This window comes from Peromyscus leucopus, chromosome 5 (assembly GCF_004664715.2).
Source record: "Peromyscus leucopus breed LL Stock chromosome 5, UCI_PerLeu_2.1, whole genome shotgun sequence".
In the NCBI taxonomy this organism is placed as follows: domain Eukaryota; kingdom Metazoa; phylum Chordata; class Mammalia; order Rodentia; family Cricetidae; genus Peromyscus; species Peromyscus leucopus.
This window is the reverse complement of record NC_051067.1, coordinates 92,454,318-92,526,406: the sequence shown is the minus strand read 5'-3', so window position 1 is coordinate 92,526,406 and position 72,089 is coordinate 92,454,318. Positions and strand designations below refer to the sequence as shown.

The 72,089-nt window shown below is 41.2% G+C and overlaps 1 long non-coding RNA gene across 1 annotated transcript; it reads left to right on the top strand.

Annotated features, from left to right (window-relative positions):
* The first annotated feature begins 14,255 nt into the window (after nucleotides 1-14,255).
* Nucleotides 14,256-66,702, top strand: LOC119088066. The gene is made up of 2 exons (XR_005091649.1): nucleotides 14,256-14,431; nucleotides 64,922-66,702. It is a non-coding gene; the product is annotated as an uncharacterized LOC119088066 (long non-coding RNA).
* Nucleotides 66,703-72,089: the final 5,387 nt, after the last annotated feature.

Below are 72,089 nucleotides of genomic sequence, written 5' to 3'. Positions count from 1 at the left end.
GAGGGAAGCAAGGAAGGAGGGCAGCAGAGCCTTGCTGCCTGCTCTGGGACAGCTTGCTCTTAATGGCAGCTCTGTGCTCTGTGGCTGGTCACAGCTTGGCACAGTGCACTTCACTTGGCTAGCTGCAGAAAGGTGAGCAGGAGGTGGGCTGTGGACCAGGGTGTCCTTCAGAACTGTAGCAGCAACTGCCCCTGCTCTTTTGAATTTGGGGAAGATCACCCTGGAGTCACTTTGTAGGGAAAATAACCCAGAGAACCTGTTTTTCATTTATGCAGCGATTAATTGCCTCTTTACACATGTAGTTCTGAATTGTTTACTAGTGTTTGGCATTCCTGAAATGTCACAAGCTCCTTTTAAATAGCACAGGTTATTTTCAGGCACAATTGAAAACTTAGTGAAAATCAATTTTGTATAAGGATATAGATTCCATTTTATTCATGCTGTAGCTCAATGACTTTCTTGCTATAAGTGGGTTGGCTGACATCCAGGGTTAGAGGAAGAGGTCTTTGTTGACAGGACTGGCCTTAGCAAATACTGTCAGTTATATTCCATGAGCCAGCAAGCTTATACCACAAGTGTGAAAATGACTTTTCAAAACAAAGACTCCCTGGCTTCCTTAGCTGTACCATTCACTAGAGAATTTCGAGTCTGTAGAACAAAGGCTGCAGGAAATTGGGCATCTTGTACTTTATTTTTCTCTGCTCTCTGTGTGCATGTTTGTGTATGTCTTCTCATGTGCACAGGTATGTTCATTGCACATGTATAGAAGTCAGAGGTTGATGGCTTCAATCATTCCACATCTTACTTTCTGGAGACAAGATATCACACTGAAGCAGAAACTCACTGACCGTCTGAAGTATCAGGTCCCCAGGAGCTGGAGCTGTTCAGGTGGTTGTGAGCAGCCCAGCATGGGTGCTGGGATCCAAACTCCAGACATCTGCAGCAGCGGTCTACTCTCTTAACTGATGAGTCGACTCTTCAGCCTTGTGCTTGCGTTCTTTACACGGGAGCTGGTGATCTGAGCGCAGGCCCTCATGCTTGTCTAGCAAGCACTTTACCAAATGAGCCCTCTCCTGGTGCAAACGAGTGACTTACGCTTTAACATGGCCAAGGGGAGAACTGAGAATGGAAGCACTAGGACGACCCTAATGGGTCTCAGTAAGACAGTGGAGAGAACTGGCCGGAGGGTAGTATTAAGTGCAAACACTGGAACCCACAGAATAGAGTTGGCTTGGAATGAAGCTCTCAGGGCCTCAGAGGCATTTGCACAGTGTGGCCGAGAATGACCACCTTCGTGTTCTGAGTTATTTCTTGAGGCTTAAAGATCTGATTTCAAGGAAGATTCACAACTGTTTAACATGAACTCTGCTCTGCTAAGCTAACGCTCTTGTCATTTAATCAACTAAAAGGTGGGGAAGGAATTTGTCTCTATAAAATATTCTGAGAAGGTATAATTGTCAAAGTGGTTCAACAACCAACCCGCCTCACAGACAGTTCACTTTCTGGGTGACAGTATTTGTGACTGAGAAAAAGGCCATAACCGGGTTAAAATAAACAGTCACGGTTCTCGCTGGGATTCATCTGAATGAGCTCTCTGTAAGGACACATTTGGATCATAGATTTATTTCTTGGTTTGTGTTGGAAACCTGTATTAGAAGATCTGCCTCTTGCCATATAAGAGATAATTTATATCCACAGACTGATTCAATCATTTGCTAAAATTTTAAGCTAGTTTTGAGTCTGGCATGATTTGAGTGGACGGTTAGACCCCTCATGGGTGTGACCTGCCACCAGTTCACATCTGCAGAACATGAATGGCTTTCCATCTGCAAAGGGGGCATGAGCCTTGAGCAAAGCAGCAGTTAGGCTGAGGAAAGAGGGAATGGGATGCAGAAAGGCAGACTCCTGGAAAGAAGTTCTTGCTTTTCATTACTCATCCCCTGAGTCCTAGGATTAGGAGCAACAGTGTTTTCTGCAGCAGACCTCAGTGGTCTTTATAAATTTAATACACATGGAACAATTCTCTGAAGTCTCTCAGAAACATCCCAATGAAAGGTTTTAATCAACCCTGAGAAGTCTCAGAAAAGTTACTGTGTACTTTTAATAATACATGGCTTAGTAAACAAGACTTCTTCACCTGGAGCAGGGCTGTCCGTAACAAGGGACCCCCAAGCCCATCTGAATGTCCTACTTACCACTTGAAGGTCTTTGGTCAGTAAAGACAATTCGTATCTATGCTCTGGGTAATAAAAATTACATGCTGTAAAACCCTGTGGGGCTATCAATCATCAGAGCTTCTGAAGGGTCCTTGTTCATTGCAGATAGAAATTTATAGTTTGTCTTTTACCTTTGTGACTTGGAAATGACTGGGAAGTCACCCAGGGGCAACCCCGACAGCGGGAGCCTGTGTAAACCTACAGGCTTAACCTTCTGGGCAGACAGAATGGGGACACTTGGCTCAGTGCCCTTTCTGTCTCTGTAACTGCAGGTCAGCTTTACCCGAATATCTTCCCAGGGGACATCAGAATGAAAATATAACAAGAGGCATGGCACAGGTTAGGAAACCCACCCTCCTAGAACAGCTCACCTCTTCTTGTCTTGACAAGGTTGGGACATACCTACCTTTCTCTCTTTTCATTAGTTTCTCAGTTGTTATTTTCTCCAAGTTCCCTCTCCTATGAATTAAAACCCTGACATGTTTAAGGAAGATTATTGTATCTACTTGTAAACTAATTTAGCAAACTATCTACCTAAGATAATTTGCACTGGTACAGATTCTTGTATATTGATACAAATGTAACCTATTTTTCTATTCTTATTTAAGATAATTGGTATATTGATACAAATTCAAAACTATAATTGTCATATTGTACATATGCTCCTATTCTTATTTTAAATATTTTGTATATTGATACAAATGTATAATTATATTTATCATACTGTATGCATGTTCTACCTCTGTTTAGGATATTTTGTGTATTGGTACATATTAAGGATACCGTTGTCATATTGCACTACTTATTTCTATGTCTGATTCAGATATTTTGTATGTTGTCACAAATTTGAGGTCATTGTCCTTTTACAATACATTTATTTACAGATTGTTTACTTTAATGTGAAGCCTAGTCCTTAGGTTATTACAGATAAGACTTACAGACTAATAGTCACCTGTGCTTGTCATATTTATAGTTATGTTAGTTAGGTTTTCCAGATTTACAGAAATATTTGTCAGATGCATAGGTAATCTTCAAACACTTCATAGACCTAGAGAAAATGGCAGTTTGATGTTCTTGATAACTTAGAATTTTGTTAACGTAAGACACAATTGCTCCTGGCAGCACTGATCTACTCCCAAGAGAATGTTGAGCACTGAAGACACTCCGTACAGAAGTTTGTCTTCTTCTTGGCAAAACAAAGGCCTGCTAGACAAAGAACTACCCTTGCTTCAGCCACTGACAATTTGCATGCTGTCCTTTCCAGTCAAACAGGACACAAGGAAAAGCAACTGCTGAACCTTGCCAAGACAGGGTAAGGCAATCTTTCAAAATTCCTGCTCTAGGCCTGTAGCCAAAATGGATGCCACAACAGTGCTGAGAAACATTAGCTGACTGTCCAGGCTGCCAGCTGTCTCTGTCAATTCTTGCAATTTTTCGGAAGTTGCTTGCTTGCACTTCCTGTTTACTCAGGGAATATTATTTTCCTTCTCATGTCTTTAATGGGGTTGAAGACTAGATAGTTACAATTATAATCCTCTCATATCTTAGCTAAGAACATTTTAGGTACTAAAGTTAAATTCTTCAGGATAGGACAGCTATTGAAACAATCTCTGTAACTTGCCGTTTACCTACGGTCTGGACATTTAATACATGTTTCTTGTTTGACATTATTCTTGTTGTTTGTATTTCTATTCTTGTTTATGTTATTACCTTTCCCCTCTCCTGGACAATACTTGATAATCATTCCTGTTGTATATAGTTTTGTATTAGGTTAGAACTTTCTTATTTAGACAAAAAGGGGAGATGTAGTGGGTATCTGTTCCACCTATGACTTTGTGGTACCAGCCCCTAGGATGTGGCCTCAGGGCTAGCTTAAGACCTGCGGGCACCTACACCTCACTCTCTTCTCTCCCTCCTGGGTTTGGACGGTGTGGACTGACTCAGCATGAGACCGACCATCAGCCTTCTAGGACTCTGTGACAATTTTGCCCTATCCTGTTTAGTTCTCCACAATTTATATCATAGTAAACTCCCTAATGCCCCTTAAGCTGACTCCCTTGGGTTTCTCGTGATGGGCCACCACTCATTCTCTGACATTGGAGTTCTATGATATTGGCTAACTGAGGAGTCTGATGTCAGTCCTTACATCTTCCTTCTCTATGTTGGTTAGTATAGTCTGTGTACATCACACAGTAAACCTTGGTGGATCTTTCCAGTCATTCAGAACAGGTAAGAGGGTTTAGGGACTTAATAAATCCAAAGCACAGCTCCTCGTGTTTCATTCAGATAGAAATGAATGGGTGTAGTATGGTGATATTTTATTTGTGCTGAAATGTGATTTTATTTGTATGTTAATAAAGTTGCCTGGGGATCAGAGCTAAGAGCAAGCCATTAAGCAGAAGTCTGGTAGTGGTAGTACACACCCTTAATCTGATTACATGGCAGGCAGAATCTCTGTGTGTTCAAGGACACAGCCAGCATGGTGACACAAACCTTTAATCTCAGTACCAACCATAGAGACCTGGAGGTCTGTATAGACAGGCAGTGATGAGGAAGTCATGTGGTTGGATTTACAGCCAATGAGAAGGCAGAACAGAAAGGAAATAAAAAGACAGGACACAGGAAGAAGGTCTCTCTCTCAGGGGAAAGACGGCAGCGAGTGGTAAGATAAGGTGGTCTTAGCTCTTGGCTACTGCTCAATCTCTGGGCTTTTAACTCTGTATTTGGCTCTGTGTTTCTTATTTAATAAGACCGTTTAGAATTCCATCTACAGTATAGTGGTCAAAGGTGGCTCTGCCTTACTACCCGGCTATTTGAGATGTACAAGGTCTTTACTGTATATACATCACCCTCCTTTGAGGGTCTGAGCAGACTGACAGAAATAATTTCTAGACAGACAGTCTTCTGTTTCACGTTTAGTATCCACTTCCCAATAGCTAACCTGTTATTTTCAAACAAAGAGAAAATCAATAGAACAATTTCAAAAGAGGTTTTCACAAACGTTGATTGCACTTGGGATTGTAAAGTGCAACAAAAATTATGGAGGACAATTCAAACACATCAAGGGAATCGAAGCTTCAGGTGCTTCGTGCTCGATAATGCCTTAGTTTTGAGTTTATTCTATAGAGAAGATTACAATTATGTAGAAGAACTTATTTTCAAGTATTTTACTGTAGGTTAATAATATGAAAAAATCACCTGTATGTGTCCAACAATTGAGAATGATTGAACAAATTACAGGCAACGCATATGATGAAATACACACGTGCATTTGGCTACTTTTCTGTGTAAAAAAAGATAAAAAGATTAACAGAGTCCTCATAATACGTGTTCCCTGGTATTATGAGAGAAGTATTTGTTTTCTCTCTTTTATTTTATTTTGTTTCTTATTTTTTAGAGAGAGTCTCTCTGTGTAGTTCTGGCTGTTCTGGAACTCTCTAAGTAGACCAAGCTGGTCTCAAACTCAGAGATCCTCGGGCATCTACCTCCTTGGAGCTGGGGTTAAAGGCACATGCTACAAGGCCCAGTGCTCTCTTTTATTTTTGTTTAACAACATTTTCTGCCATAAACATTGTTGATTTTTAAATAAGAAACATAACAGAGTTTCAATGAGAGAAGTGTTTGTTCAGATTAATGAGCTGCATTGGTCACTTGAATTTTGGAAGACTATTCATCATTTTATTATCTAAGAATTTTATATTTGTGTGTTTTTATTGAAGCCTTGCTACACTGAGTTTACTACTTCTAAGTCCTGAGATTTAAAGTGAGTGAATAGGAAGAAGAGAAATTAAAGTTGGTCTCACAGGATCTTAGTATGGGCTGTACTGCAATATACTATTTAAAAATAAGAAATGGGGGAAATGGGAAGGGATGGAGGGATAGGAATGATACAGCTACAGTACTCACATGTAAACTTCTCAGAAATTAAAAAATTTGATTAAGGAACTCCTGTGTTCAAGTGCTGGGATTAAATGAGCCCAGCCGGAAATCTGTGTGGTTTCTGAATCTTTGTCTCTTCTATGAGAGAATTCCGGACAGGACCTAAATACGCTGAAGTAGCCTGGCTTCTTGGGTAGGGGTAGCTGCGTCTATCACAAAGGACTCGGGTCTTTTTCTTTTCTCCACAACCCTTTAGCTTCCTCATCTCCATCTTAATCTTTCTCTCCCTCCTTCTCCTCTTTTTCTTCTACAAGTTTCTGAGCTCTCTACTTGATATGCTCAAATATTTCACACGTTTCACCCATAGAGAATCGAGCAGAAAATAGTCTGTTCCATGTGATGACGAGAGTTCACTGGAAGATTTGATCCAAGGGAGCAGTCAAAAGAACCAATCTCCTCTATGTGTACATTCTGCTTGGTAGTTATGAGTATTTCCATTTTGATTGTGTTAATATATGCACTAGCAAGGGCCTTGTTAGAGTTCCAGTTTTGACTCTAACAATAGAAAATGTGATGAAAGGGTTCATGCAGGAACACATGCAGGCCAGTCTTGTCTCTTTATGTATCCCACTTTGGCCTGGAACTCACTGTATCTTTGACTGGCCTCAGGTTTGTATCCTCCTGGTTCAGCTTCTACAGCCTTGCCTGGCTGCTTTACTTAAGATTTCACGCATGCAAGGTAAGCATTATAGCAATGGAACTACACCCCAGTCCCATCCAAAGCTCTTCTTCATCTCTTAATGTTTTTGGTTAAAACACATTAAACAGCTCATGTACAAATCAAAATGAATTGGTTAGAGTGGAGTTGATGGCCTAAGAAAGATTCTTCTCAATTCGTCCAGTGCTGGGTGCTCGCTGTTCCTTAGAGCTGGAAAGCTGCAATTGAAGTCATGCAGTGATGTCACCTGACTTGTCACTGTTCTGTCAGGACCACACCTCCTCCATGCTGGGTCCTTCGCAGGGAAAGGAAATCAATCTGGGAAAGGTACCCTTGCCTACCAAGATCCACTCGGGCACAGGATCTCAAAACTTCATCTGCCACAACACTGGATCATGATGAAATGGGCACTGAGTGGCTGGTTGCTCTAAAAGGTTTTCAGAAGGATTTGGAGTACTTATTATTGGATGGTCTATGTTGAGGTGACGTGCATGAGTCTTGTGAACTGTGGATACTACCTTCTGTTCTATGGTGAAACTAAGTATTTCATTTTCTTCTGATTAAAGAAATAAATGATGCTCATTGTAAACAATTACAAAGATCCATACATGCCAAAAAAAAAAAAAAGAGAGAGAGAATTGAAAGGCTCTGAAATGCGCAATCAGATAAATGTGTGTTAGCATCCTGTTGTATTTTTAGAGTTGTCTCATACAGTTGGCATCCTTAAGTATTGCATTTTCTTTGTCTTACAAACAAGATACCATTGTTATTCCCCTATACCATTAAGCCTGTCTCTGGAATATGTTTGAATTTATAATATTTAACCAAAGAGTCTCAGTGATTCTCCCCATTGGCCACTTAGTTTATTTATAATTATTAATTATAAATAACAGTATATTGAAATCTTGTGCATACATGTCTGCCCATGCACTAAACTTATTCTTTAGGACAGTCTTAGAAGTAGAATTCAAGATCAAATAATGTGTTTTCCAAGTTTTAAATTTGTGTTGCCTTGGGCATTTAAAAATCAGATTTATGGGAAATCAGGTACTTTTTTTTCTGGATATGATTGTTTTGAATTGGGGAGATTATAGGCCATTATAATGTAAGAATTTGAACTCTGTTCTGATGGTCTGATTAGCCAAAACTGTTCAGACTCTAGGCAGTGTTACTCCAACTCTTAATTCCCTTACTTTGTGGGATAGTTAAACAATACCCCCTCCCTTTCTTCTTTGCGGCCTTTTAAGGAAAATTGAAAGTAGACTGATTGACAAGAGTTTTAAAAGCCCTTTGAAAATTAATTTAAAAAGTTCTGTTGAAGAATAAATACTGCCGATTGGGTGTTTTCTTTGTGTTAGTGAACCAAAATCAGATGTTTGGACCTCCAGTGGTTAGGGGTTTGGCCAGGAAAGCTGGAGACAATGAGACGGGCCAAAGCGGCATTTACTGTTGAGTCTAATTTCAAAGATATGCTAAAAGAAAGAAAGCTCCGCCAAGAATTTATGACTCGGTCAGAGGCAAACTTGAGAGCTATCACCTGCTTCAAGGAGGCCGCTTTGGATGAGTTCATATGTATGCACGGCACACCGCTGCAGTCTAACTTTATGACTTTTAATGACTTCGACCACCTAATCACTTGTGAAAGGATGTGCTGGAGTTTGCCTTCACTCAGCTTGACAAGGTGATGGGAGGCATATATCTTCCTTACATGAAAACACTTGTCAGCTGCATCATATTTGGTAAGACAAGCACCAATGTCACCTTGGGGGGAAGAAAAGTAACTCCACTGACATCCAATGCATATGAGTCTCCAATATGCTGCAACATCACCTAATTTCAAGTGAAATATGCAAATCCACCCTATTTTGTCTGTAGTTTTTATTTTCCTGATGCTTGCTCTAAGTGCCACATCTTCTGCTGATGGAAACATTGTGTAACTTTCTCTGAGCTGATGCGTATTTAAATATGCATGGAGGAGAATCTCAACCTTTGAGTGGAATCAACATGGCATACCAAATGCAGATCTCCCAGTCACCTGTCTGTGTTTTGTTTGTTTTGTTTTATTTTAGGACTTGGGCTACACTTATATAACCCATTCACTTTAGTTCAAACTCCTGAATTTTTGACTTTTTGTGAATAGTCGGTCAGTGGAATGAAGTCGGGGCTTATTAGGGTTTAGGACTAAGCTACGTGGGCAGCTTAGGCATGAAGGAGCTTCTTTGGAATAATGGGAAATAAGGAACTCAGATCACAGCTTCATGTAAAGTCTCTGATTTCACTAAATTTTGAAAAGCAATGTTCAAACAAGTATGTTTTTGAAGTTCTTCTGGTAGGTTAATGTGTTTATTTGATTTTTATTTCTAAACTACTTTTCACAGTGTGCCTAAACAATTCTAGGTATAAATGTATCTAGTAGACAATATTGATTCAGATGAATGCTCCCAGTGAGACCAGTGGGTGGAGGATTTCAGCATGGCGGAGCTCTGTCTCCTAGGGCAATGAAAAGTCAAGCTAGGAAGGGCCTGAGCCTTGAACACCAGAGAGGAAGCTGATGAGGTGTTATGTGACTATATGACCCATTGCTGGATGGCGACAGCAGCTCATGGAAAATGGAAATGCTCTTCTGACCATTAGCTTTCATTTAACAGACTACCCATGTCATAGGTGGAGGAAATTGTCTCTATCTGCCTCACAGTTTGACTTGACGTTTCCAGATTGCTGTGGGTCTGTAAGTTCTTTCTCTAGAATGCATTGTTGGTTTGTTTCTTTGTTTTGGCTAAATACACCTGGCTTACAGCTGGCATTTCCTAACAGCGGCCCAGTCAACTGTGGCGAATGCAGTGGCCAAAGCCTCCATTTTATCTGATATATCTTTGCTTGCATTGATGCAAGTTACATGCACTTGTCGTCTCTGTGTGGCTAGAGTGGACACTTTTCCCAGACGAAGTGTGTAATAGAATTCTGCCCATTCTGGAAGCAAACACTAGGAAAGGGTTTCTGATCCATGTGGAGCAAATGAAGGTTCTGTTTATAACCCGATGTCACCTCATTAGGTTTCAGTTGCTTCATTTCATGAAGAATGTAACCAGCTGATGCACTGAGCTAACTTCTTCTCTACAGTCACATAGCATTTCCACGTACACTGTTCTACACTCTGAACAAAGACTTCCCTTGTTCCCAGAAATGTCTAGAATCAGAAGAACCAATGTGAAAACACTGGCCTAAAAAATAGTAGGTAATATTATATGTTAAAATTCATTATAATTCAACCAGGGATAAATAGAAATTCATAGAAAACCACTTTTTAACTAAAGCTACTAATCAGAATCTATAAGAAAAAAACACATAATTCACAATATTAATAAAAACATTGCTCTTTGTGGCTGGGAGGCCATGTTGAAAATTTTCCATTTAAATTTCAAGGCTTTGTTTCTTCCCAAAATTCAAACTCACAGCTGTATAATATTAACATTATTTTAATATAATTTCCTTTTCAAAAGTTGGTTGGAGTTGGATTCCAGTAATTATCCAAGTAACAGTAACTTGAGAATTGAGTATCACTATCAATCTGAAATAAATACACGTTAAAAAATAAACTTTCACGCCTCCTGCATGTGTCTCACAAGATAGCTAGGAGAAATGATCTCCTTCTGAGTGGACTACATTTGATCTATCTGTTACTTCTCTGCAGCACTTGGACTGTTCAGTGGTGGAGGAAGAGAACAAAGAAGTGTCCCGAGTGTCACATGACTGCTTGGGGTAGTCATAAGCAACGGTTTCTTCTTGTATGAAACAATAACATTTAAATTTTGTGGTTATGCATCATGAGTGTCTGACAGCAGAAGCCATGGTGATTGGCAGGCGGTAGATTAAATTTATGGGTCTTGGGCTTTTTTTTTTTCTTAATAAGGATACCTTGAGAAAGTCCAAGGGGAATGAAAGTCAGTTTTGTCATCTCACACAGATTTCAAAGGCAGGGGGCTCCACCAGGGCTTGAAAGGTCTCTATCACCCCGCTGCTGTCTAGCCCACTTGACAATGAGACACACTGCATTTGCTCACGGTGCTGGGGTTTATCATGCAAGAAGAGTAATTATATTTGAGTTGTGTCAGCCAGCCACCCGAAAATGAAGGAACGTCAACGATGTTGCTCCAAGGAGAAGGAGATGATTAGTTATAATTATCCTCAGTGTCCAAGAAAAACGCTTCATTCCCTCGTTCTCTCGCAAAGGGGAGAGGGAAAAAGCCAACAGAAAATTCTCAGTACTTCCTGGTATTTTTGGAAACTTTTAAGGTCATTTGTTATAGGAATTTCAGATATGCTCATTGGTGTGACCAACCACTTAACTCCCTGGGGATTTCATTGCTTTGTACATAATTTTATCGCCTTTACATTTGAGGATGTGTAATACACCATTCAATTTCCTTACCATTTGTAGAATTTCCTCATAGGGAAATATTAGACAATGGGACACAAATTTCTTAATTCACCTAACCATGGTTTCATCTACATAGCACAAAGATATAAGCTATAGCTTTGGAGCTACTCATGAATATGGTGATTTGATTTATAATTCCAGGCAAGCTGAGATGATGAGATTATGTCTTCGAGTATTGCTGTTGCTTTCCTGTGTGTGGCCAGTGAGTGGTACCTATACTCAACCTCCTTTGCCTAACAAATGCACATTTTGCAGCTTATGTCTGTTTGAGACTTTTTCGTTGGTGTGCTTGATTACTGTGTTTTGTATTTGTGGCACTTTCTTTTTTAAGTTTCCATAAGTGGCTTAGAGGAAAAATAATTTGGGGACTCTTCATTTGTTGGCTAGCTCTCTTTCATAGTGACTGATATCTATAATTTCTATGTCCAATTTTGGAGCTTACATGATCAGTTCAGAAATGTTTTCTGCCACGTGGAGATGGTCATGTAGCTGGTGGACTTTCGTTATCTCTCAAATAGGTTATTATTGCTCTTATGCGATGAGAATCAGCTTCATTCATAAGTTGACATTTTCATGGCTTTGATAATTTCTCAAGACAATTCCATCAGTCAGTATTGTAGGTCATGGTACAATGAGTGCAGACAATGGATTTTAAAACGGACAAGGTTGATGTACTCGCCACAACAACAGATCAGCTCTTGACGTGTTCATAGTTGTGCAACCCCCCATGTACCCAAGATTCTACAGGCAAGGTTTTTAAGAGCACTGAGATACAAACTCCTTTGTTTGTCTGCAAGGACTCACTTTGAGAAGGAGAACTGTTGGGCAGTGGACACACGCTCATCTCCTCTGATGCAGCCATTCCCTCTGGGTACTGACTAATGAATGAACACATGTGGTTTATATTTTTAGTGTTACCTGGAACTTTTTCTTCTATTCATTTGGATTTCAAAGTCAGACTATCAGATGTCTTAGGAAGTAAATATATGCATATTTCTTCCCTTTATATAATCTATAGGAAGCAGCATAAATATCCTTACGTATATTTCACTTTTTAAAAACTTTAAAAAAGGGTTGGGTTGTGTCTTAGTGATAGAATAAGCACTTGACTCTCTCATGGCAGGACCTGGATTCTACCTCCAGATCATAAAAAGGCCACAACAAATGCAAAAATTATGATTAAAATTAAGGAGACTTCGCTTGAAATTAGGTTACTTATTCATCAGAGTATTTTAACAATAGGTTTACTTTTACAATAAGAGTATTTTATTTGGGTGATTTTATTTTGTGTCTACTTAGATGATTACTAAAATTAGTTCAGTCATGTGGCTTACCAATTGCATACATTCATTTACTGTATATATTCAGAGTGAATAGGTGTACCTTTCTTGTGTCTGTGAGCAACTTCACGGATTCTTTGCTTTCTTCTTAGTTGGTTCTTGAATTTCTTCACACATTATTTTCTGTCTTCACATTTGATAAGCAATGTAAATGAATGCTTATTCTGAAAGGAAGCTAGATTGAAGTTTGCTGACTGACTTTCATCATTATCAACTTCTGTCAAGCCTCATTGCTGGAAGAGTCTTCATCTTAGTGGGTCCCAATCTGTAGGCCAGGATACCTTTTGTTTACTAGAAGCGCACACCTTGAATATCCAGGTAGAGGGGCATGTTGATGGGTGATGGTGGGAGGGAGTATAAGCCAACATTGTCTACATAGACAGAGAATCTCTGATTGGGAATCATTAATTTCTGAAATTATTTCATGTTCATATTTTTGTTCATATTTTATTCTCTTGTCTTTCCCATTATATTTGCAGTCTGAATATGTCAAAGAACCACAATAAAAATAAACACAAAATAAGGCACACTATTTAATTTTGTCTTAAGAAAGCTGTCATAAGGATGTCTTAGGACATCCTTGTGTTAAGGACCATTTATTTTTTAATTTAAGACATTTGTTGTAATTTCATTTTGCATCATTCAGTTTTTTTCTTTATGTAACAGAAAAAAATTAACTCAACCATTCTTCTATGTCAGAGATGTGTGGATAGCTCACTGTCCTACCTTTGTTAGCTAGGGACAATGATTTTTCTATTTCTATTGTAAGTTTTCTTAGAATAACTTTTAAAAATTAACCAATATTAACACTGATATGTATAACACTTATTAAGCCCTGACTTAAAAATTAAATATTTCAACATAATTCATAGCAATAACAATAATAAAAATCCAATGCTTTAACTTTTAATGTACAACTTATTAACAATTCCTAATGTTCTCTTTGGGATTGAAAAGTCCTTTCGGCATGCATTGGGGCTGGGCATGGTTATTAATTCATTGGGGACTGGTGGATCCAGTCTTAGACTCCTCTGCCTTTCTTTGGTCCTGGGAGCCATGGAGAGGAAGGGGGGAGAGCTGGGGGAAAAGACAGTGAAGGAAGGAAAGAGACAGGGAGACAAAGCCTGAGAGAGAGCCGATGACATTAGAGGTGACACATAGCTATCATGAGCATCCTCATTCTGAGAGGAAGAATAATGAAGGGTTTTCCCTGCCTTCTACAGCCTGAGGACAGCCCTTTGGCCACATCACCCTTTCTAATCCCATTTTCTGTGTGCTACATGTCATAATCTGTAAGGTACTGGTTCCATGAGAAAACACTGAATCCAAACAGTGCCCTGGTCTTGTATTTATTTGCACTTTAAAACTGCATTGTGTGGGGAAACTTATCTGCAAAGAGAAAGCAGCAAGGACCTCATGAGAGCAGGACCACAGGCATGATGACATCCAAACCAGGTCTTTGGACTCAGCGAACCTTAACTTCCAGTTGTCTGATTTATAGTGACATTTACTAGCTAGAGAAAAGTGTGTGATCACTTTTTGTTTTTATGAGAATCCCTCCACATTTGGGATATGTTTAACTCATGCATTTAGGGCCCCATATAAATGTTTGTGCTAGAAAGTCAAGCTGACCCTAAGTATCTCAAGATCTGTAGGGCCTCCTGAGCTGTACCAAAGTGGTTTGACATGGGAAGGGAACAGGCAGTTTTCCGAGAAGCAGAGATCTGGAGACAGCATGTGAAGAGCTTCAGGGTTATTTAAATTTGAGTTGACTGCTGCATGAAGAGTAAAATGTGGTAAGAGCTCTGCATGTGGAGTGTCTGAAGTCATGAAGCCCCTGGTGAGTACCACTGTGGTCACCTTAACCAGGAAATAAAACCATCCTGCAAGAGGCAGCTGATGGATTAAAAGTATGGCAAATCTGTGCGTGTATGTCAGAGGTACAACGGTATTTGGAAACTTCCTGGGAGTTTCAGGTGGTGAAGACCGGATCGGACCTATGGAGGCAAGCTTATCATTAGTGTGGTGGTAAGGAGGGAGGGGCGGAGTACGGACGGGAAAACGAGCTGAATTTGGGGGATGGTACTGGTGTCGTCTGTCTGTTAAGGGTATATTTGCCCAAAGAGAAACTGCTAGAAGGAGCTTAATCTATCTGTTTCACAAGTGTTCATCAATCAGCAGCTATCAATATCTCACTGATACAGAAAATTTGTGTGAAATGTTTTGGGGAAAAATTATAATTCTATGAGAACATTTTCACTATTTTAACCCTCCAAATATTGATGGTTTTCATTTTATTTGTGCAACTATAAAACAAAAATACTTGCTTTGAGCTAGGTTTCCTAAGTAGAAATCGATTATAATAAAGTACACTCAATAATATCAGCTAATCTTAACAAATAGTTTAAAACAGCTTGAAAAGTAATAAATCACAGAGATATTTTAAGTGACTATTCAGTTTAGTTTTAAAAATTCTGTTTATCTCACCAAACTTTTCTCGGCTTTTGGCCATGGTGAGTGGTCCCGGTTTCTCTGCTGCTCACTGCCTAGGCTGTGGATTTGCTTTCTGCAATTACAAAAGTTTCAAAAGAAAATATATGATTCTTTGGTTTCATAGGATTTCTTGGCTAAAGATTAGAGAGTGGACTTAAAAGTCCACAAATATGCACTAAACATGTTACAGTAATCACGCTTATTGAAGCAGAAATAGAAGTTCCACACTTAAAAAAGATAGCTGTAATGGGAATACAGAGAAACATATGCTGATACAAAAGTACACTCACAGGAATTCGCTTCAACAGCCTGACTAACAGTTGAACCCATAAAGGGTACCATCGACTAGTTCCTGGACTTGAGTTTTTGACACAGCCAGCCCATCTATGTGGAGAAAGAACAATGCACAAACATTATTCCAGAGGGAGATCATAATTTGCCTTTATATTTAGTGAAATTCACTAATTTTCATTAGAATATAATGTTCTATACCTTTTTAATCTGTAGTGATTTACAAAGAAAACAAGAATGTTCCAGAGAGATTTTTCAGGTGATCTATCAGTTCCCCATATCTGTTTAATGTATTTGGCTCACCTAATACATCCTTCTTTCAGGAGAATTAATGGACACCTCAAGAACTAAGGAGCAGAAACACTTATATACATTACTAAGCAATTTCCTACTTAAAAAAAAAAAGATAATTTTGTAGGAAAGCTCCAAGTTGCTTCATCTCAAAATAATGTGAACAATGCAATAAAGCCAAAATTTATACTTGCTGGTAAATTTTGGATTCTAGTGCAGGGTTCTTTATAATGCCATTAATAGCTGTTAATAGTGCCATGACCTGATCTTTTGAATAATTCCAATATTACCTCCAAACTTCAGGTTACTCATTTCCAAAATGAGGACAGGGGAAAAGGCACCACAAGGTAGTTAAAATTTGCAAATTACAGGTGCGTGCGTGCATGCGTGCATGCGTGCATGGCCGTGCCATGGCGTGAGTGTTCAGGACAGAGGAGAACCTATAAGAGTAGGCTTTCTCTGTCATGGGAATCCTGGGGTGGAACCTGGGCCCTGAGTCCAGCAGTAAGCACCTTACCCACTGAGCTCTCTCAGTGACTCCCAAGGATTTGTAAGATTTCATGAGATGGGAAGGATTTGCATGCCCTTAATTTAATATCTATGTGGAAAACTCCAGTCACTTTAACAATGTAATTACACCTTAATTTTTACTTTAAGCTATCAATACTGTTGAGAAGGCTGAGGCATTCTTGGTGCTGACTACATCATTCAGTCTTGCTCCATTATCCTACAGTCAGTCAGCTTAGAGCAAGAGAGCATGGTAACTTGATGTGATTTAGAAAATACCACCAATTTTATCTATTGGTTACAATTGCTCAAACTTCAGCTTGAACTATTTAATGCAAAATATGGAGACTTTGCACCATGAAGTTATTCCTCCAAGGGTTGGTCTATCTCCAGGCAGGTGCAGAATCAGGCTTTATTTCTCCTCATCTCAGCCCTATTTTCTTCCTGGTTTAGTTTTCAGTCAGGTTGACTTTCAATATGGTGAGAAGAGAGTGCCCAAGAATACAGCCTTTTGAGTTTTAATCCAAAAGAAAAGTCCTTTAACAACAAGTTTATACCAAATTGAATCAAATAATTTAGCTTTTAGGTGATAATGAATTCTTCCAATTATGACACATGGGATGGGAAGGGAGCTTTCTGATTGGCCAAATCCTAAGTGATGTAACTGTTGTGCTACCACAGGCAGTTTCACCCACCTAACTCAGTTCTCAGAGACCACAGGACTCTGTGAGGGTTAGCTCTAACTGTCAACTGTGCAATTTAGAATCACCCGGGAAGAGACTCTCAGTGAAGGATTGTCTGTCTACATTGGGTCGGCATGGGCATTCCTGTGGGGAATTGTTTAATTTAATGTGGGGAGACTCTTCCCATTGTGACCGGAACCACTTCCTAGGCAAGAGGTCCTCAAGTGTGAAAGAATGGAGAAACTGAGGAGAGCCCTGGCAAGCAATCAGGTGAGCGGGTGCACACTAGTTTCTCTCTGCTCTTGACTGTGGGCATGATGTGACCAGCTGTTTGAGGTTCCTGCCTTGACTTCCCCACACCAGCGGGCCTGGAACTGTGACCTGAAATAACCCCTTTCTTCTTCATGCTTACTTTTGTCAGGCTCTTTTTATCATATCAAAAAATAAAAACAAAATAAAATGGGGCAGACGCACAGAAGAGAGGCATAGGCAGGCTGCAGGGCTCAACAAAAAAGGAATTTAACACAGAGCCTTAAAAAAGGTTAGCCAAGTCTGGGTCAACGGACCCTCTGCAGCTGAGGTCTGTGTTCACGTCCATGGCGTGTGTTACCACGGGGTGGGGGTGGGGCATAGGAATCTTTTGTGTTAAAATCCGAGGGCCTTGCTGAGCTGGCCCGCCCTTCATTGGCCCTGGGGTAGCTGGCTGTGCCTCTCATCGACAGTGCAGCAGGAGATCTGGTCTCGCCCCTCATGGGAGAGCTACTTCTCCTCCTTCCCCTCTCCCCCTCAGCAATTCTGGAAAGATGACCCCACCCCTCGTCACTGCCTCTTGCCCGAGGGAGGTGGTCCCAGTGGCCTGGACACACCTGCTCGGCTACCACCCAGATCCACATCCTGGGCCTTGCATTTGCCCACCCTAGCATCTACCCCATCTGTGGCCTGCTGAAGTGCCTGAAGGGACTAGTTCTGTGCAATGATAGTTGCAGGAGCCTCACGACTCAGGGCAACAGCAGGAAATCTGAGGAGTTTCACGGTGGGTCCAGTGTTGATGGTGTGCCAGAGCTTGAACCAGACCAATGACTCGTTGCAATGAGCATCTGCAGATAGGGCTAATTGGACAGAAGGGTCTACCGCGTGACACATTGCAGCTCCCAGTGCCACCAGGACAAATGAAGAGGTGTTGGAGAGATGGGAAAGACGGAGGAGCGAGGTGGATTCTTGGTTGTTGTTGTTTTTAATTAATTTTGGAGCGATGCTGCAGGAATAAGGGGCAGATATTGAGGGCTGGGAAGTGAGTGGGATTGGGGTGCATGATGTGAAATTCCCAAAGAATCAATAGAAGTATGTTTTATATGTGTGTGTGTGTGTATGTACGTATGTATGTATACATAAATATTAGCCGAATGAATCATTTATCAATACAAGAAGGAGAGGAAAAAACTAACAGCCCTGAAGTTGAAGACTACATTTTTCTTCTGATTAATGATAGAAGCCTTCTGAACCAATTTAAAGCTGACCTGCCTAAAGATTTGGAAATTTTGCCTAATTTGTGCACTTATTCGTTTTTGAAATCATTTATAGTGTTAAAACTCCACTGTACCCACAATGGGATGCCTCCACTTTCCTAGTTGGTAGCACGCACTGTTTCTAGTAGTTCTGCCCTATTCCCGTATCATACACTAAAGAGAAGATGTTGACATGATGGGTTAGTACACACTCTTTAGTAACTTTTGCCTATTTGTCTTGAAAAAACAAAATCGAATGAAACTTTTATGGTTAAACATTTATAAACATAGGTTCACTGTCTGTATGTTCATGTGTTAATAAAGCTTGATGGGTAAAAAAGAATCTAGCCAACAAACAAGCAAACACACAAACAAAATGCTCAGCTTTGGTCTTTGAATTTTCTCTGTGCAGTTTATGGGCGAGAGGACAGTATGAATATGTGCAGGCTGGCTCTGCTAGTGGAAACACCCCTCACACAGTGAGGAGCTAAGAGTTCGTTCTGGCATACAGCAGGTGCTGAGTGTCTGCCGTCAGTGCTTCACAGTTTTGAAATTTTGGAAAAATATCCCTTGTTAATTTTTTATAATCATAAAAATTGGGCTGGAACTTTTTGATATTTTAAAAAAGCAAAATCAATAGTTTTTTTCTGAAAAACAGTTGAGTGGGCTTTCAAATGTTGTTACTATAATATTTTGAGATTATAGATGATTGCTGAATCTTAATTATACAGGACAAAGGAGAAAGCAAGAGGTTGCCTCTGCAGAGCAATAACCACGGTTTTGTGGGCAATGCTCTCAAAATCAGCCTCCCTCTCAGGCTATGGAAGCCCTGTGATCCCACTGCATGCTGTGGGAAATGGAAGGAACCGGGTGTGTGTGTGTGGGGGGGGGGGGTTTCAGTCGCTATTTTCCCTGGTCACGCCTTGCTGTTCCATAAAGCACTGGTCTAGAGAATCCCCATTTCCATGCTCTTTGGGGCAATGTCTGGGCAATGAGAATCAATCTGTCTTTCATTGTTGCTCTTTGCTTCCTCCATCTCTCTTTTGTACAACCGAATTTTAATGTAAATATAGCTGATTGGATGACATAAGGGGATGGGATTGGTGCTCCTTGGTCTCTTCCTCTTTGTGTCTTTCGATGCAGTTTTAAACCTGCAAAACGAAAGCAACAACTTGATTTAGCCATAGTTTTAAATTTATAGAGAGAGACTTTATATATTTCTAGAGAAATTTATATATATTTGTATATATGGAGAGAGAGAGAGAGAGAGAGAGAGAGAGAGAGAGAGAGAGAGAGAGAGAGAGAGGATATAAGGATACATTATGCTCCAGCCTCTGCTACTGACTCAAAACTATAATTTTGAAAAATGTCTTGGATTTTCCAACTGGTAAGCTCTGTTTATCTATCTATCTATCTATCTATCTATCTATCTATCTATCTATCTATCTATCTATATCTATTTATTTATGTGTTTGTTTTTACAATGCTGGGCATTGAACCCAAGGCTTTGTGTGTGCCAGGCAATCACTACTACAGAAGCATACCCCAGATCAATAGTCTCTTATTTTTTACCATATCAGTAATGTAGCTTTCCTGCACAAATGGCTGTGGAGATCAGTTCCGGGACAGGTGTAGTCTGGCACAGAAGAGACATGTATACCAGTGTAGAAACTATTAATAAAACTAATATATGGGCACACTTGGGAGATTCAAAGAGGGCAGAGGTTACTTTTGTTGGAAACTGAAGATGGTTAAAGACTGGAAATGCAAAAACCTAACACATCCAATAAATTGATAACTTTTTAGCAAAACCTTAGAAGTGAACACAGATTCAACAAAAACAGTAAAATTTATACAACATGTTAATATATCACTGGGATGCAAGAAAAAGAAGTATTCCATGTAATTTAAACTTCATTATGGTTAAAGTTAATTTAAAGGATTTCCAAGCATTTTCATAGAGGCTGTATATTTTTTTTCTGAACACAGGTAAAGCTTTCTCTCTGTGTGCCCAGACATCAGGTTAAGGAGACAGCATTCGAATCTGATGGTGTTGGTTTCTGTCTGTATTTTTGTATTTTTCCGACTTTTTGAAGATTTGTCTGTTCCAACCTTTTGCTAATTAACTCAACAGTTGAAAGCCACAGTATTTTTCTAGTCTTTGAGATCAAGCAGGCCCATGTTAGCAAAAGTAGGTGTGTTGGGGAAGATGTTCACAGGGAGAAGTTGTCGCCTTGAAGCTCCTGAGCATCTTAGGTACTTTACTGCTATTATTGGAATGATGCTTTGTAAGCAATTTGTCGAAGCCTGTGATGAGTATCTAGAAGACTTTACACAAAGTACAGTTCTTCTCCCATCATGATGACCCCATAAAAATTACAATTTGTACAAATCAGACTTTGTCAGTCTTAGAAAATTGGAGTTAAATTTAAAACTTTTATGTTATGAATTTCTAAAAATTCCAAATGAGCTAAACAGATGTCTTAATCATTTTAATTGGAGAAAAATAGGAAAATAAAGAATGCATCATAGACCTGCAGTGGTGTCCAGTGACTGACTAGTTGGCTGGCTTCTTTTGAAAGAATTAAGTAAGGTTCCAATTTGTAGTTTGGAGTAAAAGGATATAGTTGAGTCTAATTAATTAGGTATTAGTTCATTTTTTACAGTGTTGAAATTTAATTCGAACCATGTGATAGTGGGCATTCAGTGGCAGCTGTGACCAGGGATAAGGAGCAGATTGTACTGGTTAGTAGCCTTGTACCTTTGAGCTGCTTCGACAAGGATCGCCTCCCAAGTTCAGAAAGGCTCCTGGATCAGGCCCATGTTCTCTGCAAAGGCTGCAGATATGGACAAGGCATGTTTTTGACTTCTCAATTTCATTTTTAAAATTACTTTTATTTACTGAATTTGTGTGTGTGTGTGCACTAGACAAGCATGCATGCACACCACAATACATGTGTGGAGGTCAGAGGACAACGTGAGAGGCTGAGCTGAGATCATCAGCCTCTGTGTCAGGCACCCTTTATGTGCTGAGTCATCTTAGCAGCCCATTTCTCACTTTGTTTCTAAGTCCATGTGGGGCGTGATACCTATTGTTTGGAATTGTTAAGGATAAATGAGGGCATGCACATAGAAGGCCAGCCATTTAGTGGACAAGTTATTACTACTACTGTTTATTGCTTTAAGAAATAATTGTAAGGCTGCATTGAATCTTTAAGATATTCACTGATTCTAAATTAAAATAAAGGAAAATCATAGACATCAGTTCTCTAATTGCCTTGAAACAACTGTCCTTATTTCTGATGTCTGTGCAAACTGGAACAAATCTTTTCAAGAATTATTTCATTGTTTGGTATCGACACTACTCTGGTACAAGAATACATCACTTAGGATGTGTGAGTCCAGAGATCTGAGTGGGCAAAGAAGACAACTCCATGCAAAGCCCAATGGGGCCAGGAACTGTGTCTGTCTCTTTAGTGAATACTGGGAAAAGCTGAGCAAAGAAAGCCAGCGTCCACTGGCTTCCGAGCCTTGCTCCCCACTTCCAGACAGTGATGACAGTGTGACCTAACTACTTACAAAAGGCAGCAACCTTGGCAGACGGTGGAGGGTGGTGCAGGCACCTGGTGTTGGCAGGTGGAAACCGGCAGGAAGGAATTTTGTGGTGAGTACTTTTCACCCAATTCTGGGATTCAGTGTCCAGTGTGCCAAGAGAAGGAGTGAAAACACACCCCAGTGAAATTGTCTAGACACCGTGCATTCAGGGAGTTCCACAGTGAGGCTGAGACCCGTCAACAGCAGTAACCTTGGAGACACAGGAAGGGGTGTCACTGTGTCTCTTGGATGTGCCAGCTCAGCTTCTCCAGGCCAGGGAATAATTCACAAAGAGAACATAAGAACAGTAAGTAGTATGTTTCTGGGACATTATTTTTTTTTAATCTTAATTTAAAAGTAAAACTAGAGGGAACAGGAGCGATGGCTTAGTAATTAAAGGCACTTGCTGTTCTTTCAGAGGATCTGGGTTCAGTTTCCAGCACCCACATGGTAGCTCATAATAGCCTGGTTAACTCCAGTTCCAACGGATCCAGCATATTCTTCTGGCTTTCATGCGTACCTGAATGTAGAAATACATTGTATTTTTACATCCCAAGAGACTGGAACTTTTTTGCTGGGCCTCACAGCCAGAGTTTGCCTGGTATTTCCAAGTTATTAGCTTTCACAGCCTGGTGCATAGCTGTAATCCTGAGTTAGGTACTCTTCCACACCGCTAGCCTGAGTAATGAGTATGTGTATGCATGTTACAGCAGTAAATGCTGGAAACAGCAAATACAGAAAGAAAACAATCTTATAAAGTGAGCGTCTGCCTTAAATGTTGAAAGCAACACACAGAATTTGGTTGATAGCGTTTGTTTGTGATCTGGGTCAGTTAGGGTAGTGACGTAATTCCTTGTAAGACTGTTAAAGATGTCTGTAAAGTGTCCCTTATCCCTTCCCTGTGTGACACTTTCTGTTCTGCTCAGTAAAAGAAAGAGCAGAGCCCTTTGTTAGGGATACACACAAGCACACAAACACAGAAGCACACACACTCAAGAACACACAAGCACACACACTCAAGCACACACACCCCAGCACACACACGTGGGGCAGGCTGATTCCCAAGACAGCCTTAAGACAGACACAGACTCAGCACCACAGAGGAACGCCTACACAGGAGGGAGAAGTAGGGATCACATTTGGGCTTGCTCTTGGTAGAATTGCTCTAAGGGGAGATGTTTTTAAATCCTTTCCTAATGCAACATGGACTCAATATTGGCGACTCTGAGCTTATCACTAATGTGTTTAAACCAATGCTCCTGCATACACTTGATACACTTACACTAATGATACACATACAAATACACATAAAAAACTCTAGAATTTATGGTTTTTTTCCTTTTAATAGACACTCCCTTAGAGACAGCATTGATATACTATGTATTTCCAAAGACTAGAAGAAAGGATTTTTAATATCTTTCATCACAAAGAAATGTTAAATGCTAGACTTTAAACATTCTGCCATATTAAGTACATGCCCAACCATCATGTAGCAGATATATAATACCTTTATGTTTTGTCTATAAGTTAAAAATCAATTTAATTTAAAAATTCAAAGGGAGGAAGTTCTGACCCTGCCTGTGTCTTTTCAACATAGGAAAGTAAAAGAACATTTCAGTATTTTATTATGAACAGGATCAACTTCCCAGCTCAAGTCTCCAGCGGTGGGAGTCACTTGAAAGTGAGCTGTAATTACATGAGAAACCAGATATTCCCATGACCTTGGGATTAGAAGCAGAAAAAGGCAACATGTAAAAGCTAACAATCTTACCAACAAGATTTTAAAATTATGCAACAATGTAACGGAGATCACTTGTAAACTTCTCCCCGTCATCTACCCTTCTTTGGGAATTGTTCATATTTGGCTGTCTTCTGCATTTTCAAGAATATGAAATCTGTTTGGATTTTTTTTTTTTACTGTGTTGATGTTTCCACCTCATTTATTAAAATAGAAAATGTCAGAAGATCATATTCCTTAAGGAATATCCATCAGCTCTTAAGAGGAGTTCTTTTTCAGTCCATGGGTCATGGATAAACAGAAAATCCAGAGGCTGGTACCCATGCCCTCAGCTGGGGTGGTCATAGAAGAAACATTTAACTATTGGGACCGATGAACGACCCTCACTTTCACCGTTAGGATGCACAAGCTTGGGAAGTCTGCCTTCTCCTTTCCAGACTGTACTTTCTCTGATACCTTTCCAAGCACATAGCTATGAAAGCAGCTTTTCTCTTCATTACGAGGGTAGACTAGAGAGAGAGAGAGTTTTCTGCAGATATTTTTCTCTAAGCCAGATGCTCAAGAATCCTAAGATCCCTGTCCTTCATCGCTCGTCTACTCACCTCTGTATTGGTCTATTTCCTAACACCCTTTAGTATGATTCATTAGATTAATGATGGAAAGTTTCCTTTATTGGAAATGCTGACCCGAAACCAACAGACCTTTGAACTGAAGTCGACAATTAGGACATCGAGTGTCTTCTGTTTCCATTATTCTCTGTATTTAGAGTGTTTTCATAGTCTTCCATTCCCACTTCCTTGCTTAATGGTGAAGTACACTCATAAATATTTAGAGGTAGATGCATTGCACACACACACTAACTTTTAAAACGTTAACTTATAAATAAATGTATTAAACTTGCAAAAGCATGCATACTTCACGAAAGAGTATGCTAAGGCTATTTTAAATAATTCAACTACTTCAAGGCAGCCGTCGAATGATACTCAGGTCAGAATTTCTTATTTTAAAGTTGAAAATATTTTGGTAGATTTCAGTGTTATTTTCAACTAAGGAATTAAACGCCATTCAGAACCAAATCATACAATAAGTCTTATGAACAAGGAAACTCTTCGTTACAGCTTAGATTTATTTTATTTTTGGGAAGTCTGTGTTCCAAGGAGATAATTTAGACTAACTTTGCTGTTAGCTGGCTCTTGAGTGTTTTGGTCTGGGCTCCTATGTGGAGCGTGGCAATGGTGAGGAAAATGAAGTTACTCTTCCCTTATTAAAATTCACCCAGCTTTAACACTGTCTGAGAACTACTAAATAAGAAGGAATGAGTAGATTTGGGTTTTAGTGGAATGACCCACTCTTACACCTACCCAAGGATTATTTCCTGGTCTTTCTTGAAAGCACATGAAGTTTGGTTGAAAGGAGGAGAAAAGCAAGGACTTGCTTTGGACTGAGATTTAAGTGAGACTGAGGAAGTGGGGTGGCTGCTGCTGGGAGCATCTACAGCGGGCTGATGGCTGTGGAAAAACCCGGAGCGTGTGGGCACAGACGCCAGAGCATCTCCTTTGCTGGATGTGACGTGTTCCTCTGTCCAAACTCCTTTGTACTTAGAACTTTCTTTTGGTTCAACCCTGTTCCAGGGAAAGGAAGTCTGTTTTGAGTTTTCTGACAGACTTTAACAACCCAGTCACATTTATAGTGTATATAAAGTTACACACAGTGTCCACTAAGGTCTTTTTGGCTTTGTAAACTTTCTGTCTCTCTCTCTCTCTCTCTCTCTCTCTCTCTCTCTCTCTCTCTCTCTCTTCTCTCCCTCTGCCCCCCGCCCCGTATAGTACAAATGTGTACAATGTGTGTGTGTGCATCATGTGTGTGAATGATGCAGGCTGGCACATGCCATGGCACCCATGTGGAGGACACAGTGTGTGTGTGTGAACGATGCAGGCTGGCACATGCCATGGCATCCATGTGGAGGACAGAGGTCAATCTCAGGTGTCAGTCTTCACTTTCTACCATTTTTTCCTGCTCGATAAGACACCTTGGCTGACCCATAAGCTCCACGTGCTCTCCCACCTCTGCTTCCCATTTACTTCTAGGAATAGAATTACAGAATGCAAACGTTGGTGTTACAGAATGCCCCACTTGTGGCATGTATTCATCCTTTACATGGAGACTGGAGATTCAAACTCAGGTTCTTATACTTGTGGACACGTGCTTTTATCCCCTAAGCCATCTCCTTAGACCTAGAGTAGATAAACTATACAGGATACAGTTTAGTCCCTCCCCCCTAGTCAATGCTACCTTCTTGTGGACAAATTCTGAAACTAATAAAAGCCACGGACATAAGTTACCAGACACGATCTTCCTAGAATTAGAGCTGAGACAGTGGAAGTTTTATTTGTTTGAGACCCTTTCAGTCACTACTCATCCTCCTGGACACTCTTACAACTCTGTGTTTCTGTGGGAGGACATGAAACTTGTCACCTCTCCAGATCTCCAGGAGAAGGCCTATCTCCGAGGTGATGCCCTTGCCTCACAAACTTGCCAACAGTTCAATATCCTCTCATGTTTGTTGTTATGTCATACTGTCCCATAGCACGCCATGCTTGTTTAGTTCCTTTGCTGCTGGTGGTGGCTGGTGCACCATAGCATATGCCTCACAGAGACTGTCAGACAAGCCTTTCAATGTTAACTCTTTACCATGAGGCTCCAGTAGGTACTCAGTTATACTTTTGTTGAATAAATAAATAAAAGTGCGCTGTGTCAAGACAGTATTTGTTACTAAAGCCATACAGAAATACTTACTACACATTTGTATATGTAGGTGTATATACAGCTGTGTGTGTGTTATATACATTTGCATGTGTCTCTGTATGTGTGTGTCTGTGTGTGAGAGGTGTATATGTGTGTGGTATATGCACGCGCGCGCGCGTGTGTGTGTGTGTGTGTGTGTGTGTGTGTGTGTGTGTGTGTGTGTACTTGCACGTGTCTCTGTGTGTATGGGCATCAGATGTCTTCCTCTTTCCCTCCCCACCTTGTGCCTCTGAGGCAGGACCTCTTGCTGAATCTTCAGTTTGGGTTTTCCTGCTAGGCTGGCAGCTGCCCAGCCCCTGTCTCTCTGTGTCTACCCAGGCCAGGCAGGACCACAGCTGACTTTTACAGGGGTGCGTGAGGTGAATTCCTGCTCCTATGTTTGTGCAACAAGTGCTCTTAACTGCTGATTCACCCAGCCCTTGGACATCAGATTCTTAAATATGAGAACTTTCAAGTACAGAACTGAACTCAGGCAGATCCTTGAAAACACAAGCTAGTTCTCTTCTGCTTTCAAGGGAGAGAAATTCAACAGCTCTAATTTAAACCTTGTTATTTGGGGCCCACATAAAATCACATATGTGGCATTATTTCATTGATGAGTCTAGCTTAAATAGGTGCTTTTGTATTGTTTCAAATATCTAATCTTTATTTAGGCTCATGAATAAAACATATTTTACCTAGTGATGATTATATTATACTTCATGTATAGTGGCTAAGATTATAAAAATCTTCACATCTGTAGATGGCTTTTAAACACCTGTTCTAGTTAGTGTGAACCGGCTACAGGAGACAACCTAGAAAGTCCAGTCATACTTGAAGATGTTAGCACTGTTAGTAATTCATATAATAACTGTAGGGAGAATAATTAAAAAAATACAGAAGATGTAGCAACACTTTCAGTCAGTTCAACCTAACTAACAATGCATGTGTATTAAAGTAGACATATCCTGGGCCATTAAGCCAACTCAGGAAGTTTTGAAGAACTGAAATTTTACAAAACATGCTCTTCTTGAAACTTTGCAAGAAACTAAAGTTTTATAGAGCATGGCTTTTTTCAATTTGGTTTTCATCACTTAAACTAGAAAATCAATAAAACAAAGATACTAATTAAAAGTATGTGATTAAGTTATATAGTTTTAAACAACTGATGAGAAAAAATAGAATTCCTAAGGGGAATGTGAAGATATCTAGAGTGAAAAGAATGCAAAAAAACTATAAATGATGAAAAATTGGGAATGCAGCTTACTGATGAGTAAAGGAAACTTACAACCATTCAATTACGGTATTAAAAGAACTTTACATCAATATTCAAAATTTTATCTTCAGAAATTGAAAAAAGTAATTTAAGTCCCAAACAGATAAAAAGATGCTTTATCAAGCAAGAAATCAAGCAGCATCAGGGTAAAGTCTCCATGTCTTAGTCAGGGTGTCCACTGCTGTGAAGAGACACTGTGACCACGGCAACTCTTACAAAGGGACATGGAGGCGTGCAGGAAGACATGGTGCTAGAGAAGGAGCTAAGAGTTTTACATATTGATACACAGGCAACAGGAAGTAAACTGAGACACTGGACATGTTTTTGGGTTTTTTGGTTTTGGTTTTTTTTTTTTTTTTTTTTTTTTTTTTTTTTTTTTTTTTTTTTTTTTTTTTTTTTCAAGACAGGGTTTCTCTTTGTGCCTTTCCTGGAACTCACTGTGAAGCCCAGGCTGGCTTCAAACTCACAGAGATCCACCTGCCTCTGCCTTCCGAGTGCTGGGATTAAAGGTGTGCACCACCACCGTCCGACACAATGGACATGTCTTAAGCATATATGAGACCTCAAAGCCCACCCCCACAGTGATACACTTCCTCCAAGGCCACACCTACTCCAACAAAGCCACACCTCCTAATAGTGGCACTCCCACATTCACTTCCTGGCCCCCATAAGCTTGTAACCATATCATAATGTAAAATGCATTTAGTCCAACTTCAAAAGTCCCCATAGTCTGTCACAGTCTCAACAATGTTTAAAAGTTCAAAGTCTCTTCGGAGATCCATGCAATCTCCTATCTGTAATCCCCTATAAAATCAAAATCAAAAAACAGATCACAGACTTCCAACACGTAATGGCATAGGATATACATTACCATTCCAAAACATAGGGAAGGGAGCATCGGAGGAAATACTGGACCAAAGCAAGACTGAAAACCAGCGGATCAAACTCCAAACTCTGCGTCTCTGTGTCTGATGTCAAACTGTTCTTCAGATCTCCAGCTCCTTTCTTTCTCTTGGGCTGTTTTCCCTCCCTGTTATCAGCTTTCCTCAGTAAGTATTGCATGGCTCTGACATCTCCAACATCTTGGGGTCTCCAAGGCAATCCAGACTTCAACTTCACAGCTTCATGCAGCAGCTTCTCTAGGCCTCCATTTGGGGACACTCCTGATACATGCCTGGTCTGAACAGCTTTCCTTAGTCATGGAGGCAAATTCCATAGCTCCTTTCTTCTATCCTTAACTCCAGAACTACATGGCTGAAGCTGCCAAGATCTGCTACTTACTGGGTCTGTAACATGGCCCCCTCATTCAATTACATCTTCACCGGCTTTCTGTTTTCCATGGTTTCCCTCACTGCCTAAGCTTGGCTGTCCTGAAACAGGATTCATAGACTGGACTGGCCTCACACTCAGAGATCTGCTTGCCTCTGCCTCTGGAGTGCCGGAACCGAAGGGCTGCACTGCCATACCTGGCTTTAAGCTTTTCTTTAATTCCTATTTACGTGTTGGAAACTTAGCCGGGTGGGATCTGGCCCTGAGGGCACCACTCCCTTTATCCCGTTTCTTAGTCTGTTTACCTCAGCTCCATTTCACTTCTTGGTGTTCCTTTTCTCCTCAAATTTTATGTTTTGGATTTTTCCTTTTTCAACTTGCTCCTTTTCATTATAATTCTTCATTGGAGTTACAACTAATAACCACACAACAGAGTCTATACTAGGCTGTTTCAACATTTCCTCCGCCAGTGGAATTAATCCAAAACTCTTCACTCAGGCAGATTCTTCAGAAAAGGGCAAAAAGCAGCCATATTCTTCACCCAAATATCATAAGACTGGTCTCTAGGCCACATACTAATATTCTTCTCTTCTGAGACCTCTTGAACCAGGACCCCACAGTTCAAATCACCCTTAGCACAACTGTCTTCCATGTTCCTACTAGGATGGCCCATTAAGCCCCACTTAAAGTATTCAACTGCTTTCCTAATCCACAGTCCCAAGGTCCATATTCCTTCCAAAAAACCATGGTCAGGCTGGTCACAGTAACATCCCAGTCCCTGGTACCAACTTCTGTCTTAGTTAGGGTTTCTGTTGCTGTGAAGAGACACCATGACCATGGCAACTCTTATAAAGAAAAATATTTAATTGGGTGGTGTACAGTTCAGAGGCTTACAGTCCATTAACATCATCATGGGACGTGGAGGCATGCAGGCAGACATGGTGCTGGAGAAGGAGCTGAGAGTTCTACATTGTGATATGCAGACAATAGGAAGTAAATTGAGACACTGGGTGTAGCTTGAGCATATATGAGACCCCAAAGCCCACCTCCACAGTGACACACTTCCTGCAACAAGGCCACTTCTCCTAATAGTACCACCCCCTATTGGTTTAGGGAGCCAGTTACATTCAGAATACCACAGTTAGTTTAAAATCCATTGGTTTGAAATTAATCAGAAACTGAAGTGATTTTTTTTTTTTGAGAGCTAGGTGCTTGCTTGAGAAGCTGACTTTAAAATGTATGTGGAAGTGAAAGCTGCTTAGAATAGGCCAACACTGTTAATAATAATAAAAAAAAAGACTGAGAATATAGTTTCTAATGGATAGGAAATCTCAAAACACAACTCTTATAGCACAAATGCTTGATTCATAACAACGTTGACACTGGAGAACGATGGAGGAGGGCAGACATCAAAACATCTAGAGAAATCTCCTCAAATAAACTGGTCTGTACTGCGTATCCTACACATACAAAAGTAAGCACAGGCTGAGAGATGTCTCAGCAGTTAAGAGCGTTTCCAGAAGACCCAGAGTTCAATTCCCAGCACCCACATAGCAGCTCATAACTGTCTGTACTTCCTGTTCCAGGGGATCTGACACCTTCACACAGACACACCTGCAGACACAACACTAATGTTCATAAAATAATAAATGAATAAATATTTTTAAAAAGAAGAAGAGTAATCACAAGCCTATGTATTAAAGGCCATACCATAAAGCTCTTAAATGCTATCATCTGAGATGGCTTTGTGACTCCTGGTGAAGATGCCACACTGATAAGACCCCTAGGTTAGTAAGTCATAAAATTTTCCTCGGAAGTCACAATTGAGTTAGTCTTTGAATCATGGTAGGATCTGAACACATGGGATTTTAGGAGGGATATGCTAAGCACGGATGAAAATGGAATCTGGTGAGCATTAATTAGATTGGTTCAGCTGGGGGGAAAAGCTTCAGGACTGAGAGAGAGGTTAGACAATGTGCCCATGGCTAAGCATTAGTAGACTTTGAAAGCTAGAAGAAAGGACTTAGCCCACAAACCAGGGGAAGACTGTAGATGTAACCAACTGTCTTATGAAATAAGAAACACAGAACCAATGTAAAAGAGAAAGCCAAGAGGTCAGAGCACAGAGCTAAAATCTTACCCTTCCTCCTGCGGTGCTCCTACCTCTCTGAAAGAGAGCTACTTCCTGTGTGGTTATCTTTAATACAGTCTTTCTGTCCTGCCTTCTCATTGGTTGTAAACCCAAACACGTGACTGCCTCGTCACTGCCTGTAAGTACAGCCCTCCAGGTCTTAAAGGCATATGTCTCCAATGCTGGCTGTATCCCTGAACACACAGAGACTTACCTAGCTCTTCTACCAAGTGCTGGGATTAAAGGCGTGCACCACCACTGCCAAGCTCTTGCAATGACTCTAATAGCTCTGACCCCCGGGCAACTTTATTTATTAACATACAATTAAAATCACATTTCAGTACAAATAAAATACCACCATAGAAGACTCAGCATTGCTCCCTACAACATGGTGGCAGCGCCTGGGTGGAGACTGGAGAGAAGGAGGGAGAAGCAGGCAAGAGGCACATTGAGTCCAACAGGAGTTACAGCAGCAGTCTTCCTTAGGAGACAATCCACGACTAATATCATGCTAGGAGGGAAAGGGGGTGAGGCAAAGATAAATAAATATGATTTTTAACTCAGGATAAGTGAAGGAATGCTGGGAAAACAGTTTAAAAATCTGGAGTGAGTCAGGTTTGTGGCTAGTGTAAGTCAGTTGCAGCAGTGATGTCCAAGAGGCTGTTGGGATTGAAGGGTGGGAGATGAAGAAATTGATCAGGAGCTATTTATGCGCATAAGTGAATCTAGGGTGTTCGTGGCTGCAGTTATGGATGAGCTCACTGCGGGAGACGTTTCAGAAAACAATGAGGACTGAGAACTGAGTCTCAGGGAACACCCACATTTGGGGGGTAGACGAAAAGAGGAAATGGGGAGAGTCTAGTGGGGACGTGCATGATTAGAAACAGGTGGGACCCAGGGAGACAGGCTTACAGAATGTGGTGCTGTTAACAGTTCGCTCGCTCCACCTCAGGGAGGAATGCGGTCCAGGCAAGCCTTCCGCGTTCATGTTCTAGAGATGCTGGATAGCGTTGGTGCAGCGCTCCAGTGGGAGGGGGAGGAGCCGCGTCTGCAGGGCAGAAAGCCAGCGCAGGGGAGTTCACCCCCATACAGTCTGCAAGGGAAAAGCAGATCAGAAAGAGAAGACACCTTGTCATTTGTCAGACAGTTCCTTTAATTTCTCTTCAAAGATGGAAAAGGGCTTTAGAAATGGCTTAAGACTTATCCTGGTGGAACAAATGTGAACCCTAAGTCACATCACACCAACAGATTTTGATTTGTATGTTTGTGTGAGCAGCTGAGTGCTTTAGAAACTCTTTACACAAAAATTCTCTGTTGCTAGTTTCTCTGTAAAACGTTGAAAATTTGGCGACCTTTTCCCATCTTGCTGAAACCACCACCTCTGGTGACACAGTGTCTGTCTCTTAGCACCGCTCAACCTGCTTGAGCCTCCACAGACTAGCTGCTGCACTTCTGCAAGGGTTCAAATCCACACTCCTTTATTAAGTCCACCACATTCATTTTGTAAAACAGAAGCACAAAGTTCAAAATGAGAGAGTGGGTGGCCCCAGAGTCACCTATCTGGTTGCCAGAAGATTCCTGAACCAGTATGTCCTAACTCTTTTTCAGTGGGCATGCCTTGCTAACTCACTAAGGTTTTTTCAGCCTTGTTATCTCTTATGGACTGGCCCAAGACATTTCTATTGCTTCCTAGATTCTAACATTGCCAATATCAGTGCTGTGATTTGTTTGGGTCAATCTCTGACCAGGTTCTCAAGTCCGTTGATGTGGTTCAGATCCTTTAGGCAAGCAGGCCACTTCATTGCTCACCAACCCCATGCTCAGCCTTTTTAGAACTTTGGCAGAACAATAAGTACATAAATTCCGCATAAGGTTTCTTTTGTGGAGATTTTTGAGGCCTAAGTGGAATGATGTTAAACAATGACTATTATGAGTTGCCTCCCAAAGTAGAAAATTAAGTTCAGCTCACTGAAATTAATACCAGATCACACTCTTCACGCCCCTTCATCCAAGATCTACAGTTGGTCTGTCAAGGGAATTTGAATAGTATGTTGGCATTTACATGTTCTCTGCCTGGAGAAGAAAACTGTCATGTAACAGTCTTTCTTAGTTCCCTTCCACATGAAACTCACTAACCTTTCAAAAGTCCTCTGAAGGTCGAGAGAGGCACAACAACTCAGTCAGGTCACAGAGGCCCCCACGCTCTTCAGAAAGCCAGGGTGAGCCCTGCACCAATGCCCTCTCCTTGGCCGCAGCTCCTGCCCCCCACCACACAGTATGGATTACGTTGCTTTAAAAACAGGCGACCGTTGGCATTTGACTACTGGAATTAAGGTAGACTGTAGCAGGAATCTTAACAGGTCTAATTAATAAAATCAAACCTGGAGCCAGGCACTGGGGTCAACGCTGGAAGATCAGAGAAACAGAACAAGCCACAGCCACCTCACTTCGCCAGTTCCTCAACTGATCCTGTTTCCTCAGACTGGAAGCCTTTGAGTCCTCATCCCAATGGCTCTCATCTGAACTGCTGCTCAAAAGCCTAAACACTTAACCAGTCAAAAGCTTCTAGTTTCTGGTCTTCACACCTTAAATACCTTTCTGCTTCCTGCCATCACTTCCTTGGATTAAAGGCTCTTGTTACCATGCCTGGCTGTTTCCAATGTGGCCTTGAATTCACAGAGATCCAGAGGGATTTCTGCCTCTGGAATGCTAGGATTAAAGGCGTGAGTGCCCCCATTTTCTAGCCTCTGTATCTAGTGGCTGTTCTGTTCTCTGACCCCAGATAAGTTTATTAGGGTGCACGATATTTTGGGGAACACAATACCACCACAGTAGACAGTGTCATTCTGCTTAGTATTAGAGACTGAGTGGCCCTGTGGAAGTATGCAAAGTTTGCTTTTTCCATGAAACCCAACTTAAGATACATTCTATGTTAGTGTCACAAACAGCAGTTCTTCCCAGGGCTTAATCTCTCCACGTACTCCTTGTCAAGTGCAGCCTAGCGTGGCCTGTATATACTAACAGTGTGTCTAATGGGCTGTATATATCAATGACAGTTGGTGATGCTGTCACAATCTGTTTCCCCACGGTACAGCCTTGAAAACCTAACTGTAGGCTGCAATGTCAACCTCTTCATTTTACCTGGTCGCGCTTTATGGATTTTTATGACAATAGTCGCTATTGCCAATGTATTTGTTATTTTTTTTTTTTTACACTGCTGGGGCAAATCCCTGACAGAAGCAGGCTGAAGGACTTATTTTAGCTCACAATGGAGGGCACAGTCCTACATGGTGGGGAAGGCTTGGAGACAGGAGCCTGAGGCAGCTGCTCACATGGCATCCACAGTTGGGAAACAGAAAAAACAATGCCAGTGCTCACACCCCACCACCTCTTTTTATCCTGGTCCAGGACCAGAGCTCATGGCATGGTGTCAGCCACTCCTGACTCTTCCCACCTCAAGTGACTTGGTCTTAATTGACTGTGAGAACACCTCACAGACATGCCCAGAGGTCGTTGCTGTGGTGATTCTGAATCTTGTCAAGCTGACAACCAAGAGTAATCATGTCAGGAACTTAATTCATCAAGCTGCTCTAACAGATGCTCCAAAATGAATGGCATCTGGACGACCACGGACCAGTGGACAAAGGACTGGCCCTTCTCTCACCATCACCATGTACACACTGCGTGCCTCTTCTTCATCTTGTGACGCTGCCATCTTTGTCACAAGGTCTCCATATTTACCCACATAGATGATCATGCAGTCGGGTCTAATAATTAAATAATGCAAGGCGCAATATTCACATTGATTTTGTGTAAGCAATGCTCTCTGTAATTGTGTATATCACTCACCCGGCCACAGTTCTAAACTTGTAACTCTATTAAACTACTCTGCAGAACCACATGAAATCACTCCATGGGATAATGTAAATAGTTTGGAAATCACCAACACAGAGATTGCATTTCCCCTGGCAAGAAAAAAAAGCTGGAGTCTATGATAGTGTTGCTCTCCTTGACTTGTGGGTTTGTTCACCACTAATTATATCCTTACAGACCATTTCCATATTGTAGGCATCAATGAAAGTCCATCAATATGGCTGAGTATTCCTTTTAGAAACCATCACATGCCTCATGTGGCCCACTATGTCTATAACACAGTTGGTGATTGCTCACAGAGAATGACAATGTTTATGATATATTATAAGGGCTGCGTGTAGAGCCTTTGGATAAAGCTGTTATTGAGAAATGAGTAAAACAGTTCACATGGTCCTTAACTTCCACACTTGGTTTATATCAGTATCGGCTCCAGGAGGTTGGTACTGCTTCCTTTCCAAACCAACGTTGATACTTTTGTTTATGAGCTTGCTAAGAAGGCATGCAGTCTACTTGCTCCAGCTAAGGTCACAGTATCCGCACTGCCATAGTAAGCATTTCAGAAAGTGGGTGTAGACAGATCCCAGCCTGCAAGTTCTGGGAAGACTCATTCAATCTTGAGCAAGTTCTGTTGTCTCTGCCCGTCTTAGTCAACACCTTTTAATTCATTCAGAGACATACCAGAAAAGCTCACAGAATATTTAGCAATTTTAAATACATTCTACAATTCCTCTGGCTCATAGATGAGATTGAAACAGGAGGGGAAAGAAATTGTAAAATCTACTGTTAACATTGTAGATTGTTCCTGAGTTCTTATAGATGCAAGGCATTATTTTATACCTATTAGTAGATTCGTAGCATGTATCCATTTTCCATTCTTGGGTTCTTCCATCTTGCTACTTAAGATGTTAATGCAGTAGTAACTATTTCCTGAGCACTTAGCAGGTGCAACTTTTCTCTTTAGAACACTAAGAATATTGATCCATAGTCTCCTATCCCATCACATGAAGGCTAGTGATACCACAAGAATCTTACCCATATTCCTGAGGGAATACTAGAAACTTCCAGGCTCTTTAAAGGAAGGCCTCTCTGGCAGATGCAGTGTTGGTGTGTGGGGATGCTGAGCCCTAATGTTTAGGCTGACTGGCCCTGACCTAGGGTACTTGGTTTCTCCCCCTCGATTTTCCTCTCCTTCTCCAGCACAGTACTCTGGACCCGCACTGCCTCACCTGTTTACCACTGGGTATAAATACTGTCATTTTCTCCAAGATTTGGGGACACTAAGTATTAGGAAAATCACAGCTAACTTTCTCTAATAAGAGGATGTCATGTGTCCTGCCCTGTCACTTTCTGCCTTATTATCTTGAGACAAGGCCTCTCACTGACCTGGAAACTGTCAATTGTAGCTGGCCAGCAAATCCCACTGATCCTTGTGTCTGCCCCCGGTAGTGCTAGAGTGACCAGCGTGTGACCATGTGTGGACATGCGTAGCCAGACACAGCTGGTGTCCGTTGGTTTTGAGGATCCGGGTCCTTGTGCTTGCACAGCGAGCTCTTTTACCCACTGACTCATCTTTGCAGCACCCAAATGCAAGATCTTTGAATTAATTTTCTCTAAAACTCGTGTCACCTTAAATACTAGTCCGAAGTCATACTGCAACAATCTTCTGATGGGCATAAAAATACCTCCTTGTGTCTCTACAGAAGCTTTCTGATCATGAGCTTGCAGGCAGCCATTTCAGTGGCTAGTGACAAAGAGGGACAAAGTCCATCGGTGCTATTGTTCTCAGAAGCCTTCAGTAAACACATAAACAGAAGGCAGTAGTGAACCTTGCTCCCTCATGTTCTGGTTATTTCAAAAGTCTCATGTCATGAGATCTGCACTGGTGCCACCTTTCAGGTAGACACCATTTCATGTCAATCCTCCACTGTGGCCCATCATTAATCTCAGACATTATCCATCTGAGTGATGAAGATTTCCTGGAGAATTCAGTGGTATCTCATACACCTTATGTGACAATGACCAGCGGTGAGCTAGACTCATGGTGACACCTTTAGTAAGCATAACGTCTCCTGTGCTTAGGAAAATTTGTTGTAAGCTGAAGAAATTGTTATACATGTCAGGTTCTTGGTCCTGAACTGAACGTAGCACTCTCTCACTACAGATGGGGCAAAACCATCCAGTGTTTGCAGGTTGTTTCTATGATGGTGCTGGTGGGTGGAGCATGTGTGAACGTAAGCATGCTCCAGAATTCTTGTTTATTGTGAGGAAACAGAGGAGTCCTCAGACTCCTCCCAGGATCCTTTTTTTGGTTGGTTTTGTTTTTTTTGTGTAGCCCTTGCTGTCCAGGATCTCTAGAGATCAGGCTGGCCTCAAACTCACAGAGATCCGCCTGCCTCTGCCTCCCGAGTGCTGGGATTAAAGGCGTGCGCCACCACTGCTCAGCCTTCTCACAGTATCTGAAGGACTGAATGTCTGTCTGTCAATTAAAAATAACAGGTTCAATGGACACTTTGATAAAATATTAATACACTTTACTTTCAATGATTGTTTCTAGTTAAATCTTGACTGTTGCTTGGTTGGTTTTTGTTGTTGCTGTTATTTGGTTTTGGTTTTTTATTTTGTTGTTTTGTTCTTTTAAAGAAGAAGGAGACATTCTACCATAAAATGAGAAATGTGGGAAGGGTGGAAGAGCAAACCTTGTGTCCTGAGCAGTCTTCTGGGAAGTGCCTTCTCTAAGGAGTCTCAAGTGACCCAGCCTGGAGGTGCTCCCACAGAGCCGAAAGGTGATGGGTTTGGGCTTCTGTAGGAAAAATTTGTAATTGTGTTTTCTATCCCACAAAGTAAGTAGGTGTCACCTCATGAGTAAATTGTTTTTCAGTAGAATTTGTTTACCTTGGTCCCCTTGACGTACATCTCTGACACAGAGCTTCTCCACTGTTTGTCTGAATTAGTCTGAGTTTAAAAGAATGTGATAGAAACGGTGAGACTCCGGCTGGAATTCTTTAGAATGTTCTGGCTGTTTGTAGGAACATGACTGCTTCCACTTTGGTTCTGGCTGACAGTGACTTCCCTTCAGCTGGTTATCAATATAACAAGTATAATGAAATGCACAGGTCACGTCTGTCTTAAGTATTGGGAAAACATGGGTGTGTTAGCTCACATAAGAGAAACAGCTAGCCTTTGGTCAGCATTACTTGATGACGTGAAGACCTGCTCTAGTCATGACCAACTTTTTCTTTTTTCTTTTTTCTTGTTGGTTTTTCGAGACAGGGTTTCTCTGTGTAGCTTTGCGCCTTTCCAGGAACTCACTTTGTAGACCAGGCTGGCCTCGAACTCACAGAGATCCGTCTGCCTCTGCCTCCCGAGGGCTGGGATTAAAGGCGTGCGCCACCAACGCCCGGCCCAACTTAAGCACCAATGCGATCATTAGCAGGTAAGGAGCCTGAAGCTTAGAGTTCATGCAGCTGTCTGGGAGACGCAGGCTTCTGCCGTTACAGTGCAGATCGCATTGCTCAACAGTGACAAATGCTCAGAACATTTGAGGGAGCCACATGGAGAGGCTCCGTTCACTCAGTGTTCTGAGAAGAGGGTCCTCCGCATTGGTGAGCGCCTTATTCGGGTTTCTGTTTCCTTTGTCTGCCAGTACCACATACACGTTCTGTCGATGGCTTTGATGCTCTAAACTGTCACGCTGCCATGCTGCCTCCATGGATAAAAGCATCTCACTCCATTGCCGGAAATACTCAAGTTCTTTTGCTCTCAGTTCAACTTTGACCTCCTCCTCCTCTCCTCTTCTCTCACTTCCTCCTTTGTTTCATTTTGTGTGGATGAGTGTTTTGCCTGCAAGTAATTATGTGCACCACATGCATGTCTGGTACACATGGAAGTCAGAAGAAGGCGTCGGATCTTCTGGAACTGGAGTTAGGGTTGTAAGCTGCCATGTGGGTACTGGGGACAGAATCCAGGTCCTCTGAAAAAGCAACAAGTATTTTTAACCACTGAGCCATCCTTCCAGCCACCCCCTTTTGATTTTTGAGGTAGGGTCTCAATATGTAACTCAGGCTGGCTTGGACTTTATGATCTTCCTGCCTTGGGCTTCAGAGTGTCAGAATTACGAGTGTGTAGCCATCCCTGGCCTTAGTGTGTACCTTGAAAATGGTACCTTTCTCAGATTCCAGTGTCTACTCAGACTCTTCCTGGTCCATGCTCTTATCAAGTCTTTGGGTAATTTTCACCTTCCATGTCACCACCTCCCCTGGGCCCTACTCTGCTTGACACAGAGACGTCACCTCAGTATCTTTATCTCTCTGTGTATCCTACAGTTGAAAGAGAAATTGTAAGAAATCCAGAAGATGGAGACGCCAGGAGGGAAATTTGTGTTCTGTGATGTCACAGATACTAATTATAACACCCAGCTCTGTTTCCAGAAAGGCCTGTGATTTACTCACAGGAAGTTCTGTAATACAGAAACAAAGGTATAACGGATGAAGTTTGGGAAGATCCAGAGCTTAGGTCATTTGGGGGTGCCCTTATTTAAAGGGGAACATATAATTACAAATATGAAATCGTGAAAGAAGTAAACCCCTATTCCAAACAAGAAATCAGAAGAAGTTATAAAGTAATAAATCTGAGAAACATTGCACTGTCCTAAAGTTCAGAGAACAAGCCTCTCACTTTTATTACATGGTCACATATGACCCTTTCTCTTCTAACCTTTTTTGGGGCATATTTTATCTTCTTAAGGCAATTATTTTCTTAATTATGAAAATGATATTTTTATAGTGAAATTGTACTGCCAATGCTATATAAACTGTTGAATTACTGTCAAATTTTTGAAGACCTTATCAAATTTCTTTCATGTATGAACTGCGTGGTCTGGGGTGATTCTGTAAAAAACTAGCCCTTCATGTCATGGTACAGCATAAGTCATTAAAGTAAGTAGTTGTAAAATATTTCCTTTGTACTTTGTAATTTCTTTGTCTTTTTACTTTTTTTTCATTATGATGAACAAAACCAAGGGTCTCACACGTGCCAGGCAAGCACTGTACCACTCAGCTGTATCCCAAGCCCTATAACCTACCCCCCCACACACACACAAAAGAGTTTTGTGTAAATTTGCTGTTATCATTTTCTGTCAAGCAGATCTGTTCCATCCCCTTCCTTGAAAATGCCTAATTGTAGCCAGATGGTAGTGGTGCACGCCTCTAATCCCAGTAGGACGCAGAGGCAAGTGGATCTCCGGTTTGGAGGCCAGGCTGGTCTACAGGTTACACAGAGAAACACTGTCTTAAAAACAAACAAACAAACAAACAAACAAAAAAGTAAATGCCTAATTGTCAGGAGGGTCAGAGAGTATGTAAAGTGGTCTCCATATTTCACAACAGAAAAGCTGTTTGTGGATTTCCAAATACTGTTTCCCACAATATACCACAGTGATATAGGAGTGGGGGGAGGGAGATGGAGAGAGAAGGAGAGAGGGAGAGAGGGAGAGAGAATAAGATATCTAGGTGAATGAGAAGAACAAGAAGGCAGAAGCCCTGCTGAATACACATTTGCAGTATTTGTTAAGAAGGGTTAGAGGACAAGAAAGAGATTAGTAAGAATGAATGCGGACTCATAGAGAGGGCTGTTTGTATTTGTAAGAACGAGCATTAGCCTTCATCATTCCCAACACGTGGAAATGCCCCCTTCAGAACTCATCCTGCATCTCTCAATCCTAAGCAGAGACAAGTCTGTGTTTTATATCATCCATTTTGTATCATCTTTCAGGGGACTGTAAACGATGCCTTCTAAAGACATAGGTCTTCATCTTCATAAAGTACTTTCTCACCCATCATCTCATTGGACTATTGTTGTTCTGTTATGGAAATAAGCAGATTGTTTACTTGTTTACATCTTGTAATAAAGAGGTGAGACTTATAGATTCCTAGAAGAAGATTCTGAAAAAACAAAAAACAAAAGACAAAACAAAACAAAAAACAAGTGTTTGAATGCTCAGCTCTGAGCTCCGTTTGGAAGTCTGTGCAGCCTTCAGAGGTGGAGACATGCTGGAGTATGTGCGTCACTGGGGGCAGGCTTGGGGTGTGATAACCCGGCTCCACCTCCTCCTCTCTGTCTGCTTTCTGTGCCCGCTAGCATGCCTTCCTTCCCTTCCACGTGGACGTGGACGCGCTCTCTCCCTCTGGAACCAGAAGCCAGAACAACCCTTTCTCCACAGATGCTTCTGCCAGGATATTTTTATCACATAAACAAAAGAAATTACTATATGATTCTAGTCTGTGAAGTCTGGGGGACACTAACTGGATTCTGCTTCTTCTGTTAAGGAAGATTGGAGGAAGAGAAATCCAACAACTTGATGTTTTTCCACATCCAGTGATTGAGCCTGGCTCCTGGACTTGAACCTGAGTCTCTGGGCTTTCCATACTACACTGGTTTTGTACTTCAGGCTCCAAGAGAAGACATGCATTAAAGTAGCTAGAAATGTTGATTTTAGAGCCAGGGTCACTGAGTCTGAATCTCAGTTCTCACTTTATTGTCTGTACTCTCTTGGGCAAAATATTAAACCTCAGTGTGCCTCTGTTTCCATACAAGAATGAAAGTCTATGATAGAATTAAGCAGGTTACCACTGGGAAGTGGCCTCAGCATCTTTTGTCAGCAGTGGAGACGACAGGACTCTGTACTCACTAATTTCCTATTGTGCGCTGTACATTTCTTTGTGTTCCCCATGCTTCACACTGGCCCATGGTAATCATGCCTCTGGTGTCTGCAGTGGGCACAGCCCATCAAGACACAGGCTGTAGTGCCTCAGTGTATCAGCTCCAGGTAGGAGGGAAAATGGGCATTTATTTTGTTTTATGTTGCCTCTTGGGTGTGCTACTATTTAATTCTAACTGTTCATAAAAATCATAGTTTTGATGCAAATCTGTAATGCGTCCCTTCCTTTTTCTTTTTTCAAATCCATACCATCCCCAGAGAAAAACAAACAAAAAAATCTTTTTTTTTTTTTTAAAGACAGGGTTTTTCTGTGTAACCCTGGCTGTCCTAGAACTTACTCTGTAGACCAGGCTGACCTCGAACACAGAGATCCACCTGCCTCTGCTTCTCGAGTGCTGGGATTAAAGGTGTGCGCCACTATGCCTGACACAAAAAAGGTTCTGTGTCCAATTGCTTTTTTTCTATTCCATTTGAAAGGCAGGACAGATACTCATTGAGAAATCAGTGCTGTGGTGTGAGTGTGAACTATCTCCCACTGGCTCATCTGTTCAAATACTTGGTTCGTGGCTGGTGGTACCGTTTCTGCATATTGTGGGCCATTTTGGAGGTGGGGCCTCACAGGAGAAAGCGGATCACCGGGACACCTTGAAGGTGATATGTGCCACCTCCCATTCTGTTTAGTTCTCCCTCTTTTCTGATACAATAAGATGTGAACACGCCATGGACAGAACGGCCCCCATGCTCTGCTATCATGAAGGACCCTCACCCCCATCTCATAATAATTAACTATAGCTCCTAAATTGTGAGCTGGAATAAGCCTGACCTTTCTTAAGTTGCTTCACTCAGTTATAAGAAGAGCTAGCTGGCACAGTGTCAGCAATTCTCTGCTGCTTTACTGTTTTGGGGTGATGTTTTCCTCTGTTCTATCACAGTACACATGTGCTCCTAGTCTACCCATGGAAAAACTGGGGTCCCCTTGTCATTTGTAACGTGGAGTAGTGAGAGGGTCTTCTTGTCTCCTTAGACTTTCCTTTTTGAAAGTCATAATCAAAGGACAATAGGGACTCATTTATAGCTGCTGCTGAGTGTCATTTAGAACACCGCCTCTGTAGATGGAACTATCTAGGCACACATATTACAAATGCATTTGTATTACTTAATAGAATGTAAGTATTAAGCCTTAAGATATGCTGTCTGTGGTTTGGTTCTTCCATTTCAAGGAAGTTTTTATGTCTAAGGAAATATTTAATCAAGTATGTCAAGGTGTATAAACTAGGATTTTATCAAGATGGAGCTGTTTATAACAAGAAGATTGGAAGCAGCTACATTGTCCATTGATAGCAGATGGATTGATAGTTTATGATACTTTCATAATGGAGCACCAGGAGACAACGTATGCTCCTCAGCTCATGAGGACCACAGATTAGAAACCCAACATGCATTAGAGTACCGTTGTCCTGAGAGATGAAGCTCAGGGTTAGTGCCCAGCATAGTGGCAAAGGCCAGACCAGAGGGAGGCAGAGAGCGCAGTTGGTCAAGTGCTTGCTCTGAGCACTGGAATTTGAGTTCGATCCTCAAAGCAATGGGTATGACAGCATACACTTGTAATTTCAGTACTAGAGAGACTGAGGGATCAAGTCACTGGGGCTCACTGGCTGGCCAATCTAGCCTAGTTGGTGGGTGCCACATAAGTTAGAGAACCCTTTCAACAAAAGGGGCATGCTGCCTGAAGAACTGGGGAATGACATTCAATGCTGTCTATGTGTGTATGTATGTATGTATGTATGTATGTATGTATGCATGCTTCATATACGCATGCACATATGCACATACATATGCACTCATGTACACACACAAACATGTACACACACATGTACACACAGTAACAGGCCATTTATCATTAGTCTAGAAAAGGTTCAAAATTCAAAATACAGTTTCTACTGAAAGCATTTGCTTTTACACCACTGTTAAGTAAAAACTCTTAAGTCTAGGATAATCTGCTCTTAAAACCATAATTATTCAAAATAATATACATAGTAAATCAATTACTTTTCCTTTAGGGTAAAGGATTATAGTATAATTTGTTTTTTAAATTTTGTGTATTCACTCGTAGATGAATTTATATGTGCTTGGGAAAAGTCAGAAAACATAAACAATAGAAAATGAACAATAGTTGTTTCAGATTGTGGGAATACAGATGGCTTTGACCTTTCAGTTCACTTGACTTTCCCAGTCTTTCTCACTAACAGTGATTTTGCTTATATAATTAAAAATAACAGTGGAATGGTTTGAAATGGCCGAGTCTCGTGTAAATTCTTCACTCATCAGGAACGTTTGCACACCTGAGCATATGACAGTGATGTTTCATGTGTCCAATGAAGAGAAGAGAAGAAAGATGGATTCTCACAAAACAGCATCAGCAGGGAACAGAAATTGCTTTAGTTCTATTGTTAGGCTGGCTTGTCAAAAATGCAATGAAGCATATCACTGTAGGTGTGCTTCTGTAGACTTAGGTGGTGGTCCTGCCCTTCTTACATTCTCTTCTGAGAGGGGCTTTAAAAGTTATGTGTCTGTGCATGTGGCTATGTGCAGGTGAGTACGTATGCCTATGGAGGTCTGAGCATTGGATCCATTGGAGCTGGACTTGCAGGCGGTTGTAAGCTACCCAGAGCAGGTGCTGGCAGCTGAACTCGGGTTCTTGGGAACAGCAGCAAGCACTCTCAGCTTCTCAGCCAGCTCTCCAGCCCCATGTCTTTCTTCCTTGCTTCACGCTGTAAAGAGGCACTGTGATTTACCATCTTCTCTGTGTTCAGCTTGCACACAGAAGCCAAGAACAGAGGAGAAAGCCAAGAACTAACATATGTGCTTGGTCCATATCTTACTTGGACAATGTTCTAAAGAAACATCATTAGTGCCCAAGATTTGACGGCATTGAATTTGTTCCTCTGGGTTGTAGGAACTTCTGTCCATTTTTATCTGCATTTTGAACAACTGGAGAAGCAAGAGTATCCACTGCTTTCCTAGGTTGAGGCTCCCGTGTTGTTTCTATATTGGAGAAGAAAATATGACTTCAGGAAAGTCAGGTAAACAGACGTTAGAATGACTTCTGCCATTAACTGCTCCATGAGAGGATGAGGAGGATGGTGGCATCATGGAGGGTTATGAAGCAGTTGTAAGCAATGCTGCATTTTAATAAATCAAACAATTCCACCTGTTGATCTCTTCCAAGGAACTCAACTAAACTGCATTCTTTTTCTCAGTTCTCATATCTTCCTGGTAAGTAGATAGTATTGATTTCACGTTGTGGTTTAGGGATTTGGACTGCGGGAGGTTATGTAAGAGGCACAGTGACAGTGAATATGTGGCAGAGGAAGAGAGAAAACCAAGGCTGTTTTCCTCGAAAACCTTCTTCTTTCTGGCGTTCACATTATTTATCTCCTCAAAATTCCTGTCATTGCAGGGGGATTGGTTTCTTGACCAATAAAATGGGGAGTTTATGCTATTTAAGTGACCATTAAATTTAATGGTACCCTTTAACATTCTACAGAAAATAGCCAAGGGAAGATGATTTGTAAAGAGGGTTTGTTTGGGCTCTCAGTCCTGGAGGGACAAAGTCCAAATAGCACAAAGTCCAAAGTCCACATACTCTGATGTAGCCCTCTGGGCTACATCCCATCTTGGTGGTAATGCATGCTCTGTGCCCATGTGTTTCTCTCACCACTTATACAGCCAACAGAACTTAATTATGAGGAATTTACCCTCATACTAATTGGATGTAATAACTTTCTAAAGCTCCACCTCTAAATACTGTATGAGGGTTGAGAATTAACACCTTCCAGTACCATGAACAGAACACTTTGGAGATCAAACTCCAGCATGAATCAGAAGACAGACCACATACACAAACATAAGCACTGCACGTTACATATTTAACCAGTACCTTTTGTGTCTTAAATATCTGAGGAGAGAGTATGCCTATTTGAAAGGCACTTTCTTTGTCTTTGTCTCTGCATTTGGGGATTTTGATTTGTTCCTAAAAGGGACGTTTCCTCATAATTCTGACGTTGGGGCACCATAAATGTCATGAGCCATTATCTTTCAACAAATTGTTCCTTGCAGCCAGCTGGAAGTCTCCCAGTCAGTCAGACAACCTAAACTGAAGCCAGATTCCCCTGGAAATCTGCACTGGCTCTTCATAAGTCTGGTTTGTTGATGGGGAGTTCCTATTCCAGCTGAACCAATGTCAGGACAACTAGCCAAAAATACATTTAGTGCTCACTTTTGGTTTCTATAACCCTAACTATGATTCCGAATCTACAAGTTGGCAGTCAAAAACTAGGGACTACACTAAGAATAAAGAGCAGCAGTATCTTGATAAACGGCATGGGAAGAAAACCATGTTAAAACAGAAACAGGGTGTGATTTAGATTTACCTCAAAAACAATTCTGCCTTCTGATAGCTACAACCCAGGTGCACATTCTTCTTCTTCTTTTTTGTAAACAGTTGTAAAAAGGGCTGGTAACCACCATGTCTGAAAGGTTTGAGGAATCCAGCAATGGAGGCAAAGTTGTCAGATTCATGTCTTGAAAATTTAAGGCATCATGACTGTTGAGAGTGGGCAACTAACATGCATCTTCCAATGGAAGCAGAGGAAGAGAGACATCCTAGCCTTTCCAGAATGCAAGGTATTTGGGGCCAATATAGTACAGATTCCTAAGCAAAATATTTTCAATAAGAAAACTATCAATCAAAACTGCAACTTAGAAAACAGTCTAGAAAGTCTAAATGATGTGTAACTCTTACACAGGGTGAATAGCTTGAGAAATAATTGTGTGAAAACGCTCTCCATTATTAGTAGCATGTGCAGATTTACAGCCTTACCAAGTAAAGTGTGGTCACCTTTTACTAGAAGAGGATGCTTTTTCTACTTTGGCTTTTGTCTTTCCCTTTCAGTTAGGTGATTTCCTACGTGGTCAGTATTGCTTTTGGAGACTGAAGCCTTAGGATGCCAATGTCAGGTACTGACTACATTTAATGATAAAAGAAGCTACAAATAGTACCATCTCTTAGATGCATGAAAATGATCACATGCACACTCGGATTGTAGGTGATCTGGGAATCCAGCATCATTTTGGGGGTACGGAATCTCTCTGTGTATTTAGTTTGGACTTAAACTCCCTCTGTAGTCCCAGCAGCCTGGGACTCCAAATATTCCTATTTCTACTTCTTCCCAGGCAAAACCTCTTTCTATTTAAAAGCGACCCTTAGCTCTTAATTGGAAAGATATAATCAAATCATCCACATAGGTAATAATTAATAAATATTAATAATTAATGTCAATGATTGCCAATGACTATCCACACTTTTTAGAAAGATGTATTTTGTATGATTTAGTGTCCATTTGAGAAAACAGGGAATTCTCTTGTTTCAATTCCACCCTACTAACATGTTGTATGCTCTTCAACTAAAAATTATCTCTATTTGTTGATGTATTTTACTAGTTAAGTTTATTTTAACTGCACGAAACAGAAAAATCATACATATAAATGGGTCAACATGTGATACTTCAATATATGCGAACTTTGTGTAATGTTTAAATAGAGTTCAACATAACCGTTTTCTTATACAGTTTTAAATAAGAGTTTTCACAATCCTTTCTTCCAGCAGCTTTGAAATGAGTAGTTCCTTTCTGTTCTGTGTAATTGCCTCACTGTGCAATGAAAGCAAGCCAGAACTTCCTACTTTCCCCTGACTGCAGCTTACCTACCCTCTTTTCTCTCTGCTGCCTGCTCGCCCAGCCTGTGGTAAACACCATCCAGCTCTCAGCTTCTATGAACTGTGTTCTTCCTTTTTTACAGCAGAACATTGTGTGTATATGTGTAATTTTTCCTTTACACATGCATTTGTTTTTAAATTTAATTAATTGTTTTTTATTGGCTTTTTTAAGCATATAGAACAATGGAGTTCATTATGGAATTTGCATATATATGATATTACTCAGTGTCTACTTACTTCTCTTTACCCGATACATACATACATATATATATATATATATATATATATATATATATATATATATATTTGTGTGTGTGTGTCTTTTAAACAATGGCATTGGTATGTCAAAGAGACACCTATACTTCCATGTTTATTAGCATACACTCCACAGTAGACAAGGAATGCAGAAAACCTAAGGGTCCGTCCATCAGGAAACAGTGATCTTAGCAGAGGAAGATGTCTTGGGCGGGGGAGAGGGTCATGGAATCCATGTGAACTGGAAGCAGAAGGAAGAGAGCAAGTGGGGAGAGCAGTGGAGAGATGTTACTGCAGACAGCATGGCTGGTGATCTCGTGGTTCAAAATCCTCCAGGGACAAATAAAATCAGTAAATAACAAATATCCCCAACTTACACTCTCACAATTTATTTTCAATGTCTTCCACTAGGAAGAATCAGCAGCTGAGGGGCTGGTGAGGTACCTCAGTGGCTGAAAGCTCTTGGCTGTCAGCCTGATGACCTGAGTTCAATCCCTGGAACCTACACGGTGGAAGGAGAGTCAACCTTCACAAGCTGTCCTCTGACCTCCACACACATGCTGTGGCCCACAGACTCCCCCCCCCCGAAAAAAATTTATCAAATTTAATTTAAAGTATCTTAAAAAGCATTACCAGATGGGCATGATGATAAACATCCATAGTGCCAGCTCTGGAATGTGGGAGGAGAAGGAGGGACAGAGTGAGACAATCTCAGAAAAAAATTAAAGACATTACAATGTTTTTCCATTGTGAACACAAATCACAAACACTATTATCATATTTTAGAATAATTTATTGCATTCTGTTGAACAAACATTAATTTTGTGCCTACTATACACTGTGTCTGGACTCCAAATACTGAAATAAGTTTGAGAGGCAGTTATGTGAAGAAATAAATCTTGTATGAATAGTGTCCTTGCGCCCAGATTCTTTATGGCATGTCCACAAGCAGATGCCAGGCTGTCTCTAAGACCTTACAGAACTGCAGCTTTGCCCTCTCTGAGGCCCCTTTCGCAGTCTCTGAAACCTGCAGAGCAATTGTTTTGAATACTGCTCATGCCAAGGGCAAGGGGAGCAAGTGGCGTGGTTCATTTGTCTTCAGACCCTTTCCTGTTGCACACTTGGACCCTCCAGCTGAGAGGCTCTGGAAAGACCCTTCTGTTGTTTCTAAAGACTTTTTTATCTAAGTCTGTGCTCCTTTCTCCAGAAGCTCTGCATTAGTCTCTATTGGTTGCCAAAATAAATTACTGCAAATTTTGTAGGCTTTAAGAAAACAAATGTATTCTCTTACAGTTGTCCAGGTTAAATAAAAAAATCTACCCTTGTCTCCTAGGACAAAAGTCAAGGCATGGCCAGGCAGGGCTGTTTCCCTTTCTGTGGGTCTGGTAAGGTGCATTGCCATTTCCTCGCCTTTTCTAGCTTTTCCAGGACTGCTTCCTCTGGCTCCTGGTCCTCTCCACTCTCTTAAAGGCAGCAATGGCGAATCAAGTCCTTCTGATATTACGTCATTCTGACATCCTCTTCTGCTTGTAAGGACCCCGTGACTTCCCCAGATCTCCTGGGGATCATTTCTTGATTTTAAGGTTTGAGAATTAATAACTAATTTCATCTGTAAGCTTAATCTCCCTCTTCTATAGAATGAGTATGTTCATAGCTTCTGGAGATGAGGATGTGGATATCTTTGAGGAGATCATTCCTTGGTCCGTCAAAGCCACAGAGTCTCTTGCAGCGTGAGTTCTAACTGTAGGTCAGTCCTCTTTGCTTTTCTTCACATTTCTGACATAATCTCTATGTCTCTATACACTGCTTTTGTTTTTTGCTATGTGTACATGTGCATGTGTGCATATTTGTGCATGTGTGTGTGCTCTGGCTATTGCACACAGGTCCTGGTGGAAGCATTAGAGTAGGCAAGCACTGTAATTGCTGACCTCTCCCCCAGCCTTCTGTAGTTTGTCACTGATGCCACTTTCCCCGTGTGGAGTGGGAGGACCGCCTGAGAATGCCCAGGTGTTTTGCAAAGGCAGATCATATTATGCTGGAAGAAGTCATGCTGCCTTAGGGAGATGATGCCGGGGGTGTGGTCGTATGCCAGTCAATCACAGGCATTCAGTTCTTTCTCTCTACTTCTCCTGGGTTATACATTTTTTTCCCCATTTAAGAATTTCTTCAGAAATTTCCCTCTCTGGAATTCCCTCTCTCTGTCACTTCCAGCAATAGATGGATAAGTCCAGATCTAAGTCATCAGTTTTGACTTTCACATAAAAATGGACCAGAGAGGAGATCAAAAGCAAGTCTTTTTGGAGGCAAATATTCTCAAGACAAGCATGTCACCTCTGTGCTGTCCTGAGAGCTGTTTATCACTTTCCACAGATGTTCTCCATTTTATGATGTGAAAATGATTTACCCAACTTTACATGGTGTTTTTAAGTTTTTCTATGAACAACTTCTTTGGATTTGGCCCCATGGCTTAAGAATCCCATGGGCAGGTTATTTTCAGTCATAATTTTTCATTTTCAAAGTTACGTAGCCCTGGGACATTTGCTTATTCTCTAGGGATGAGGTTTCCAGAGAAATTGGAATTTTTGTTTGTTTGTTTTTTGTTTTATCTAGTCAGTTTATGGTAATACCACATAGTATCCCATAATACTCTATTCTGTATCAGTGAGTTTAAACATCCTGATGCTCTTCCAAGTGGCTCTAAGAAAACATATGTAAAGCATTCTTTCTTCATCACCAATGGATTGCAGGGTCCCCTCAAAATGACACTGCCCTGTCACACACCACCTCATGTTAACTGGCCGGGTGACTGAAGTGCCAGTTACTTAGATTTGTAATCAAAGCACCATAGCTTTTTTACCTAGATGTTTGTTTGATTCCACACTCTGAACACTGTTCAGATCTTATGGAGCAAGCCCTCTGCGCTGACAGGACACCCCATGTGCTAACTTGCAGCTTGAGCTGGATAGAAGCCTGCTGGGAAAAGTTGCTCAGCATCGGCGGTCTTATCAACAGACTTCACTTCGGTGATGAGTGTGGCATTTCAGTGACACTAAGCCAGGGACCAGGCTGTTTAGACGTACCATTCGTCACCTCCCTGTGCATTCCTGCTTCTAACCGGTACATATATGGTCTTGGGAATAAGAAGTAAGTAAAGCTGCCCGCTGCGCTGCCGGGGCACTCACCGCATCTAGTGGGTGTTGATTGCTTGTGTGTTAATTGTTTTCTTTGCCCTGTGTTGCTCCACATCCAATAGTTATGAACATCAGTGGACAAGTGTGAGGGAGAAAGCCGCCTGTCTTGGGGTCTCAGTTTCAGAGGAACCAGTTGTTGGATCGAATGCCGCCTGGGCTAAAGAATTTGACCGTAGTCTCTCTGAGTATCTGCCAATTTAGGTGTTACACACAACAACATCAGATCGTTAAACTAGAGGCTGAAATCTGATTTGGTACAATCCAGTTCCAGGTTCTTAAATGCCGGTTTGGGAAGGTTGCAGGCAAACATGAGTTGGTGCTGCCGTGAGTTACAGGAACCACTTCCCCTTGTGGCAATCAGAAGACCTTCTGGGTCATCCATACCGGAGATAGGGCTCATGGCTTATGAGGGTGCTGCCAAAAGCCACATTATTGAAAATATTTAACATTGTGATAAAATACTCATTGTTATCAAATGACGTAGCAACAGGACATGGAAATTACCCCAAGAACTAGGAGACTCTCATCTTAGTCAGGGGTCTATTGCTGCAATGAAACACTGTGACCAAAAGGCAAGATGGGGAGGGAAGGGTTTATTTGGCTTACACTTCCACATCACAGTCCACCATTGAAGAAAGTCAGAGCAGGAACTCAAGCAGGGCAGGAACCTGGAGGCAGGAGCTGATGCAGAGGCCATGGAGGGCTGCTGTTTACTGGCTTAGTCCTCATGGCTTCTCAGCCTGCTTTCTTATAGAACCCAGGACCACCAGCCCAAAAATGGCTCCACCCACAATGCCCGCCCCCCATGACTCACTAATTAAGAAAATTCTCCACAGCCAGATCTTCTGGAGACATTTTCTCAACTGAGGTTCTCTCCTTACAGATGACTCTAGCTTGTGTCAAGTTGACATGAAACTATCTGAGGGTTGTCCTGGAGATGAAGTAACATTATTAAAATATATCATAGTGGATTTAGTATTTAATTCTAGATGTTAGCACTAGAGTAGATTTAAATTTTTCTTTTTTTATCCCCCACCCCATCTACAGTCTGATGCACTCTTGTTACACACCAGAGCCATTTCTCATAAAGAAAATAAAAAAGTTTGAAGCAGATATTCCAAGTCTGGACTTTCCACTTCTAAACTGGATTTAGTTATACTTAGCCCTGAGAATTGGATTGTATTGGACAGGTGTGTGGCTGGCTGAACATATTTTTTTTGTGTGTTACCAGTTTTCATCTAATTATTTTATGACCATCTTAAACATGAGTGAGAATGACATAATCATTTTCAGTATGTAAAAATATCTAAAAGAAGTTTTAAATTTTGTGGTTTTAAAATGTCATATGGAACCTCTTTCATATGTACTATTCTTAATCTTTTATGTAAAATAGATTAATTCATTTAGTTAGAAATTTTTTCAGTGGAAAAATGAAAAACTACCCAGTGAGCAATTTAAACACGTGTGATGAGTCCAATTTAAGCTGTATGAATGCACAGCTAATGCTTCCGGAGTTCTTGAGCACACTTAAATATTATTTGAAACATATGACTGTGGAAATTTGGTCATTTTCGTGCAAATCTCTTTGTTCTCCAGGTTGTTCTGCATGCTATACGAGTGAGCACCAGGTTTCCTTCACTTCCCTATACTCAGTACTACCTGCACAGGAAGTTGTTGCCTTCTCTGCTTTTGTCTAGAAGTAACGCTTACAGAGAGCTGAACTCTGTTGTCTGCAGTGTGAGCAGGGCATGTCAGAGAGGGATAATCCATGCTCCACAATCACCACAAAAATAGCTCCTGGTGCCTTCCAGGAGACTCAAAACTTCAGGAGGAAAGCTTTTTGAAATCCATGCTTTATTTTCTTTCTGCAACGGTGGATAGTGACAGAGAAAGTGGGAACGTTATTCTAATGGAATAATAATAACCTCTTAAGGCAGCGTGGGCAAGACGAGGAGTAAAGCAGGAAAGAGATCATTTGCATTTACCTCTATTTTATAACTAATCTCTGTCCTGTGGTTACCCTGTAGATCTTGGCTTTTCCATGTGCAAACCCCAAATTGACTGAAAACTAGTGGTGGTCAGGTGGTACAGGCCCTAAGAACCATGGAGTCCGGCGGTGACTGAGGGGATGCAGGGACTGTTGCTCCGCTGTCTGGTTGCCATGTGGTGTCTGCTCCTGCAAAGTCCTTAGGGTTGTTTTATTTTTATTTTTATTTTTTATGGTTTCCAAACTAAACAAACACATTCATCACAGGATCTTTTAGGTTGGAAGGACATGGAGCCACTTGTTCAAATGGATGAGACTTGTCCATACTTTATTTTGACACACCTAATGATGTCTGAGCATGAATTTTAAAGGCTTGCTTGGTCAACAGGATTGCAGTCTGCTCTGTCCACACGCTTTGTTGTGGGGGTGTGGCTTGACACCAGCTTGTCATTACCTTTCTTGGTGATTTCAGCCCGGGATGAAATCACAGCCATCAGTTGTGAGTAGGAGTCTTGTTATTCAACAAAGGGAGAGCTGGCTGGGGATGCAGCCCAGCAAGAGTGGGTATGTGCAGCATGTTCAAGCCATAGCAGTGTAAAGTAAAAATAAGTGTATAAATACGTTTGTAAAGGTTTATTTGTTTACTTTTTGTAGTTGTGTGTGTGTGTGTGAGAGAGAGAGAGAGAGAGACAGAGAGAGAGAGACAGAGAGACAGAGAGACAGAGAGAGAGAAGAGGGGGTAATGGGGGGGGATATGCACATGAGAACAAGTGTTTGGGGAGGCCAGAGGCGTCAGATTCCCTGAAGCTGGAGTTCTAGGCAGTAGTGAGTCACCTGCCATGGATGCTGGGAATCGGACTCAGGACCTCTGAAAGAGCATTGCATGCTCTTAACCACTGAGTCATCTCTCTAGCCCATAAAATAATTTTTAAAGATGGGAGCTGATGGCAGAAAAAAATAATCCCTGATGTGTAACCAGAAAATGTGTATTCTTCTCTCATCATTCACTGGACAGAGAAATGCGGGACAATATAACAGGAGTTTATGCTTTTTGCTTTCCTGTCAGCAAAAGTGACTGACATGTCACTGTACACTGAGGCTAACCTGGGAAACAACAAGAGAGCCTCTCGGGTGTTCCTGGAGTGTGTCTTTGCCTGTATTTAAAGGAATTGGTGACTGTCTTGTGAGGGACTGTCTTGAAGGCCTCACCTGGCCTTCTGCAGTAAGCCTATGTGATTTTAGTGCGACTATTTTTTCCTTGTTAATAAAACACTGGTAACTGCTCATGTCCCTCAAAGGGTTATCTCCTTTGTGAGCCCCAGTGAGGGAGAAGGAAGTACAGGAAGGGTCTCACGACAATCTGTGCTTGAGTGTTTGAAGCAAAGGAAAGCATGATGCGTCTAGCCTGGAGTGACGTGGTCAGACTGGGAACCCAGATGGATTTACTCATCATGGCATCCCTGCCCCGTGGCTCCCCCAGCGCTTCCTTGTGACCATGGAAAACTGGTCACCACTGTTTTCTTGCTGAAATGTTTGTGCCCCCTAGACTTCAGGAGGTGTCAACATTTATAAAACCCAATAATGTACAAGAGCATTTTAATGAAGAACTAAATTGTAGCTCACCAGAAGGTGTCTGCTCTCTTCCCGCAATCACAGCATCCTTGTTTGTATGATAAAATTCTTACTCTTTTTCAGAGGAGGCTTCTGGATCCAGAATTGTGATAACAGATTCCCAGACAATAAAAATAAATGTCTCAGCAGGGTGCCTCCACACTCAGATGCTTCCCAGTGTTATCCACTAGCTCCATGCTCTTCCATTCTCAGGAGTATCAATTGCACTTAACTGTGTGGGCAATAAAAACATGTGTTTTCATAAGTTATATTGGCTAATAAAATGGCAATATATGGTTATGTACATGTAAAGAATTAGTTATATATAAAATCTTAAAATTGATTGAGACTTGTTTTCTGATAGAATTTCCTATATCCAGTAGGATCGGTCATTTTTCAGTGGTATTTATACTGAAGGCTATTTTGAGTGTGGCCATTTTCTTCTATGTACATTTTCTCAGGCTGTTTTTTGTTTCTTCTTTCTCATTTGAAAGCTTATATTTCACTCCAAATTTTGGTCGAATTTCAAATCCCTCTCCTTTCAAGATAAGCTTCTAGCTATGAGTATTTTCATAGTGCTCTTTCCCATCAATGAGCTGTTAGGTTAGAGATGGATGATAACTGCCTTAATGACAGGGAACCCACAGAGACACTGACCTGAGCTCGCAGGAGCTCACAGACTCTGGACTGACAGCCAGGGAGTCTGCATGGGACCATCCTAGATCCTCCGCATATGTGTGACAGTTGTATACCATGGTCTGTTTGTGGGGCTCCTAGCAGTGGGATCAGGACCTGTCCCTAGTACTTGATCTGGTTTTTGGGAAAACATTCTCCATGCTGGGTTGCCTCGCCCAAACTTGATGCAGGGGGAGGAGCTTGGTCCTGCCTCAACATGATGTGCCATTCTTTGTTGAATCCCATGAGAGGTTTGCCCCTTTCTGAATGGACAGAGGAGGAGTGGATGGGGGGGAGGGAAAGGGAGGGAAAACTGTGGTTGGTATGTAAAATAAATGAAAAAAAATTTTAAAAAGGACCGCCTTGATTAGGGGTAGTCAATATATCTTGTTAATTGCTATCCACCACAGCAATGTCTAATTCAATGACAGCATGGTGCTGAATGACAAGAAAGTGCTCATTAAATACTATTTACTAAGTGTTACTACAGTGAATGGATGAATACATGAATAAATAAGCCTGTTTTAGTAAAAAATATTTTTATTAGTTTTGATTAGAGTCTATGCACTCCTTTTGAGAAGTTACAGAAACAATCACAAGTTAATGATATAGAGTTATAGTTTTGCAAGTCAGAATTGGTGCATTGTTCTGAGGTAGCTTGGGTGAGGAGAGGGAGGTGCTGGCCATGTCATAACAAGCTGACACAGAGCCGGAAGCCGGAAGCCGGCAGAAGCTGCTATCCAGTGAGTGCTTGCGGGGGAGCTGTCCTTACACCCACACAGCACCCAGGCCTCTGTGGCTGCTGGCTACTCACCTCCTGTCCACTCCATTAGATGTGCCGTTTGCTGGGCAACTTCCTGTTTATTATCTGACACTCCATGCCAGCCCCCAGAGAGGGAAAGTACTAATTGGTTGTTTAAGCTTTCCTACTGGATAGAGAAGTCTGTGGTTTACTCCAAGGAAATAGATGGTGTCTTAGTTAGGTTTCTATTGCTGTGAAGAGACACCGTGACCCCAGTAACTCTTATAAAGAAAACATTTAATTGGGGTGGCTTGCTTACAGCTTTAAAGGTTCAGTTCATTACCATCATGGCAGGGAGCATGGTAGCATGCAGCCAGTCATGTTGCTGGAGCTGAGAGTGCTACATCTTGCAGGCAACAGGAAGTTGACTAACTGTAATACTGAGTGAAGCTTAAGAAAATTACCTCAAAGCCCGCCCCCACGGTGACACTTCCTCCAACCAGGTCACACTTCCTAATAGTGTCACTCCCTTTGGGGACCATTTTTTTTTCAAACCACCACAAATGGGCATTATTATTGACCACTGTGTACTTAGTTAATGTATTTGGTGAGAAAAATATTTTTTTTTCTTAGCTTTCCAAGCTTGCAAGGCTGAGGACCAGACTCTGCATTATACTACTTAGGAGAACCTTCTCATGGAATATTCTATACCTTTTGTACAGTGTATCTTAATATTAAAAGCACCAAACACACACCAAAGCTTTATGAAAATACCTTAGAATCATATTTTAGCACATAGGACATAGTAGCACAGGATTAAATGCTGACTCTATCATGTAACTCACCAAGTATATCATGGGATACACTATCAAGATTGAGAGTGGACCATATAAATGAGGATACTGAAGGGCCCTGATTACTGTATTGTTTGGGGCTTCTTTTTATGGAGTGTAAAAGGAGGAGTTTGGTTACTGAGAGCAATCATCGTTGAGGGTGGTTCTCTGTAAGCAGAAGTTTATGTCCTGCCAGAAGCTCCAAAACACACTGAGGCTTGATATTAATTATAAATGATCGGCCAATAGCTTAGGCGTTTTACTAGCTAACTCTTACATTTAAATTAAACCATATTTCTTATCTATGCTTTGCCATGTGACTTGGTACCTTTTCTCAGTATGGCATGTCCATCTTGCTTCACTCTGCATCTGATTGGCACTCCTCATACTCTGCCCTTCTTCCTCCCATCATTCTCTTAGCCTGGCTCTCCTGCCCAATATATTTCTGCCCAGTCAGCTTCTTCATTAAACCAATAACAATGACATATATTCACACAGTGTAAAGTAATATTCCACATTTCCCCCTTTTTGTCTAATTAAAAAAGAAGGCTTCCACTTTAACATAGTAAAATTATATACAACAAAACAGTTATTAAGTAAGAATTACAGTTACAATATCCAGTCTATTTGTATTTGGCAAATTTAAAGAAAATACTCTATTATGTATTTTATCTTTGTGACTCTAAAGTCTTATATTTACTTTACCTTTTGTCATAAGTAAGGAAAATTTTAACTATGACTATCTAGTCTTCATTTCTGTCAAAGACCCCAGAAGGGCGAACTGTTATCTAACAACAGGGACATCTGGCTGCCTGGACAGTTACCCTAAGTTCTTCTGCAAGGTTGGGGCATCCATCTCTGGCCTGCAGGCCTGGAATATCTGACAGAATTTTCTGTGAAGCAGGAATTTTGAAGGCCAGTCCTACTTTGTCTTGGCAAAGTTTGGCAGTTGCTTTCTTGTGCATCCTGCTGGTCTAGTTTGGACAGTAACTGTCAGTGATTGAGACAATGGCAGTTTCTTTGCCCAAATGGCTAGAATTTCCATAAAGAAAGCAAACTCCATATGGAGGTTCCTTGATGCCCATCATCTTTTCTGAGGTAGATTGGCGCTGTCAAGAGTAGACATGTTTTGCTGTCATGAAAAGCCTTAGGTTTTTAAACATATTAAATGCCATATTTTGTAGACCTTCTAAGTATTTGAAGACCATCTGTCTCTCTAAATATATGTTTATAACCTTGAAAATGCAACTAATATGACTATAAATTTGACTATTAATCTGTATTTCTTAATTATATATTACATTTTTAAATGAGCTACATAAACATAATACCCCAAACAAAAGTATAAATATATATATGGTATAACAAAAATAACTTTAAATTTGTATCGATATACAAAAATCCATACCCATTTAAAAATTTTTTTGTTTTGTTTTTGTTTTTGTTTTTTGAGACAGGGTTTCTCTGTGTAGCTTTGCGCCTTTCCTGGTCAGTGGTGGCGCATGCCTTTAATCCCAGCACTCGGGAGAGAGAGCTAGGTAGATCTTTGTGAGTTCGAGGCCAGTGTAAAATATTTAAGACTAGTAGCTGGTTTTTTTTTTTTTTTTTTTTTTTTTTTTTGGTGTAAAAGTATATTCAATAATCTACCTTTTTATCCTATCATTTCTATATCCCCCCTTTTATTTTCAGAACAAGATCACTGATATCTAATCTCCTTTGTTTAATTTTTTTCAACATTATAAAAATAACTTTTAATCAACCTCCCTTAATGATAACAAACATTTATAACCAGCATTTTGGGAATGTTGGCATCATTCTCTAGACTGTTTCCTGTTGTTTGGGGGTGCTGGTAATCTTTGGACCCTGAGAAAATTTAGGATAATGCTTAAGTCTTGACTGTCGTAGTCTGTGAGGCTGAATCATCTCAGTCAGCAGCCTTAAAGCTGTTCTGGATGCTGGATAATCTGAGCCATCCATTTTCTTTGATGTCTGGTCCTTTATTCTGAAAATACATAAACTTTTAAAGGTAACATACATATCCATATTAATACAAGTAGACTGTGCATTGTATACAAGTTAGCTGAAGATAATTTTTTGTTTTATGTTTGAGCAGGTAAATATACATCACGTGTCTTGTAGTTTTTCTAGGTTTATTTCTTTATATCTGTAGTTAGTATTTCAGGGGGTTTTCCCTGATCAAACCTGAGCCATATCAACCTGGGATGAACCCATAGCCTCTCACTTCCTGTGGAAATAAAAATGTAACCCCTCTCCCAAAGTAACACACATTTTGATTTAAATTTTGAAGTCAAGGTATTTTAAAAATATATAGGTTGATTTAATCTAGCAGTTTCCATAATCCAGTGTGTCTCAGCAGCTGTTGTTCCTTCATTAGCAATCAAAAAATTCAAAGACAACACAATAATATACAGAATCCGGACACTCTGTTTATTTTCCATCTTTATATGTCTTATTATATTTTTATTACTTTATTCCTTTTTTAAGGACTTGACTTTATTATTTTAAAACTATAAATTTCTTTTTTATGAATGTCTATATCATCTCTTTTCTCTCCTAAGCCTATGTATGTTTTTAAACACACAGTAAACCATCTAGAGGATTTTTTCCATCTGAATCTGCCTTTACTACAATTTTTTTTTCTGAATGCAGGAGTCTTTAAACTGCTAAGCAGTATGGCTAGGACCTCTGCCTCTGCTTTGGCGGCTGGTTCCCTCCCACAGGCAGCTGCCAGCAGATACTGTTCTGTACTTTGGCCAGCATGAGCGGGGGGGGGGGGGGGGGGCACACGGGATGGGACGGGATGGGACACACCATGTGGCTTAACTCATGGTATGCTGGTGGCTCAAGCCAGGAGACCTGTATTTGTACTGAGGCCAGCATGAGAAATGTGAGACTAGGATGTCATGCCTGGCTCCATTTCTGTGTGTCTAGAACCCCTTCCCAAGCTCTCTCAGGTTTTATGTGGATGTAGGTACCCCACATTGGGTGCCAGCAGCTCCTAAATGAACACACTGAGGTTTATATTAATTATAAATACTCAGCAAATAACTCAGACTTGTTACTAGCTAACTCTTATGTTTAAATTAAACGACATTATCTATGCTTTGCCATGTAGCTTGGTACCTTTTCTCAGTATGGCATGTCCATCTTGCTTCTCTCTGTGTCTGCTCAACACTCCTCAGACTCCGCCCTTCTTCCTTCCAGCATTCTCCTAGTTTGGCTCTCCTGCCCAGTCTCTTCCTGTCCAGCTATTGGACAGTCAGCTTCTTTATTAAACCAATAACAGTGACATATATTCACACAGTGTAAAAGAATATTCCACAGTTCTCTGTTTTGATTGATAGGTTGGGACATACAATCATTTTCCTATCATGAATGTCTCTTCCCATCATATATCTAACTTTAATCATACACGTTTCCAATTATGAGTAGAAATAAGGTGGCAAATAGGAGATTATCCCCGTTTCCTTGAGGACACAGTTTGCTTTACTGTGTGCACATCTTAAACCAGCTCATGTTCTGTAGTCCCTGACCCACCCAGTCCCTGACCTTTAGGATGTTTTGAGAATATCTTTGAAGAGACACTAACCCAGCTTAGAGGTCATTTAAAGGAGAAGAAACTTATCCCATTGTTCAGAGAGTGATGTGCTTGTAACTTGATGTGGGTGGGGGTCCTAAGTTGCTAACTGGTTGCTAGGTACATTGTTCAGAAATGGATGTGTGTGCATGGTATGTGCTTGTGAAGGAGGAGGTTGCCAAGTGCATTATTAGGACAGAAGTATGCACAGCCAAACCCAGCAGAGTCCCAAACCATTGATCTATTCCTTATGCTCACCTGTCTGGGGAGGATTTAAAGAGAAGTAAATTTGAAGATGAAAAAAGGAGAATTGTGTTTTGAGCAAGTTTTGCCCCATGGTGTGCTCATAACCATGTCTTTAATTTAACTTTCTGTTCACATAAAGTGACAAAGTCTGTTAGTTCAGAGTAAAAGCAACTGCCCATTGTGAATTTGGAGAGTTTGAGGAGGTCAGAAATAGGAACATCATAAGATTTTTTCCCCAAATATTGAGAACTATGGGCTAAATAGAAGAATTGTGGTACAATCCTGATTCTTCACAGAAGCTCCACATGGAGGGAACATTGAGTTCTGTTCTTCATCTAGAGATACATATGCTTAGACATCTTCTCAGTCTCTTGGGGACATAATTTAACTTGGGTTAGTTTGAAGGATAGAACATAAAGGCATTGACTCCATCTACAAGTTCTAAGAAAAAGACAAATAAACACAGTGACAAATGGCTAGTATCTCACTGTGCACTGGATCTTCTCACCTGGAGCCCATTGAATGCCCCTGTTCATTTAAGGTGGCTAAGCAGAGTCATTCAAGGCTAAACAGCATCCATGGTGGGCCTGAGAACTTGAGCCCAAGTGATCTCAATGGTGAGCCTCTTAGCCACTACCTTCAATTGCTTTTCGAGTGAAGTTAGTCACACCTCAGGGTGCTAGGTGGATGATGAGAATCGTTTTCTATTATTCCTCAGGGAGCAATGTCAAATCATTGCCTCTCAGATGTGATGTGAACAAGCTGGCGATCCAGGAGGACAGAGAGCCTGTTCTGCAGATGGTTTGGATTAATTGTAAATGTTTTCCTTCACATTCCTGTAGGCAGACTTTTCTTTTCCGCCTGCCAGTTCCCAAATGACCAACATGTAGACTCAATATTAATTATAAATGCTCCACTGATAGCTCAGGCTGGTTACTAGCTAACTCTGACATTTTAAATCACCCCATATTTCTTATCTACTCTCTGCCACGTGGCTGTACCTTCTTTCAACCCAGCACATTCATCTTGCTTCTTCCTGCATCTCTCATGACTCCCAAGACTCCACCTTTCTTCTTCCCAGTGTCCCCTGTGTCTTGCATCCCACCTATATCTCCTGCCTAGCTCCTGGCCAGGTAGCTCTTTTATTAAACCAATCAGAAGGCACCTTGGCAAAGACACATCTTCACAGTGTATAAAAAGATTATTTCATAACACATTTCATATCAAGTTGATTTCCTCCCTGGATTCCCATTGTATGTAAACTAACACCCAGAGGGATGTGACCATAGGTCATTTCCTTTGGAAACATGAAAGAATATCTCCACTGTCAAGTGCATTCCATCCTCACTGTCTTCCACTCCTTTCTGCAAAGTCACCTCCTCACTAGGGATTACCACTTTACTCAAGGTCAACATGGTAGTTTGGCAGCCATTTCTGAGTATGTGTCATGGTGGAGAAGAGGAATCAACAGACATTCCAGCTGAGGTGATTATTCAGCTCTCACTCTGTCAGCCAATGTCGTGGACATGCCAACTTAGTGTTCACTATGTCCCCCATCTTTGCACTTTTCTCGTTTGATATTGCTGGTCACAGTGGTCCCAAGCATGGCTCTGCAGTGCTGACTCTATCCCTAAGCACAAGAAGGCGGTGATATGACTTGTAGAGAGCACATCTGTTAGACAAGCTTGCTGAGACATGTGTTATTATACTACTGGCTGTGAGGTCCCTGTTAGTGAAGTTATAATATGGCACACATAGAAAAGGAGGAGCACATTCACCCATCTGTAGGTGAAAGTGTAAAGTGGCAAGGTACCACCTGTGGTGCATGATGGGATGACAGGAAGATGGAAAGGAGCCTAAATTATAGGTTTATGAGATGGGAACTGACTGTTAGAAAGCGTAGTGAATAGCCTTGCTGTGAAGTTAAAACTCAGAGAAATTTAGTCATGTTAACCAGAGTAAGAAAATTGGTAAGACCCTCTCTGCCAGTGCTGGCTTGCACGTGTTTGTGTGCATCCATGCATTTGTGCATGCTTGCGTGTGTGCATGCGTGTGTGTGTGTGTGTGTGTGTGTGTGTGTGTGTGTGTGTGTGTGCTTCAGCCCCAGAGCCTCCCACCTCTTCCTCCGCAGTGCTGGGGTTACAGACACGAGCAGCCCGTCCCAGGTTTTTATGTGAGTAGTGAGGGTCTGAACTCGGGTCTTCTTGTTTGTATGACAAGCTTTTTGCCGACAAGCTGTATCCTCAGCTTGGACTTGCACATTTCTAAGAGTGATCTGATGTGGAAAACTTTAGCTCTGTAGACAAGACAGGTTCTGCACAATCAAAGGCTGCAGTAGAAAGTGTGAAACCTTGCTAATGCCATCTGGGCCAAATGGTGTGTGGGAGAGGCTTGTCGCTGCAGATACAAAAAACAAACCGTGTGATACCAATGGTACTTAGGAGGAGGACAATGTGGAAAGCAGAGGTTTACAGGAACCTGAACCTGATTCCTCTAGGAATGATGGTACAACACTTAACTTGCTAATCACCACTGAGGTGAACGTAGAACACAATTACTACAAATAACCAGAGTCATCTGCTGCGTCTTCACCAGAAATAACAGAATGCATTAACCGCCTCCTGACTTCTCCAGAGATGAGCACCTGTCTTTTGGGGTTTCTTCCTCCCTTTGCTCATGGCCATGCAAAGAAGAGCTTCTCCTGTAGCCCTGGCAGTCTGGAGACCTTGACTTGGGATGCCGTTAAACCGTCTGTCGTTGTCCTCAGGCCACGACTGCGAGGTGCAGTACAGCTTCACGAGTGTCTTCTCTAAGTTTGCCTTTTGGAGTGCAAGAACCCCGACTTTAAGGGTCAGGAAGATTCTACTTGGTTGTATCAGCATCCTTGGAGGAATGTTTTTCAACATTTTATAAAGTAACTAAAGCTATGGCCTCACCAAGACTGGGTGAGGACTATGTATGTCTTATTTTCATCCAAACAAAAAGGTAAATGAATTATTGATAATTAATCAAACCTGTAGAATGATAATTTTGTGTGTGTTTATACACACACGTTCACACAGAGATAAACTAAGAGGTAAAGAATGTGGGAGTGAGAGTTGGAGTTTCGCTGTGATTTCCAGAATTTCTGTTGTATGGAATTGCCTTGACATGTAAATAAGAAAATGTGTTGTACCCCGAGCTACTTTGAGTTCTTCTTGTGCTGTCAGAGTTCCTAAAGGAATGTGAGCTCCAAATGAGCAGACATTCTGTCTACTTTGTACCTGGAATAGTGCTCTGCACACAGACGATGCTCTGTGCCCATGAGGAAATCCCTGATGGTTCCTCCCTTTGTGTCAGACTGCTGCTGTCCTATGCTGTCTGGATTGGCGTGTTGCTCTTGTGTGTCAGAGCCTGGTGGAGTAAGTGGGTCATGTTCTTCATAATGTCAGTCTTTACCATTGTTTGTCTAGAGTTTACTGGTCCCAGGCATCTCCTGAGAGTAAAACCTACCTACCTCACTCAGCCATGTGGGGATGCTTATTGTTGCATTTTTCTGCTTCACTCTGTTCATAGTGCCGGGAATGCATTTCTGTAATTTATTCTCTGCCATCATATGGCAACAAGCGAACACTTTAAAGAGTGCTAATTCAAACCGCTCTCTAACTTGCATGCTTTCAGTGCGGCTAACGGCAGAGGGGGTGGGGTGTATGAAGCGGGGCAGCTGTGAGGTTTGCCCAGCAGCTGGGTGCTGTAAGGATTAACTGGCTCCTTCTCTCCCATGGGTGGAAAGGAAACAGCCTGGCTGGGGAGGGCTTGCCTATGTGTCACACACCCTCGGGAGGAACTTTAAAGATTGGACACAGTGTTCTATTCCATCAGATTCGCTCTCAAAAACAGAGTCTGCTGTAATTTAAAAGCTGCAGAGAGTCTTAGACAATGTAGTTTTTTAGGAATGTCATCCATTCAGTTAGTCTGTGGACTAGACCAAGAATCTGGATATTTCTCCCCAGAGATCGCAGTCCAGAAATCACAAAGAGAAGTTGGGTAGGGAAAGGAATTCATAGAGAGAACTGACCTATTACGGCTCGTGAAACCCTGATGTCTCTCTGTAAGAATAGTTCCGCAAGTTGCTTTGCATTTCCTGTGTTCCCTGATTTTGTGCCTAGATGTATGATGAGGTCTGTCGGAAGGAGAAGTAAGCCTGTGATCTGTTGATGGGACAGTTGGCCTTGATGCTCACCAAAGTCCAAATCCATCTGAATTTCCCTTTCTGTTCTCTTTTAGGTTACCATTCTGTTGGAAGTATCACATGATGCTGAGTGGCACTTTATTTCCAGAAACTAGACTCGACATAGCTGAGCAATGTCTTTTAAAAACTGTACCTATTGGACGTGTTGCTGTGGCCCCTTGTTGTTGAATCTGTGGTGTGTTGAGCGACACACTTGACCAGCATGGATATGGCCAGTCAGAAGGCCTGGGAGCAGTTGGCAGTCTGACCCTAGGGAATGGAGCTGAGTTTGTCTAGGCTCTGAAATCCCAGGAGTACACATGATCCCCACTGTGTCTTTTCCAGTGTTTTAAAAGTGCTCTCGAGAGCTTTGTTTTTGTATATGATCCATATAATCCTAACATGCGTGCTGTTATTTCCTTGGATTCCTTTCTTTGCCCATATAAGCACATGGTTTACAGAGTTTTACGTATGCTACAAATATATTTTCTTGATTCCTTTTTTATTTTCGTCAAAATTCTTTCTTTATATTTCTAATAATAACAGCTGTATGTTACTCGATATTTTGTTTTGTAATTCAAATATTAGACAGTTAGTTTGCTTCCAAATCCTGCTGCTCTGAATGATGCTGGGAGTCATATAACATCTTCACATCAACAGCTCTTCCCACACCCTCAATTTGATTGTTCACTGAGCGGGGGGCAGGCAACCCCTCAAATGTGAGATTGTGACTACAGAAGTGTAAACATTTGCCAGGCCCCTAACCCTGTTGGGAACGCTCCATGCTCGGTCCCTTCATCTCTAAAATGAGATTTTAATAACGTGTAATGTGTATTCAGTACGAGTTGGTCCCTCCTGCCGTTCCACCACCGTTAAGGCTCCTGCTGGTATTGTTTTAACACAGCTTTGTCTTCTTAAAGGAAGCGGATATATCAACACTATCTTGATCATCAGACCGCTCTAAGGCTTTCTGTTTTCTCTTCGTCTTTGCAAAATGATTTCAGCTGTTGATTTTTTATTTCTCCTGAGTGCCAACAGCTCCCTTCTTACAACAGTGGTCTTACTTCCCCCATTTTCTTCTATTTTTATCAAGAAAATTAGAGTATATTCTGAAAGAAATACTGTTGTCTCCCTCTCCTTCATCGTCTATTCAGGAGGATGTAAGACTCTGACCTCTAGTGGCTGTGAGCTGTAGTTGCAGGCCAAGGCCACAGAACAGCAGCCTGCTTCAGGTCTGGAGGGATGAGCGCCCAAAGGTTTGAAAACTCTTTCGATGCATTGGACTAGTTGCTGTGTCAGTCAAGACACTCTTCTTCTTCCTTGCCAAGGAATTACTTTATAACGCTGCTTCCAAAAACCACACCATTTTAAGTAAGTGTTGTGAAGACAACAGTCTCAAAATCAGTGTTGTTACAAACCATCTACCCAGTACTACCACTGCCCAGCAAACCGTCTGCCCAGTACTACCACTGCCCAGCGACACACGTCCAGAGACTTCAGAAGACAGCGATGGACTACCAAATTTTAGGAGGCCTTAGGGGCTCTAGAATATCTTTAAATAAAATATAGCTTATTTTCAAAAATGATACCTCACAAAATTTAGTTGTATTTTTAAAATAAAAGCCCGAGAAGTGCTTCTCAGGTACATTTATTTATTTATCAACATGATATGAAGAATAAAAGAGTAGATCTAGAAGTTCACATAAAGCTCAGTGGAACACACACGAGATATTTGTATGTTTTTAGGTGTTGTGTGAAATGAGGTACCATAACCATTTGATTTATTTTTATTAAGCTTTTGTTATCTTACTTTAATAAAAACCAATTTTCAAAGTGAGTGAGTGGATTAAACTAAAGTGGGCAAAACTAAAATGTCATAATCTAGGAATGTGTGTCAGCGTGTGCTTGGACACATAAGCTATTGGAAAGTGGAGGGACTGAGTCCCTGAGAGGCAGTTGACTGTGACAGTGACGGGTTCTTCTGCTGTTCTACACAGAGAGCACCATCTTCTTTGGCTCCTCCCTAAGTAGGTGTTTGTTGTTGTCTCCAGTCAGAGAAGAAACTGTTAGTGACATGTCCTTGGAAACCCAGTTCATCAACCCTCCCTAAATTTGTACTGCTGACCCTGGCTTCAAACAAACAGGATTAATGCCTTTTGGCAAGGGAACCTCTAGATTTTAGTATGAGTCTCTTCAAAATCAAATGTTTAAAGCCTGATTAATTTCTTTGGGAGTTTGCTAATGGATGCTGTTATTCAACTTTATGTTGTAGAGACCTTTTTTGAATTTGTATATTTATTGCACAAACAGTTCAAAAATCTCAAAACACCCAAAGAAAACTAATATTTTATCTAAAAATACTTTGACATTATAGATATTTTTTTTGTTTTGGTTTTTGGGTTTTGTTTTTCAAGACAGGGTTTCTCTGTGTATTCCTGGCTGTCCTGGAACTTATTCTGTAGACCAGACTGGCCTCAAACTCAGAGATCTGCCTGCCTTTCCCTCCCAAGTGCTGGGATTAAAGGCGTGCACCATCACCGACTGACTTATAGGTGATTTTAAATAAGCATAGCTTTCTTAACGTTTGAACAGTCTTCAGAAAAATCAACGGCCAAAGTTTATGATAACCGTATTAGGCACAGTTTGACATCTTTACACACGTCATTGACTGCATTTTTTCATCATCCCATTTTACAGATCTAAAAAGATGTCTAGGAATGTGGGCCAGCACCACAGTAAGTGGCTTTGTGAGGATTCAAACCCATGTCACCTGATGCAAAGATTGTGTCTTATACATGATGTGAATCATGTAGATTGGTCATCTGCCATGCCTCCAAGTCCACACACGGAGGCTGGGAGAAGGAAGGCTCAGTGGGGGAATGCTGCCTGTACAAGCGTGAGTCTCTGAGTCAGAATGTCCAGAGCCCATGCACTGCCAGGTGGGGGATCTGTATCCCCATCACTCCTCCGGCAAGGAGGGAGAGACCCAGAGACCCCTGGAAACCCCCGGTAGCTAACCTGCCCCATACAACACTAACAAGACGGAAGGCAAAGGCCTATCCCTGAGGCTGACCTCTGACCTCCACCCACTATGGCAGCCATGGGGGAATGGGGGCCTATAGGCACTGATAGGCACAACCCTCTACCCCCATTTTCTCCCCTTCGCTCTCAAATCCCACTGAACTCTAAGAAGTCCAGAAGAAAACCAACTTGTTCAACTTAATTCTCCAGATTCACTGGACTCTAATGCCCTTTTCAACAGTGCTCATTTCGACCACTGAAAGAAAATAGATGGATTCTTTTTGGCAGAGAGCTAGATTTTGTCAAAATTGATATGCAAAAATAAATTGTAAATGTAAAGAAACTTTACACAGAGTAATATTCATAAAAATCCTTTAACAAACTAACAGATTTAAACAAGAGTTTTTAGAATACATATTTTTTGTGATTAGTTTGCTGTGACCTTGTAGGAGCTCTCATTTCTTACATTATATAGTAAAAGCAATAGCTCGGGAACATTTAAAAGGATGTACTATATTCTAACTAAAATTCACCTGGAAAAGATCTTTTTCCCTGTTGCTACCCTTTTGAACCAAATGCTCTTCCCTTCTCAGCCATCTCTATAAAACAATGGTGAGAAACACAGAGGGAAATAAGTTCTTAAATACAATAATAATAAGTCATGATTTTTGGTACAATTAAGGGCAAGATGGGCGTGGTGACACACGCCTTTGTTCCTAGCACTCAGGGGGCAGAGGCAGGAAGATCTCAAAGTTTGGGGCCAGCCTGGTCTATAAAGTGAGTTCTAGGACAGCCAGAGCTGTTACACAGAGAAACCCTGTCTTGAAAAAACAAAAAAAACCAAAAAACACAAAAACAAAAAATAAGCAAACAACAAACAAACAAAGAGTGAATGACCATAATTAACTTGGATTAATGGAGAATATAGGGAGAATATAAAGACATTTTAGTAACAATTATTTCCAAAAGATTGATATGGTGATGGACAAAGGTATGAAAGCCAGTGATAAAATCAAACCTGTTTCTGTGTAATACATAGGTGTGCACTGAACTTGCAAGATAGTTCCTTGAGAGAATTAGTGCCTACCTCCAACCGTTTCCCAACATCATATTTGATGGTAACAAGCTGCCGTCACCCTCTGCATCACTAAAACAAAACAAAACCCAATGCCCGGTGACATTCATACTTTAGCAATACGAGGGACAAAGCCCACAAGAACTTAGCAATAACAAAACACAATAGGAGGAGGAACATTGGCACTACTCTCTTGTCATGCGAAGTCACCCAGGACACCAGAGGAAGTCACCTAGAAGATCTTTTGACAGAGACAGATCATAGGCCGATACAGAAACAAGTGTGGAAAAAAGTCAGTAGTGTTTTCTTTCTGAATACTCTCTCTTTCATCTTGCTATCTCAATAACAGCAACGAGAAAAAAAATAAGAAATTTATTAAAAGTAAAGCCAACTTTTAATACTTCCAGAATGAGTTTTTCTTCCATAAGCAATGATTAGAACAAATGAGGGCCTGGTCTGTTCAAGAGATATTTATTCAGATGAATATGTCAATCCATCTCCATGAATTTGGAGCATTAAATAGTTCTAATGTAAAAATCTAAGTCTTTATATTTGGAAACAATTCTTACATCAAACAAGAAAAAATAATGGAAGGAAAAACTATGGTGTTTTAAGAAGGAAAAGTAATGGCTTGGTCAGTTATTAAAGCTTGATATAAATTCCTGACACTTAAAATGGCATGGCCACAGAAAAGAATAGGCGCCAGGCGGTGTTGACACACGCCTTTAATCCCAGCACTCGGGAGGCAGAGCCAGGTGGATCTCTGTGAGTTCAAGGCCAACCTGAGCTACCAAGTGAAAGGCGCAAAGCTACACAGAGAAACCCTGTCTCGAAAAACCAAAAAAAAAAAAAAAGAAAGAAAAAGAAAAAGAAAAAGAAAAAAGAAAAAAGAAAAGAATAGGCAAATGGAAAAATTCGCATGCGTGTGTGTGTGTGTGTGTGTGTGTGTGTGTGTGTGTGTGTGTTTAATCGTGCATTGTAGAATGGTATTGTTGCAGAAAATCAGCAAGGTTAAATACAGGAAGTCTTTAAGATCCAATAAATGGAAGTATTTTAAACAGCATTCAAAGCTGTGTAAATACTGCATAAATTTTATTTTCATCACACAAGTTGTGAATCTGCATAAGATTTACTGTGGCACAGTCTCACAGAGATGACTCTTTTCTCGTCTTGTTACCAGGGTATCATTGGAACCATCATTCCACAAAACACCCTTTGCTAAAGGCTAGGGAAACGAATCCTGAGATAGAAAGTTCTGCAGCACCCTCGGTACTGTTGCTGGCCTGCAACTGTGCTTTTCTCAGTCTGAAATAAAAAGCCTTCCCCATATCTCACCCTCACCATCATCACAACGTTCACCTTCCCCTTTGTACTCCTGTCTGGTCACGCTGGAACACCCTGGACAGCACTAACACATCTGTATCTCTCTATCTGTCTATATATCTTGTTGATGCTTTCCTTTGAGATAGGGTTTCACTGTATAGACCAGACTGGACTTGAACTCACAGAGGTGGGCTAGCCTTTGTCACCTGGTGAGGTGAAGTTGGCTGTGGTTTACTCTGCTTCTCTGATCTTTCAGCTTTCACCCCAATGTCTGGCTCCAGGTTTTTTATTAATAAGGCCTTTTAAGATCCTCACTCAAAAGTTCTTAGCTGGGGGCCTGGAGAGGTGGCTCAGTGGTTAAGAGCACTGGCTGTTCTTCCAGAGGACCTGAGTTCAATTCCCAGCAACCACATGTGACTCACAACCATCTGTAATGAGATCTGGCGCCCTCTTCTGGCATGTAAACAGAACACTATATACATAATAGATAAATCTAAAGGAAGAAAGAAGGAAAGAAGGAAAGAAGGAAAGAAGGAAAGAGAGAAAGAGAGAAAGTTAGTTAGTTAGTTAGTTAGTTAGTTAGTTAGTTAGTTCTTAGCTGAACGGCTGCTGCCACTAGCTCACCTCCAGGAAATCCTCAGTCTAAAGAGTGAGTTCCTGTTTCCTCACACCTTATACACCTTTCTCTGCCCTGCCATCACTTCCTGGGATTAAAGGCATGTGTGCTTCCCAAGCAAAGGCATGAGATCTCAAGTGCTGGGATTAAAGGTGTGTGTCACCACTGCCTGGCTCTGTTCCCAGTGTGGCCTTGAACTAACAGAGATCCACATGGATCTCTGTCTCCCTAGTAATTGGATTAAGGGTGTGTGCCACCACTGTCTGGCCTCTACGTCTATCTAGTGGCTCTGTCCTCTAATCCCCAGATAAATTTTATTGGGGTATACAATATATTGGAGTACACAATATATCACCACAACTGTTTAGATGTTAAGGATTATATAACAGCTTTGAATACAGTAGTCCAAGATTTTTTGCAAAGAAAGGATGCTATTCTGACTAACTTCAAACTCACGATCCTCCTGACTCAGCTTCCTGAATGCTGGGATTACACCAGCATTCTACTAACCCCTCCCAATAAATGGTATTGATTTATGTACATACGTTAGTGGAGTTCAAAAGCAGGACCTGAAAAGAGCAATTGTTTATTATACATAGGAATGAGTACTCAGTAGAAAGCTCTGAGTTTGAGGATCTCCTGGTTATGGGCCCATGCCTAAAACCCCCTAGAAACCATAAATTAGCATGAGGCCTGGCTAGAATCTAAATTAGATTACCCATTTGCTGCTGTGATTTAGTGTGGACCATAAAACAACACCAAAGATGCACGATGCCTATTTTCTATTCAGTGAGGCAGAAGTGAAAATGTCCTTTGAGCCTCTTTCTGGAAAACTTGATTGTCATCATTGTGCTCGGTGTTGACAGTTTATACGTTCTTGTTCTGTTTCCAAAAGCTTTCCTTCTTCTATCATCCATCTCAACCCCGTGACAACATCTTCATAGCTTAGTTACATGTCCTGTTTCTTTGTCCCCGCCCCCAATGCCCCCAATTCAGATACTGAGCTGCAGAGGCATCCTCTCCCTGTCCCCTGGGCTGCTCAGCCACACCTCTTTGACCGAGCACAGCTCTGGACTGAATGCAGCTCAGTAGTGCATTGGCTTGGGAAATTCCTGCATGGCGTGTGGATTTAAAGCCCACACCATGCACAGGAGCCAACTGCCTGCGCAGCTATTCGATTACCGTGTTC